We start from the raw sequence: 72089 nt of genomic DNA on the forward strand, positions 1-72089 counted from the left end.
CAAAAAAAAAAATGTTGCATTATATGTATTAACCTGAACCTGTGGCTGAGTAAGGTTAAAAATACAAAAGGTAGCAACAAAGACAGGGGCTGCCTTTGCACATAATGCAAAATGGGAGGTAAAGGAGACAGAGGTTCCATTTTGTGGTCACCGAAATGTGTGAAACCATAGTTTTGTCACAAAAGCAACCCGGGGGTTTCAGGCCAAAACTTTAATCTGAACCTTCATTATAGTGAATTTCCCTGCTCCACCCTGAGGTTTGAAGGCAGCATTGTGTCATCTGAATTCTGCCGCTTCCGAAACATTGAGTTTGTTGATTGGCTGCTATCAAAACCATAGAGAAGGCAGCCAGACCAGCCACACTACTCCAGTCATTGCCCAGCTGGAGACCAGGGACACCACGTTGCCATATCCCAAGCTTCACAGCATGTCAAAAGGAAAAGCCACAATGGGGAATGCCCACTTTCCACTGCATCTCATGTCCTCCCTTGGATGGGATGACAAGACAGGCCCTTTGTGGAGAGGTCTCCACACATTAGGTGATAAAGAGGTCTTTGCACAAGAACATGGAGCCCCAGTGGCACCATAAACTGGGCAACCCAGTTGTTTCTCAAAAAGGAAAACACATGATGGGGGAGTGATACTTGGGCTCTGGATTGAAAGGCAGCCCCTGATATCCTTGAGTGGCTCTACTCTATATTTTGTATACCCCTTGGGTGCAAGCACACAATCTATGGCATTACTCTTGAGAATAACCATCTTGAGAAAGCCAGGCTGGATTGCTAATAATGTGTAACTATGTCTCTTCTCCCAAGGACTACTCCTTCATGAAAGTGGCAGGCAAAACAAACATGTGTGCGGGCCAGAAGGCTGTTGCCATCCAGCCCCATTGCTAGACCTATGTAAGCCCTGGGGAAGGGTACCACACCAGCACCTTTCCGGGTCATGGCAGTGGGCAGACAGCAGGAGTGAAAGCACTCACTCTGACAGTCTGGTCATCCCTTGGCATATATGCATTCTGATTTTTGGTCAGAACATCTACCCGGCTTGCCAGGGATTGCTGAAAAAAGGGGCTCCCCTCACCCGCAATTCCCAATGGTGGCCAACCTGCATATACTGCAACACTGGTCCCGGACTAGGAATTTTGAATGTGTACTAGGAGCCATCCTCAATCTTGCCAGACCAAGCTTACAGAGAAATGTCTGGACATATGAGCAGCCTGGAATCCTATGGAGTCTTTAGGGGTTGAGTGTAGAGGGGAAGGCAAGGAGCATGAGTTCTATTTTTAAAAAGATATATCGGGGGGCCACATCATCAGGGCTCCCTACAGTTGGATGACCTAATTCATTAGGGCACAGTCTTACAGAGACCTAAAGCTCATGGAGCCTCTGGTCCTCCCCACTGTACTGGCCCTCTCATGAGAGAGCTAATCCAGGCTGGCAAGCTGACATGGGGGAAGGGGTGTGTTGGGGGTTCCTGGAATGAGTGCGTCTGCCATCACAAGAGCATCCTCTGTCACAGTGGACCAGACCCCAGGATCTTTTGCCTGCTCTCATATACATATTATCTCCTAGGAAGTATTCATGATCCCTTCCTGGAGTAACATAAAACTAGTGCCCCTCTCCATCCCACCCACCCACCCCCGTTGGCAGTAATTGTGGTTGCGTGAGGCTGTTTGCCTGCAGGGCTCTTACGAGGGGGGAGGTGAAAGTGGTGTGAGGAAAAGGGTCTAAATGTCCTTTCCCTGCTGCGGGCTGTTGGTCACTCTGAAAAGGCATGACTGTACCCCTTGAAGATCATGGCCAGTGGCTGCTGCCCTGCTGACGTACCAACGCCTTGCCTACGGTCTGGTGATGCAGCTATCAAGGAGGTTGCCCAACCCAGGTTGGAAGATCATTTGCAGGACCATTCCAGGATTCAAGGATTAACCTCAGGTCCATCAACTCATGGATTCCCGCTATGTGCAAAGGTGGGCAGAGTAACAAAACAATGTATGAAGAGTCTTACTTCATATGGGTCTTACTTCATATGCAAACTTTATATTTTCTAATTTCTGCATATTTAGTTGGGGGAGTCCCCACTCCTTTTCATTCAACTCTGAAGTTTCAAGAGTTAATGGCAAGTGCAGGGTTAGCTTACCTTTTTCATACACGTTTGCTGAGGCTGTAGGAAGGGAAAGTCATTATGGAATCGCTTATATCTAGGGGTGAATGTTAGTTTATTGTCTGCTTGTTTGTGTGCACACATACAGTGATCAGTGGATTAACAGATTTAGTGTGAAACTTGCCCCTCTGTTCCTCAGCAGAGTTCAAAACTTTACAGTTGTTTTTATGCTATTTCTTCTTTTCTTTTTTCCCCGGGTCGTGTGTGTGTGTGTGTGTGTGTGTAACCCTGAGTCTACACCAAGAACTTAAATGTGTCAAACACCTTCCCACTCAGAAATACAAAGCTGTGAAATGGCTGGTGAGAAAACTAAAGAGTTTTAGATGCCTTTCCCTTACACCAAGAGCTTAAATGTGTCAAACCCCTTCCCACTCAGAAACACAAAGCTGTGAATTGGCTGGTGAGGAAAGTAAAGAGTTTTAGATGCCTTTCCCCTCAGAAGCAGAAAGGTTTGTGACTGTCTTGAGGGAGTATTCTTAAGACTCAGAAATTTCCCACTCTTTCCCCCCAAGTCCTCCTTTTCCCACTCCTTGCCACTGAGTTCCATTAGCTCTGCTCATCTGGTTGTCTGCAAAGTGCCCTCTGAGTCCACAAATATTCCACTCCATTCCATTACATTGAGGCAGTTTGGGAGGGATTTGTCCTTCTTAGGTTTTTTTACTTGAGATTAATGTGAAACCAAAGTATCTGTGGATTACTCCGAGTCTTCCAATACCTCCTTCTTGCCCTCAGTTTTTCTGGTTATGCGTCCATGAAGATTATAACATTTCTAGCTCTTTCAGAAACAGATATTAGATTTATTAATGTGAAATTTCCTTTTATATTTGAATGGGAACATAGGTCAGGTATTTGGACCCAGTGAAAATTCTGTGCTTTCAACAGTGCTTCACTGCTTTCAGATAAATGCCTCTGGCCTCAATGGCTTAAGTGATGTTCAGAATATCACATGAAAGAAATTTTGCCTTCTTACATTTTCCGTGGTTCAATGAAACTAAAAAAATGGAACTGAGAATTTACCTGAGTCTAAATTACAGTCATGTTATACATTCCATAGTTCTGTGGCATTCTTGTCTGACTGTCCTACATTTATTTCCTTAAATTCTACCTTAAATTCTTCCTCCATTTTTTTCATGTATAATCTATCCTCTTTCTGTGCATTATCGATGGTACTGCACCTTGATGTATACCTCTTTACTTACACTATCTTAACAATACAACACAATCTAGATTTCTCTATTTCATGCATCTATATACAGGTCACTGGAAATTTAGTACAACTCTTTCCTGCTCCATGTCCTAATATTCAGTCTATGGTAAAACCGGAACCATCCACCTTCCTAGAATATTACACCTAAGAAGCCTCTGCTAACTTCAAGAGAACAGGGCAGCATTTTATCATTGTAGCAGTCATTAAATGCCTTTTATGCTTTAATATAATAAACCAGTTGGCATACTTAGGAGGAAAAGTCTTCATTTCTGTAAGGAGTCATTGAACTCACAGTTAAACTAATTCATAATGAGACTGAATTAATAAAAACAGTCTCTTTTGCTTTTGCTAGGCACTGTCTACCAAGTGGTACAGCTTTGCACAGTTGTTTCCTCCCAGAGGTCCCAGTGTTCTCTGCTGTGTACATGGATCTCTTGTACATGTGAACATAAGAACAGCCATCCTGGATCAGGCCCAAGGCCCATCGAGTCCAGCATCCTGTTTCACACAGTGGCCGACCAGATGCCGCTGGAAGCCACAGGCAGGAGTTGAGGACATTCCTTCTCTCCTGCTGTTACTCCCCTGCAACTGATATTCAGAGGCATCCTGCCTTTGAGGCTGGCAGAGGCGTAACTAGGGAAAACAGCGCCTGGGGCAAGCACTGAAATTGCACCCCGCCCACCGCGCCCCCCCCCACCCCAACATACATCTGACTGACACACATCTTTCAGAAAACTTTTATTTAAAATTTTTTTAAAATTACAAAAATTACCAAAAATTTCAAAATGCAATAAATAACAAAAAATGCAATAAATAACCAAAAATGCAATATACAACCAAAAATGCAATAAACAACCAAAAATGCAATAAACAACCAAAAATGCAGAAATTGCAACTCACGCTCATTAATTTTCTAATTAGCAAACTATGACATGCCTGAAAATCATAACTTAGCCCTCCTTGCTTTCATAGATGCAAATTGGTCTATGATGCCATCAAAGTCAGTTTTGTCCTCTGCCTATAGCAAACAGCTTGATCCGTGGACAGCAGCATTTAGCTCTATGTCCCAAGGAGTTTCACAGAGATGAAACTAAGCTGCACGCTTGAATGCACTTAGTGCAATCCGATGTGTGCTTACTCAGAAGGAAGCCCTATCAAGCTCAGTGGCACTCACCCTCCAGTCAGTGTGCTTAAGATTGCATGCACAAGGTCTCAATGTCAAACATACAAACCACATGTTTACACACAGATAAACACACGGCGGAATCTTTGACACGCACATACACACACACACACAAAATTTTGGGATCAGGGCATGCTCATGGATATTGGGGGGGGGCTGCCCTCCCCACACTGCTTGTGCATTAGGAAACAGAGTTTAGAATAAACCTTAATACACACACAACATGTTCACTGTCCATACATAATACATGTTTGCCCACCATAAGCAGATTCCTACATCAGATGCCAACATGCAGTATATACTCCTATGTTGTGGGGGAGGAGAGCTGGTCTTGTGGTAGCAAGCATGACTGGTCCCCTTAGCTAAGCAAGTTCCACCCTGGTTTGCATTTGAATGGGAGACTAGAAGTGTGAGCACTGGAAGATATTCCCCTCAGGAGATGGAGCCACTCTGGGAAGAGCATCTAGGTCCCAAGTTCCCTCCATGGCAGCATCTCCAAGATAGGGCTGAAAGAGACTCCTGCCTGCAACCTTGGAGAAGCCACTGCCAGACTGGGTAGACAATACTGAGCTAGATAGACCAATGGTCTGACTCAGTATATGGCAGCTTCTTATGTTCCTAAATACTACTGCAGCACACACACAAGACACCTGTCCCATCCTGACACTCAGCCAACTTCCATAATCAAGATCCTACACACACACACACCCCACAACTGCCTACTCCTAGATTTACAAGGAATACAAGCCACACCTAATGGCACAGCAGGGAAGTAACTTGCCTAGGGAGCAAAAGGTTGCGGGTTCGAATGGAAACACCTATATTGGGCAGCAGTGATATAGGAAGATGCTGAAAGGCAACATTTCATACTATGTGGAAGGAGGCAATGGTAAACCGCTCCTGTATTCTACCAAAGAAAACCACAGGGTTCTGTGGGTGCCAGGAGTCAAAACCAACTTGATAGCACAACAAGCCACACCAGGGCTACCAACTTTCCAATAAGCCTCTGTAGCTGTGTGTTTGATAGTTGCTTGACAGGCAGAAATTTGCAGCTGAAATGTTTCACAGCTCATCCATAATGTTTATCCCTCAACTTACGCAGGCTGAGATGCTATTCAAAGCCACAGATGCAGAAGCAAGGCTGAAAAACTGGCAACCCCCAGTGAGGAACAGAAGAACAGCCCTGCGGGATCAGGCACAAGGCCCATCTAATCCAGCACCCTGTTGAATGTGTGTGCCAGAGACACATCACACAATCTTGTAACTCATACATCTGTACACCCAATTCACACCTTACATGCATACATATATACACAGAGAGAAGATCAGCCTTGCATATTTCATTGTCACTTGCATCTAAGAATCATACATTAAACCCAGAAGTTAAGAACGCACACAGTTTCATAACATTAGACTCTGCATTTATAATATACAGCATATACAGCCCATGCCATCACACACAGCCCTTCCATCGCCTCACAGCCTGCCGAGAGGGCCCGATCCACTCACCTCGCGCGTGCGGGCGACGCGCTCCCGCCCCCAGGCAGCCTCCCAGGCAGGGGGGGACCAGTCTCAGTGGGCAGAGCGGCGCGTGGCTGGTGGCTTTGCTGAGGCCACGCAGGCTGGTGAGAGACAGCGAGGAGGCGCCCGAATGATGGGAGGTGAGCTCCAGGCTCCAGCCCAGCTGCGGCCCGAGCGAGCGCTTGCAACCCTGGCAGCAGAGCAGCACACAAGGGCGTCCAAACTTTTGCGCTCCAAACTTTTGCGCTCTGGAGGATGCGTCTCCCATGCGGAGCTGGAGCCACGCCCACGGGCGGGGGAGTGCGGCATGAAGGGGCTGGTCTTTGGAATCCACGGAGGACGCGGAAAGGAGGAGGAGGAGGAGGAGAAGGACCGCGGGCGGACTACGCTGGCTGGGAGAATTGCCACCCGCCGGCCCGGGTCTCCGCTGGGATGGGAGAAAGCGAAGAGTGACGTCCGTCCTCCTCGGCTGGCCGCCGGACCCTGCACATTTGCAAGGGCAGTGAGGAGGAGGCTCGCCTGCCCCCTCAGCCAGGGGAAGCCCTCCCATGGATGGAGGAGACTGGAGTGCCATGCCTGCCCGGCGCGCCTCTGGGGGTCCCCGCCACGGGTGTCTCCAAGGCACGCCAGAGGCCAACCCCGACGGCAGCGGTGCACAGCTCTCTGGCCCCAACAAACTTTTCTCCCCCTCTCCTTTCCCCGAGAAGAAAGTGGTGCATTGAGTGACAAGCGGCGGAGCCAATCACGGCGGCGGTGAAGTCACAACACCACGCCTGCCGCTCCGGAGTGGATCCGGAACGACCTGCATGCGCGCCAACACACACAGGCGAGCTGGGGAGAGGAGGAGGAAGGCACCTGCAAACTGATGAGCAATGGGGGGGCGCCCCCGGGACTGGGGGAGGGGGGGAGGGGGGCTGCTCCGCTATGCTGCGCAAAAAAAAAAATCAACAAAAAAACAACAAATTTTTTTTGGCAAAGGCAGAGGATCGGCGGGGGCACTTTTTGGCGCCCCCTGCCAAGTGGCGCCCAGGGCACATGCCCCCCCCGCCCCCCTATCGTTACACCCCTGGAGGCTGGAGGTGGCCTATAGTCCTCCAACTAGTAGCTGTTGATAGACCTATCCTCCATGAAGTTATCCGAACTTCTCTTAAAGCCATACAAACTAGAAGGCAACACTGCATCTTGTGGCTTCCACAAGTTGATTATGCATTATGTGAAAAAGTATTCCGTTTGTTGGACCTAAATTTCTTGGCAACCAATTTCATGGTATGACCCCTGGCTCTAGTGTTGTGTGTGAGATAGACATTTCTCTCTATCCACTTTCTCCACACTATGCATGATTCTATAGAGCTCTATCATGGCTCTCCGTGGTCGTCTTTTTTCTAAACTAAAAAGCCCCTGGTGTTGTAACCTTGCCTCATAAGGAAGGTGCTCTAGGCCCCTGATCATCTTGGTTGTCCTCTTCTGCACCTTTTCCAATTCTACAATGTCCTTCTTAAGGTGTGGTGACCAGAATTGTATTCAGTGGGCTGATCCTTTCACTTTAATGTAATGGCAAATCCTTGTATACAAAGGAATACTGCTGCTGCTGCAGCTACTACTACTGCTACTACTATTGCTACTACTACTATTACTACTGTTGGAAATTCTCTGTGGTGAGAGAATCCCTTTCTCATTATAGCAGAGTGCACAGAGGCACAACACAGCAGTAGTTTAGTTAGGCATGTGTGTATCCTGAGAGTAATGTAACTTGGAGCCAATTCATATTTTCAAATCAGTATAAAAGTCATTTATTAAGGAACTCCATTCTAGATAGGAAAGTGAGGAGTTAGGATCTCTAATCTATCTATCTAGCTGGATGCAGATGGATTCTGCATCCTCTCTGCACATATGGTGCAGGGAGAGAGGCTTGCCATGTTGCAAGGTAGAAAGGCAGGTAGGAAGAGAGAGAGGAAGAGGAAGTTGATCCCTAAGAGTAGCAATCTACATATCAAAGGGATAGCATCAGAGCAGTGGAGAAGTGATGACCAATGTCTTGACTCTCTAGCCCTCTGACTTACTAGTCTGTCCTCCACTGTCTGAGGCAAAGAGACAGCGCAAAGTCCTTTAACTTCCAACAACTACTACGCCTTTTAACCAAAGTGCTTAAAGCACATAAAACACACACAAACGTTGGCGATGCTATGCACACATTGGCTCTAAGCAGTTCTTCCACCAAGACCTCTTTATTACGCAAAGATAAAATACCAGATGTTACAAGTTAAAAATGAAACAAAACCAGTTTCAATGTAAAAACACAATCATCCGTTGCTTACCAAACCAAGTATCACAGCTGTGCTTAAATTCCTCTATCTCAAGATATACATATATGATGGTTATCTGTCCCCAAAGAGTTCACAGTGTAAAAGGAAAAGCAGACATGAGCAGCAACAACCACTGGAGGGATGCTGTGCTGGGGCTGGACAGGGAATATGCATGCACAGCTGCCCTCTTCATGAAAGAAGCTTCCCTGAAGTCAACAGGACAGACAGGCGCGTAAAAATGATAGGGCAAGGGGAGACAGTTGTCTGGGGGCCCCACTGCCTGGAGGGGCACCCCAGAGGCACCTCATGTGACTCCCCATTGCCCCCTGCCCAGCCCCATAGCCTCTCAGCCACTTGCCCTCTTCGCCGTCTCTCCTGCTTGTTCTGCTGGCCCGCAATCCAAGCAGCAGGCAAGCTGCAAAGAGCTCCTTTTCTCCCGCCTCTCACCTGATTGGCGGGTGGGCGGGGCTTCCACGGAGGCCTCCGTGTAGGCCGCAGTGAAGCCTGAACTCGAGTAGGGCCCAAGCAAGCCAGGAAGGAGGAGGCAGCCAGAGTGTTCTCTGCAGCAGAAGACCCCTTGCTGCCCTGCTTAACCCAGACCAGCATTTGCCAGGTAGAGTGTGAACTCCTTTTTGTGGTTACCTTTCCCGCCCCCCCCCCATATATAGGGATCTGCTTGCCATAGGGCTTGGATATGGGGGGGGGGAGGGACCGAAAAGTCTCTGAATATTTATTTTGAAACAGCTTGGAAAATTTGCTGACTTAAAAAAAACTATCTAAAAAGTCCTATAAGTGGCTTGTTTCATGGCAGAAAATTGCAAAAACTTCTGGAACAGTATTTTATTAATTTTATTTATTCATTCATTCATTTATAAATGCACTTATGTTCAAGTTGTTTTGCAACCCAGAAGGTCTGAGTGAGAACTGTGAAGCATGTGTGGTGCTTCTATTTTATTTTTCTTGTGTGTGAACTGCTGCCCAATAACTTGCAGGGACTTCAGGGTAAATCTGGCCAACATGTGAATGCAGCACCTCCATTCCAGAGGAGATGTGTCTTAAAGGGCTTAAAAGCCTCCTGTGAAAAACCTCCTGCAATCAAACTTGACTGAATTTGTTCAGAATTCTGGGAAAACAAACATAGGTTCACCCTGCATGGTTGAAAGTCTCCTTTGCTAATCTGCAGCGAGGGGCCCATTTTAATAATTCATCTTTCTAGTGTGTTCTAGGCATTAAAAGTAATACAAATGTATAGTACTCAATGTATATCACTATATATTGTGATGTGTGTGTGTGTATTCAGTGAAATGTATTTGCAGGCAGCATACTTATTTTGGAATATCAGACTTAAATCCTTGGGGGCCTGGGGTGTGCGGAGGCCCTGGACTTTGGGGGGGGGCCCATTTTAAAATCTTGTCTCTGGGCCCACTCCAACCTTGCTACGCCCCTGAGGACAGATGTTGTGGGATGAGAAGATCCATTTGAGTCACTATACTCCCTGCCACTGTACCACTTGACTGAACTGGACCAATTCTCTTCAAACCAATAAGCCTGCTCTTTGGTCTGACAAAGATTCAAGGGAGAGGGATCTCTGTTTTCAGTGTCATTCAGAGAGAGCCTTGAACTGACACAGTCACAAAGATTTATTCTTTGAAATAAGAAGTGGAAATTCTTTTGATGATTATGTGATGAGACTCTAAGAAGTGTCTGTCAAAGAATTTCTTCGGGGCATTAAAACAGCACTTTGAATGATCAAATTTCTGGAGATTTCCCAGACTAAAATTACTGAAAAATGATTTAAATATTTTATAACCATGCTGATAAACCATTAATTGTACAGTTAATTATACATGAAGTAAACCATTACTTACAAGAGAGGTTAATTAATTGGTTTCCTAGGGAAGCTATTTTTTTAAAAAAATTAGCCAAGAGCTTCTGATACATCTTTTTGTATATGCTCTCTTCACTGTGTTATTGACAGTTTCAACATTCACATATATAATTACAAGCTGATTTAACTGTTGAGCATTTAATTCAAATCTGAAATTTTTAATATATACTAGGGCTGTGCACAAACGCAAATGTTGGTTCAGAGTCCTTTGCACCCTTTTGAATGTCGGGGTCAGAACTGGGGTCAGGAAAAGCCTAAAACAAGCTTTAATTTTTCAGAGTAATCAGGATACTAACTGTGAACCCAGAAGAAAAGTAGCCCAACACTAGACAATCACAGGGGAAGTGATGTAGCAACAGAGAATCAAAGGGGAAGTGATGTAACAGAGAATCAACATGGAAATCAGCCACTTGTGAATAAAAAATGGGCTAAAAGGCTTTTAATTTTTTTTAAGGAGATATGTACAGACAGAAAGGCAGATGGGCAGATAAAAGGCGGAAAATAGGGGGGGCGGGTGTTGTTGCCCCAGCTGCAATCACTTCCAAAAAAAGAAGAAGAAGAAGAAGAAGAAGGAAGGAAGGAAGGAAGGAAGGAAGGAAGAACAGGCTCTCTCCGCTATCTGGAGCTCCAGAAAGCTCTGGGTTTGTTTGTTTTTAACAGGGTTAGGAAAGTCAGTTCCAAACTGGGCTGTACAGATCATTTCCATTTTTACCAAGCCTAATATATATATATGGAACATAGGAAGCTGCCATATACTAGGGATGTGCAAAAAATTTCGGGCACAGAACAATCTGTGCCCGAAACGAACAATTTCGGGTGATTCGGGGCTGAACCGAATCACCCCCGATGCCCCCCGAATTTTTTCGGGCATGAGCCAAATCACCCGAATTTCGGGCAGAAAAAATTCGGGTGATTTGGTTCATGGTTGATTTTTGGCAATTTTTTAAAGTTTTAGTGACTTTGGGGCAGTTCGGGGGCATAGCATGGGATTTGGGCAAAAGGAGTGGGGTGGGGTGGTAGTGCCTAATGGGTGCAGGCTACCACCCCAATTTCAGGGGGATTGGGCAAAGGGCTGATTTTTGGTAAATTTCTGAAAATTTCATGTCTTTGGGGCAGATTGGGGCATATTGGGGCAGAAAGTGGGGGCTGGGGCAGAATAGTGGGGTGGGGTGGTAGGGCCTCATGGGTGCAGGCTACCACCCCAATTTCAGGGGGTTTGGACAAAGGGGTGATTTTTTGAGAATTTTTGAAGTTTTGGTGACTTTGGGGCAGTTTGGGGGCAGAAAGTGGATCTGCCCCAAAATAGTGGGGTGGGATGGTAGTGCCTCATGGGTGGAGGCTACCACACCAATTTCAGGGGGATTGGGCAGAGGGCTGATTTTTTGAGAATTTTTGAAGTTTGGGTGTCTTTGGGGCAGATTGGGGGCAGAAAGTGGATCTGCCCCAAAGGAGTGGGGTGGGCTGGTAGATAGTGCCTGATGGCTGGAGGCTACCACCCATCCCCAATTTAAGAGTGATTGGGCAGAGGGGTGAATTATGGTGAATTTATTTGTATGAGGTTTGTCTTCATAAGGTGAAGTGTGCTAAATTGATTACTTCCTCATATTATTCATAGTAAAGGAAAGTGTGAAAAAGTGAAAGTGGGGTCATGAGAGTTGTTTAATTGAAAAAAATCTCATTTGCTATGATAGAATGAGAATTCACACATCAGGTGTGAATTTTTTTTCAATTAAACATTTAAACATAAACATAAGATTTTTTTCAATTAAACAACTCTCATGACCCCACTTTCACTTTTTCACACTTTCCTTTACTATGAATAATATGAGGAAGTAATCAATTTAGCACACTTCACCTTATGAAGACAAACCTCATACAAATAAATTCACCATAATTCACCCCTCTGCCCAATCTCTCTTAAATTGGGGATGGGTGGTAGCCTCCAGCCATCAGGCACTATCTACCAGCCCACCCCACTCCTTTGGGGCAGATCCACTTTCTGCCCCCAATCTGCCCCAAAGACACCCAAACTTCAAAAATTCTCAAAAAATCAGCCCTCTGCCCAATCCCCCTGAAATTGGTGTGGTAGCCTCCACCCATGAGGCACTACCACCCCACCCCACTATTTTGTGGCAGATCCACTTTCTGCCCCCAAACTGCCCCAAAGTCACCAAAACTTCAAAAATTCTCAAAAAATCACCCCTTTGTCCAAACCCCCTGAAATTGGGGTGGTAGCCTGAACCCATGAGGCACTACCACCCCACCCCACTATTCTGCCCCAGCCCCCACTTTCTGCCCCAATATGCCCCAATCTGCCCCAAAGACATGAAATTTTCAGAAATCAACCAAAAATCAGCCCTTTGCCCAATCCCCCTGAAATTGGGGTGGTAGCCTGCACCCATTAGGCACTACCACCCCACCCCACTCCTTTTGCCCAAATCCCATGCTATGCCCCCGAACTGCCCCAAAGTCACTAAAACTTTAAAAATTCACAAAAAATCAGGACTTTGCCCAATCCCCCTGAAATTGGGGTGGTAGACTCTACCCATTGGGCACTACCACCCCACCCAAAAATTTTGCCCCTGGGCCCCTTTTTACCCCCCCGAATCGATTCGGATTCGGATTCGGATTAAATCCGAATCCAAACCGAATCAAGGGTGATTCGGGTGACCCATATTCGGGCACAAAACAGAACGGGGGTGATTCGGCTCGGGTCCGAGCCGAATCACCCGAAAATCCGAATTGCACACCCCTACCATATACTGAGTCAGACCATTGGTCTATCAAGCTCAGTATTGTCTCCACAGACTCGCAGTGACTTCTCCAAGGTTGCAGTCTGGAATCTCTCTCAGCCTTATCTTGGACAAGCTAGAGAGGGAACTTGAAACCTAACCTGCTCCTGTAGCCCACCCCTTAGCCCAGGTTTGCAGAGTGAGCGCTCCGCAAACCCAGGCTATCTGCTCGTGAGTAGCCACGGTGCGGCTCCATGCCACGGCTACTTGTGAGTAGACCCCCGGCCAGGAGGCTTAAAAGCAGCCTCCCGGCTCGGGGGTCTCCCCTATGCCCTGCACGCTCACGCAGGGCATACTGGGGTTTCCAGGGGCCGTGCTGCCCCCGAGCTCCCCAGCCCCCACCGGCTCCGTCTCGGAGCCAGCCATCGTGTGGGCAGCTGATTTGGCCGCCCAGGGCTCCCTCCCCGCTCGTGAGCGGGGAGAGCAGGCTTAGCCCACTCTTCCCGCTCACTTCCCAAAACCGGGTCTCACAGATCGTGAGACCCGGTCCACTGTCTTATATTCTGTGCAGTGCCCTGCTGATCCAAGAGTGGGCTGCACTGATACCATGCAACTGAAAAGCCTAGGCAGCTTGTGTTGTCTGGAGCACCAGGAGCCCTCTGCTCCCAGCTGCTCCAGTTGAGGGTAGCCCGCCTTTTCTACTCAGCATATTGCTGAGGTAAAATGAACTGTGGGTTCATTCTACCTTGGCAGGTGATCATCTGGGTGATTGCCACTGGGTAGCTGGGCTTTCCACCACCCACCACCATTTTGGGAAGTAAGCCAGAGGGAAGGAGTGGCTGCACCGAGTGTAGCAGCTACTCCACTTAGAGAAGCTGCTTTGCTGCTGGTGGGAGGACTTTGGGAGGACTTCCTCCTCCCTATCCCAGCTCTGGATTCTGCTGAGCTGCTGTTCATGTGGGCTTGTGGTACAGTGGAGGTCAAGACAGCCACCACTTATCTGCTGGGGAAGGAAGATGAGCCCCTGCCTTCCCCTCAGCCCTTGCGATTGTGTGGCTTAGGTCATGTGCACAACCTCTCTGAATTCAAGATGACCCCCTTAAAAATACAAAGTAAATATGGTTTATAGCTATATTTACCTGAAAGAAGAGGACTCTGAATTTAAGTTGACCGCCCCATTTCTAACATCAAAGAACTGGGGGTGGGGGTGGGATTTAGTCTTCAATTCAGATATATACATTATGTTAGTAGTCTATGCACTGTAGATTAATGAAGCTTTCTCATTCTCTCATCACAAATGTCTGTAAAGGGGAAAGAAAACATCAGCAATTCCACCAATAAATTCAAGAATGTTTACCATAATTACTAGACTACACTAAAAGGAAAAGTACCCCATTTATACACAATAACTGCAGGCCATGTTTTTTTCCTAAGTGTTGTGCCTCTTGAGGTATTGAGTTGCTACCTAGACAAATTCAGGAACCCACTTAAGTGCATCACTGTTCAAGAAAGCCCATGAGTGTGTGAACCTAGTTAATGAGATGCTCGAGTGGCCTTTGAGTTCCATTCCAAAATGTTTTTGCGATCATTGGCATACGAATGCCACTGCACCAAACTAGAATCTTCCTTAATATGAGAGTGGTTTACATTGACCATACTCAAAGGGAACAGCATCACAATTGCAAATATGTAATGTGTAGTAGACATGGAGCAGCCCCCACCTCCACAAGCAATGCGGGCATGCTTTAGAGCTCCATGAAGCATTGCACACACCTCTCTCTTAGATCTAAGGTACTCTGCATGGTATGTAAGACAGTGTCTATTGCCCATGCCCCTTCCCCCAGTCAAGATGAAGAGCAGAAAGCAACATCTAGAATAGGAAAAGAATACTTATTCAGGAATAATGTCTTGTGGAAGCAAGCATGACTTGTCCCTTTAGCTAAGCAGGGTCCACCATGGTTGCATATGAATGGGAGACTAGAAGTGTGAGCACTGTAAGCTATCCCCCTTAGTGGATGGAGCCACTCTGGCAAGCCTTAAGATTTTTTCTAGTATTTGGATTTTCCTAGCCCGATTTTTGTGATCGTAAGAATAGCCCCAGAGTGTGCGATAGGGACATCTCAGTTTTGATTCATGTGACTATGCAAGCCCTGTATTGTAAAAATGGGGGAAATATGTGTTTGTTGAGGGAGGGGGGATACAATGCCAACAATAAATAAACAATCATTTGGATGTTCATTCCTCATCTTACCTTGCAAGTGCTGTGCAACTTAAGGCTAACACTGAATGCTGCCTAAAATGGAGCTAAAGTCAGAATGCTGTTCTGAATAGGCCAACTTAGCCATATCAGCATAGTTTTCATTTTATATACTGCAGATTCATCCAGGGAAGTACTGTGTTGTTTTTAGCACCAACACTACAGCAGCACTACATTGTACATTCTTTAAGGGTTGTTGTTGTTGTTGTTTTAAAATGACTTATCCAACATACACATTTGTCGTTGAAAGAGGCTTCTTTGGGAGCTACAATTCCTAATTCAACCACATCTCTTTTTTGGGCAATTGTTGTGCATTCAGTGAATGAATGTAGGGGTGCAGCATCATGACTGCAGTTTCTATCCCAATGCTTGTCTGTTTATTGCAAGGTGTGAAAAGAACCCCCACACATATTCATGTAAAGGGCTCTCTTTACATTAGGAAACCCTAGCAAAGCAGAGTTTCCATTCACAGAGGGAGCCCTTTGCAAATACTTTTGTTAACTTGGGCTCTCTTTGTAGACCTTATGATCACACATGGGTTGGGAGCAGAGCCTGACACCACAATGCCATCACTTGCTCTCTACATGTATCCCCTTAAATACATGGAAATTTCTGGGAAATGCCTTTTGTTTGTGTAGTCTTTCAGAACCAAAGCAATGCAGTGATTCTGTATCCACTACTGCTACAGTGATTCTGTATCCAATTACTATATCCACTACTAGAGCAATTCCCTGGTAGGCCTGATTCCTTTTATCTTAACCACTGTTTGGCTGATACTAACGATGAAGTCATCAAAGTGGTAGCCAAATTTATTTATGGGGAGATGAGACAGACATCCCTCCACAGTCTTTTATAGGTTTGATTTTATGGTAGTTTTAGTTTTATTTGTAACATATTGCTATATTTACTCCATTTATTGTAATTCTGAATGGCTGTGTTATTGTCACTTCTGTTTCTGTTTGGCCTATGGCTGCAATAAAAGAACTACTACTACAGTGATTCTGAGAGATGATATGCATGTGCAGAAACATCGGTGATATCTAACTGAGAAGACAAAATGCTAACATCAGAAGTAGGGCAGCACAGGTGAAATTGGCTGAAAAGGGCAGAAGTGTTTTCCAGGGAAATCAACTGTGCTGGCCTTAAAAAGGGATTTTAAGACAGTTTTCTTCCTGGATATTTCGTATTACTCCTGTTGCACAGGTGGAGCAGAAATTATAGGCAAGCGCCCATCCTGAAGAAATACTTAGCTATTTGGTCCCATTTGCCTCAGTTAGTGTCATTTTGCTAAGAGCTTGCGTATGAGAGAAAGAGCTTTCAGAAACTACCAGTGGTGCCTCGATACCTTTTGCCACTTGACAAATTGCAAATTGCCCCAACTCTCCTGCTGGCCCCAACTCTCCTGCTGCCTTCCTGGTTTCACCTACCCCACTCCCAAGCTGGAGCCTGTTGATACCACCTTCTTCTCTCTTTCCTTCACATGCCTCCCTCTCCTGGTGCATGCTCTGCTTGCCTTGAACCCTATTGCCATTCCTCTCTCCCCTCTTCAGTATCCCCCTCTGGGGGTACACTTTGCCTGCCCACCACATCTGGCTCTGTCTGTCTATTTTTATACTGCCCCAAACTTACGTCTCTGCTTGCTTATTTGCTTGCTTGCCTATCACCCATCTGTCACTTGCTGTCCCCAGCACTGTGTTTGTCTGCTGCCTTTGTATATTTCACTTCCTGTTTCAGGAAGAGGGCTCCAAGGAAGGACTCTTCAGTGGAACACTTGAATGGAGGAGATGAAGTCAACCCATAAGTATGGTGCTCAGGGCAACAAGGAACAGGCAGGCAGATGAATGAGGAAGCAAATGAGGCAGCTGGACAGAGAAGTGAGCCTCTATGTTGTTGGGGCAGTGACAGTGATTGCACCAACAGAGAAACCTGCAAGTGAAACCAGATGCAGGCAGGTTGAGTGTGCCCTGGAAGGGGGATGCTGACAAGGGAACAGAAGGACGAGGAGCAGCACCAGGGGGTAAGGCCAGCAAAACATGCTCTGGGAGGAGGAGACAGGAGAGGAGAAGAGAGATGTGGGGCAGTATCAGCAGGTTTCAGCCTGGATGGTGGGTCTGCTGAAGCAAAAGTGGTGGGAAGAGGGGGTGGCGGTGGCACTGGAGAGAAGTGGTGGTGGCAGGGACCTGCAGCAGGCAGGTAAGGTGACACCAGCGAGGTGGAGCGGGGGAGTGCACTCACCACCCCATGAAAGCTAGAGGAGATCTGGTCTTGTGGTAGCAAGCAGGAATTGCGCCCTTTGCTAAATTCAGCTCATCTGAATCTGTAATTATTTGGCCATCTGCAAGCACCAATGCAATGTTACACATAGGGATACTGTCACAAAAATGGAATCATAGCATTGGAGCCTGCACACTGCTTTAGGACAGTAGGAACTCAGTTCAGTTGGCCATTAGCCTAAAACATAAGCTTAAGTTTAGGGAAGAGGCTTATCATTTTGAGAAGCAGAAAATAGTCATTCTTCCCTTGAACCATCAATTGTGTGCAAGATAACTAGTCATTGACATTCAGCCAAAACAAAAAACTTAGGTTTTTTTGCATAAGAAACCCCCCGCAAAAGATAAACGGTTCTTACATCTGAGTAATTCCAAAAAAGGTTTAATTGTATATCCAGATGTCCCATAAAATAGGATGAAATATTTCATGTTAAAATGGTTTAAATAGATACGTTGTGCTACTCAACCTACTGAGGTCGTTCACACAACCATTTTTGATGGGGCTGGGGAGGGTAGTGGGGAGTGGGGGAGGCAGAACACTACCTACCTTCCCCCACATGATCCTTCCCACTCGTGGGCTACACTGTGCTGCATGCCCACATGACCAGCACGTGATCGATCCTGGAGTAGTGAGGAGCAGTGGGAAAGCAGGTTGCATCCTCTCGTATCATGTGAGGAGCAAAGTGCATAGAGGGATTCGCCACTGTCAGGCCACTCCTTCCACTGGGATCCATGGAAGCCACATGACTGGGCAAATGCCACATCACTGGGCTGTGAGGTGGAAGGGCACATGCATACCCTCCTACCTCACTTTTTTACCCTCACCAGGTACAAAACTGGGCTACCCAGTGGCTAGGGCCAGTTATGAGGATGGCCTCACTGTGCACCAGAAATACTGGTTATTTTTTCCCTTTTAAAAAAGTGTATACTTTATTCAGTTAGAAGATCTCCAATATGTCAATAAGAAACCAACTTTTGCTGAAGCAGATGAACAGGATTAATGTCCTTTACTCTTTTCAAATATTCATTTCTGTAGAGACCATGGCAGGGCATGGGCCACAAAAAGGCTGTTTAACCCTTATAAATATGTTTTTCAGTCTCAGCAATAAAAGAAAAGATCATCTTAGGAAGATGATTCCATTTTGCATTTATAGTGTGCCCATAGCAAGACTGCTAATAATATAATAGCTTCCGACAATAATGGATGGTCATTGAAAGAGAATTTTATCTCCTGTAGAAGTATTGTAGAATCAATAAATTATTATTGTATAAATTATTAAATCTATAGACAGAAAAGAATCATGATTTGAGTTCCTTCTCATTAATTTATTAAATGAGGACATAAACTCATTGTTATCGTCTGTCTATTAATTTAATAATTTATTGAATAATGGTTGCTGCTAGCACAGAGTTGAGTAGGATAGAATCCATCTCTGAAGTTATTTCAGCACTAATGAGTTTGACACAACATTAGTTCCTCTGCCCTTTTGTCAAATGTCTATACTCCGTGGGAAGCAAAAGACATTTTGGCTGAACTTGTACATAAGTTATTTTCCACAGCTCTCTCTTCCATTAGTAAACTAGCCTTATGAAGGAAACTGATAAGTAACTATGGACTCATTTGATTCAGTGTGGTGAGCAAGGTACTTATGGAGAGGCTTCATTAAATATACTTAGAACATTACATCACTGGGCTCTGTTCTTGACAATGCTATAGCTATGGGATGTGATCCTTGACATCTGTGGAACTTCAGTTTGCAATATTCTAAGCCCAGTGTGGCCTCTTTGTAAAGCTTGTGGAACTAATTTAAGATATAAATGAAAACTAGAGTGCTTACCTAACTTGAGAAAGCTGTTTGAGATCAATTGCTATATAAGTGCTGAGCATTCCATTAGCCAAGAAGATATAAATTTTTATCTCAGCTTCCCATAAAACTGATTTTACATATGACCAAAATGAAAAGCTACTATATCTACAAGAAGTCATTTAATATCATTTCCGGTGTTCTGAAATTATCTCATTTTATAGCTAGATCAGTGACTTCCTAATAGAACACTATGTGGTCATTCACCATAGCAATGTAAATTATGTAAAATAATAATACAAAACCCCTTCAACTATGATGCCAGTATTCTTGTGTTCAGGACTGAATGTTTCTTGCATGCTCTAATTCCAATTATATTTTGGAATTGCATTGGCCCTGATTGAATAAAGCAAGTAGAAACTGTGCATGGTTGACAGAAGTGCTAAAGAATCTGGCATGGGTATAACCCTCCTTCTAGCACCAAGGCTGTGTATTACATGAACACCACTGAAAAAAATCCCACTATTTTCTCTGATTGGATCATTCATGTATTCGAGGAGGAACTAAGAGCCCAACCACACAGTATGGGCAGGTTCTCAAGACTCACACAATGCTGTAGAAACAGAAAGGGGAGATTTTTAAGCTGTGTATGCTGCCAATTTCTGTTCATGAGAACCCAGAAAATTTTGGTGATACTGGGTCAGCACTATGCCAACCTGATTTTTAATGGAGACTGGTAATCTAGGATTTTATCCAGGGCTTCTGATCTCAGTTAACCTAAGAACAGACCTGCTGGATCAGGCCCAAGGCCTATCTAGTCTAACATTCTGTTTTACACAGTGCCTTTGAGAAGCCCACAGGCAAAAGTTGAGGGCATGCCCTCTCTCTTCAGTTGCAACCAGTATTTAAAAGCATCTTGCTTTTGAGGCTAGAGGTGACCTATAGTCATCAAACTAGTAGCCATTGATAGACCTGTTCATGCATTTCTCTAAGCCCCTTTTAAAGCCATCCAAGTTAGTGGCCATCACCATATCTCGTGGCAGAGAATTCAATAGATTATGTGTTGTGTGAAAAGTATTTCCTTTTATTGGTCCTAAATTTCCTGGCCATCAGCCTCATGGGAAGACCCCTTGGTTATAGTGTTGTGAGAAAGGGAGAAATTTTTCTCTCTGACCACTTTCTCTATGCATAATTTTATACACCTTTACCATGTCTCCCCGAAGTTGCCTCTTTTCCAAACAAAAAAGCCGCAGGTGCTAGGATAGCACGGTGCCACCCTGACATCGCTTAAAATTTCTGGGTTCTTAAAACTAGAAATCAAGAGTATGCATGGCTCACAAATCTCAAAAGGGACAGGCTCCACTTGAACCAAGATGGAACCAGACTTCTGGCACTTAAAATCAAGAAGGTCACAGATCAGCTTTTAAAATCATGCCTGGAGGGTTGCCAACAGGAACTGGGTGGTATCTGGTTCGACTAACAAAATCCCCTAAGGTGCGAGGGTGCACACGTTTTGGATAAACCAGAAGGGGACAGAGTAGAGCTAGGAGTTGAGCAGAAGGGAACACATGACAGCTTGCCAAAAAGGTCAAATGATGGTAAGGGCGATAGCACATGGCAACACCAGGTGAGGGACTTGGTGTATAGGTATCTATATACCAATGCCAGAAGTCTCTAAGTGAAGATGCGTGAACTGAAGAACACAGATGTGAGGGACTTCAGAAGAGAAAACCTCTCAAAAATGAGGGGGACGGTAAAAAGGAGGCTGAAAGGGAAAGTCGGGAGGGTCAAATTAATCCAGAACTCATGAAACATATCCAAAACCACAATACTAGCAGCTCAGTTGGAAAGAAGAGAAAAGGAAGGAACACAAATTCTGGCAAAAGAAATGCAGGGAGACAAGAAGGGATGCAAAAAGAGAGTTTGAAGTGTCAAGGGGAACAACAAAAACTTCTTTAAATATATCAGAAGTAGAAAACCTGCCAGGGAGGCGGTTCACCCCTTAGATCATGAGGCTATGAAAGGGATTATTAAGGAGGATAAGGAGAGTGCAGAAAAGCTGAATGAGTTCTTTAAATCTGTCTTCACAGCGGAGGATACTGATGATTTACCCTTCGGAAACAAGTTTCTCAGGCTTGGAGGCTGAAGAACTGGGCCATTTTAAGGAGACGAGAGAGGATGTTCTAAGCAATGATTTAGGGCATCCACCCAAGAGTTCTGAAAGAACTCAAATGTGAAATTGCTGATCTCCTAGCATAAATATGTAACTTTCCCCTCCAATCAGGCTCTGTGCCAGAGGACTGGAAAGTAGCCAATGTAACTCTGATTTTAAAAATGGGATCCAGGGGGGATCTGGGAAATTACAGGCTGGTCAGTTTAACTTTGATGCTGGGTAAATTGATGGAAAGCATACCTAAGGACAAAAACATATAGAAGAAAAGGCCTTGCTGAAGGAGAATCATCATGGCTTCTGCAAGGGCAAGGCTTGCCTCACTAATCTTTTGGAGTTCTTTGAGAGTGTCAATAGGTGATCCAGTTGGCATAGTACATAGTATACCTGGACTTCCAAAAAGCTTTTGGCAAATTTCCCTACCAAAAGCTCTTGAGTAAACTTCAGAGTCATGTGATAAGGTGACAGGTTCATGTGTTGATCGATAACTGGTTGAAGGACAGGAAACAGAGTGTAAATACAGTAAATTGACAGATTTCACAATGAAGGGAGGTAGGAAGTGGCGTCCCGCAAGGATCAGTACTGGGACCAGTGCTGTTTAACTTGTTCATAAATTATCTAGAAGTTGGGGTAAGGAGTGAAGTGTCCAGATTTTCAGATTACACTGAACTATTTAGGGTAGTGAAATCCACAACAGATTGTGCGGAGCTGCAAAAAGATCACTCCAAACTAGAGGAGTGGGTGACAAAATGGCAAATACGGTTCAAGGTAAGCAATTGTAAAGTGATACATATTGGGGCAAAAAGCCCCAACTTCACATATATGCTGATGGGATCTGAGCTGTGACTGACCAGGAAAAGCTGACCAGGTGACTGACCAGGATAGAGATCTTGGAGTCATGGTGGACAGCTCATTGAATGTTTTTACTCAGTGTGTGACAGCTGTGAAAAAGGCTAATTCCATGCGGGAAATCATTAGGAAGAGGATTGAAAATTTAAAAAAATGCTACTATTATAATGCCCTTATACAAATCTATGGTGCGGTTACATCTGGAGTAATGCGTATAGCTTCGATCACCGTATCTTTAGCAGGATATTGTAGAACTGGAAAAGGTGCAGAAGAGGGCAACCAAGATGACCAGGTGCTTGGAGCACCTTCCTTTTGAGGCTAGTGTTGGGGACGCCCCCCATTGGGGATGCCCCCCCAAAATTAGACCCAGAGCCACCAACCCAGAATTATATGGAACCCAGGCCTGTGTCTGATTCCATTTTATAAGAGTTCAATTAAATGCCTGAACTGAGGGTGAACTGACACCCAGACCTCATGAACTGTTCTGTGAAGGATGAGGTGATCCAGTATTGTATTGTGAAATGGGTACTCAAGGAAGCACAAAAGACAGGCCAGAACAATCCAAATGTTAAAATCTAACTCACTATCAGATAATGTCTGTGGAAGAGGCCAGGGGCTGATCTCCCCTTTCCTCTTGCAAGAAGTCTATGTTAATCTTTGTCAGTGATTGCTCTGCTATGCCCAAAGGGGATTACTCAGTTGCTGTCTAGAAATTCCACCCTAGGAGAACACCTATAGATTTAGTCCTTTTACTAACACCTTCTGGGACCAGGCCCAAAATCTGGGGACAAGAGAAGAGGCCCATTTGCAGCTCAAAGATGCAGATTTGCTTTGGTCCCCTCCCCAAGATAGCAGCTAACAGAAGATGGGATTAAGATCTCCCTGAACTGCCTGAATAATTTAAAAGACATTATCCCGAAGACATTATAACAGCAAGTTGTCACCTTTTGGGACCCAGGAAAGATGATGGGAGATCAAAGGAAGATACAACTATAGAGAATGAGGCTTACTGGACAGAAAGCTAGCAGTCTTGTGCCTACAAGCAATCTTGTGCCTACAAGCAAGATCTGCTCACGAGCAATCCCAGAGTTTGCTGCTAAGCCACGGGGCAACCAGCAGGAACTCTGTTTAAGGACAGGAACTGTCTGTGACTTCCACTGCGCAGTGAGAAGTCAAGGCTTCCCCAGCCATGGTACCTTCACTCTCTGCCTCGCTCTGAGCAAACTGTCTGCTTGACCACCAGAAGCCAGACCACCGCTCCCAAGTTGCTGTTCCCAGCCAAAGCCTCTCTCCTTCAGCTGAAAGATCCACTGTTCTCAAGCCTCTGATCCTGGTAATATGCCACCCCACAAGCCTTGGATCCCTCCACCCTTTCCCCTTCTTCTCCTTTCCCCTCATCCCTCTACTAATTCCTGATCTCCCCAAACCATGCCAGCCCTCAGCCTTCCTTACCCCCCCCCTCTTTTTTTCTGTCTATATCTGAATTGTATTAGGCTCTAGAAAGATTTAACACACACACATATGTTAGTTAGGAACACTGGGTGAATATTGGTGCTGGCTAGGGTTGAAATACTGTTAGTATATTGATAGAATGTTCTGCTCTCTGCTGAGCTAGATTGATGTTGTTATTCTTTTATACTCAATAAAGCCCATTGAATCATTTAGGATTGGTTTGATCTCCTTTCTTCCTTGCACCCAGATCCTACATGGTCACTATATAAAAGAACTTGGTCACTTGGTGACACTGATGAACCAGGCCTAATTTTGTATGCTAGCTAACAAGCATATTTAGTATACAAATCAGGCCTGGACCACAACACTAGGCTACAGCATCTGGGGCTCTTTACCCTGGAAAAGAGGTGACTAAGGGGAGACATGATCGAGGTGTATAAAATTATGCATGGAGTGGAGAAGGTGGAAAGACAGATTTTTTTTCTCCCTCTCTTGCAACACTAGAACCAGGGGTCACCCCATGAAACTGGAGGTCAGGAAATTTATGACTAACAAGAGGAAGTACTTTTTCACACATCACATAATTAATCTATGGAATCCTTTGCCATGGGATGTGGTGATGGCCACAGGCTTGGATGGCTTTAAAAGGTACTTAGACAAATTCACGGAGGACAGGTCTACCAATGGCTACTGGTCTGGTGACTGTGGGCCACCTCCATCCTCAGAGGCATGATGCCTCTCAAAACCAGTTGTAGGGGAACAACAGCAGGAGAGTGGACAGGCACAAACCTCTTGCCTGTGGGCTCCCCAGAGGCATCTGGTGGGCCACTATGTGAAACAGGATGATGGACTGGATAGTCCTTAGGCCTCATCCAGCAGGGCTGTTCTTATGTTCTGCTCTTTCCCATTTCTTCAGCACTGTGCAAATGGTGAAAATCCACCCAATATTAAGCATATCCTTAAAGCTGTTGTGTATACCTTTCTTTACTCAAGAGGAGTCACAGGAAGCCAAGTGATTTTGGAATTGTGGTATGGGAAAATATGCTTTAATCATTTGTTCCTGCCATGACCCTGATCTGGATTACCATACCATTGCTGCTAGTAGTTGTGGGGGGTGGGAAGCTCCAATCTGTATAACTGGAACTTTCCTCCTGGGGCAAAGAGCCGCTATGGTGAGTGGATGATAGTGTTCAGTACTGTGGTAGAGACAAAGTTCTGACCTGGATCAGGCCCCCCCCATGGCTCCTATTTAGTTAATGTTAAGTATGTCCATTCTAATGATGTGCTCAATAATGTAATGTAGTTTGGCTCCAAGTTCAGTCTGTTCTCTCATGACTTGCACTTGTGCCAAAAACAACAGAATCAACAATCTGCTTGGCATGGAGAGGGAACTGTCTTCCTGCCTTCATGCCTAACTGTCTTCTACTTATATTTTTATTTGAATATACCCAAGGTGGCATACAATACTAACACAACATAAACATAAATGAAAGTTCACTAAATACAGAGAAACATCAAATCACAACACACCATAACATCTAGCAACCCCCTCCCATGTTTACAATCAGCTCACAGTAAAAGTAAATCAGATATTACTGCTGTTCCTTCATACCGCCAGCCCTCCTATGAAAACCCGTCTGTAGCTTTCAGAACCCAGGAAATGTTTTGTGATAGAGAAAAGTTCATTTGGTAGTGAAATGACCTACCTAATGATGTGACTAAGAAGATTTGTTTTTTTTAGAGTTCATTCCATAAGAGTGGTGCCAAAACAAAAAAGAACCTAATCTTCACCCTTGCTGACCCTTCCAGTAGAGTTGAGGGCAGAGCCTCCCCAGCAGAATAGGAAGAACATACAAGATATTGTAGTCCATTTTGGACTGCAGAGGGCACACAACCCATACTTGTGGATATGTCTTAGTTTATTTTTTGTGCTATTCCACAATAATAGCAATAGCAATAGCAATAGCACTTACATTTATATACCGCTCTATAGCCGGAGCTCTCTAAACGGTTTACAATGATTTAGCATATTGCCCCCAACATTCTGGGTACTCATTTTACCGACCTCGGAAGGATGGAAGGCTGAGTCAACCTTGAGCTCCTGGTCAGGATCAAACTTGTAACCTTCTGGTTACAGGGCAGCAGTTTTACCACTGCGCCACCAGGGGCTCATCAATAAAATAATGTCACAAAACTGTACAGTCAAGGTGAAGCTGAGCTCACAGGGAGTTCATGAGAAGCAAGCCAGGCAGTGGTCTGGAGTGGAGAGCCAGACAAATGGGCTGTCAGTCTAGACCAGGGTTGAGAACCAGAATCAGGAATCAGGGCTGGTCAGATAAAAAAATTTCAGAACCCTGGAAAGGTCCCATGGAGAAGCCATCTTGTTCCAACAAGGGCTTCTTCTTCTTCTTCTTCTTCTTCTTCTTCTTCTTCTTCTTCTTCTTCTTCTTCTTCTTCTTCTTCTTCTTCTTCTTCTTCTTCTGAAGGATAATGGCGTACCAGGACCGTAAGGTCCCACTAACGCCACCTGCTAGATGTCCATAAAGAACTCAAGTGTCCAGAGAAAAATAGATTTACAAATGTTCAAATAAACGGGACGACTTGAGAAAACAATACAAGAGAGAGGTAGCTAACTTCCAATTCCGACGATCCAAAAACAACGCTCGAAGAGACCTACCGCTAAAACCAGCGGATTGAAGAGAGAGAGAGAAACATACACGAGTGTCACTGAATCGAATACAATCCCACAAAAGGTGGTCCACAGTCTCAGACACTCCACAGAGCAAGCACAAATCATCCCCTTGGTAGAAAAGCAGCCTTTATGTACTCTGGATTACCCACAGTTCTTGCCCCTTTGATGAGGAATGCAGAGGCTTAAAGGACTAGCCCTCTGGCCTAGAGCGTGGCATGTCACCCCTCCATTGTCTCTAACTGGGTGTCTGCAGTGGTGGATAAGCTCATAAGAACACAAGACCCTCAGTGGTGAGGGTGCTGGCTTCTCAGCCACATCTGATTCAGGGACCTCTAGTCCAAGAATATCTGGATCAGGAGGTCCTTGACTGCCAGAATTGTTAGTGTTAGGGTCCCAGTTTGTTTGTTTGTTTGTTTGTTACATTTATATCCCGCTCTACCTCCAAGGAGCCCAGAGCGGTGTACTACATACTTGAGTTTCTCCTCGCAACAACCCTGTGAAGTAGGTTAGGCTGAGAGAGAAGTGACTGGCCCAGAGTCACCCAGCTAGTCTCATGGCTGAATGGGGATTTGAACTCAGGTCTCCCCAGTCCTAGTCCAACACTCTAACCACTAAGTGCCTTGGCCTTTTGTGTTTCTGGATTCTTTGACCCAGCTGGCCTGTTTCTTGTTGAATTAGTGATCAGATCACTGTTGGTGGTCTGGGTCATAACAAGAATAACTTACAGTGTGATTTCTGTGTGTGTCTGCAGTATGAGTCACAATGCTGTTTCTAACTAACCACCCAGAGGCAATCATCAAAATATCACATGCAAAAAGCTGTTAAAGAAATTCACCAAACAGAAAATTTACTGGGCTATAACTGCTGTAGCTTTTATTGAGCAAATGAAACATATGAAGATGCCCAATGCAACCTTAATAAATTAAAGAAACAAGCTGTGGCATGTTTGTTCTCACATAAACAGGATCCAATGAATAGCTGTATAAACCAATAAAGGCCTCTCCACTCCCTGTGTTTTTACTCCAGTGAAACATTAAGCACCATCTCATAAACACTACCTTTGGCTACAAGAGTGATGGTAGACTCTTTTGGTACTTATGTAAGCAGATCTAAATCCCTACTTAGGATAATATTTGTTTTAAGCACATGTCAGAATGGTTTCTTCTCTGGGACTGAACGTCTACAGCAGCAACAAAACAGAAGTAGTCATGTAAGGAATTGCTTTGAAACATACTGTACTGTAACACATTCTGAAGATGTTTGTTCAAAAGTTCTTTTCCTTTTTTTTCCTTATCCGTATTAGCTGTATCCACAAAATACAGATCATTTGCCTTATTAACTATTATTTACTTACTTACTGTGTTTATATACTACCCCATATAAAATATATTTTAGTTTACAAATTAAAACCTTAAATTAAGAGGTTCTCCTGCAGCTGCCACCAACTCATCTGGTGGCTACTTGGGAACGGGCCTTATCTGTTCCACTCCTAGACTTTGGAATGTGCTTCCTGTTGAAATAAGAACCTCCCCATCTTTGGCAACTTTTAAAAAGGCACTGAAGACACATTTAATTACCCAGGCTTTTAATTAGATTTATAGTTTAAAATGGTTTTAATACTGGGTTTAAAATGTTTTTAATCTTTTAAATGATTTTAATTGTTAATTGATTTAATGTTCTAAATGATTTTAATTGTAAACTGCCCAGAGACACAAGTTTTGGGCAGTATAGAAACATTTTGAATAAATAAATAAATAAATAAAATACAATACAATACGGAGAATAATTGTGGTATTCACAAACAAAAACAACATCTGAACAGATTTTTTTTTGATGCACTGTTCAGTAAGATAGCACATGTTTGAATCCAAATGCTGGTTTCCAAATTCTAGCTTCCAAATGCTGGTTTCATTACAAAGACCTAACTTTTGAAATCCGTTCAAGAATATTGTTTTGTGTAGTATAGAAAGTTTGGAATGCACCTGCTCTATGGTTCTGCTCTATCCAAAACCACATGATAGCTCAAACCTTAGAATAGTGTACCAATGGGAATTGCATCGAAGGGAAGAGCGTGTTGAATGGAACACTGAGAAATCCAATGATAAAATTAAAATTATTTATAACATTAAAATCATAGTGGTTTCAAGAGATTACAGTGGTATACACAAATCCATTTTACAATCCCCCCATTCAAGTAAAACTCCCGGTGAATCTGTGTAATGTGGAACCGTTTGTGTAATGTGGAACATTGTACTACATTCTGAATGACTTGAGATGCCTCCTATTCAAGTCCACCAAAGATGCTATTAGATTTCCATAGAAGTAGAAGCACTCTTAGGAGTAGGATCCTTAACTGAACATTTACCTGAATACTAACCTATATGTTTGTAAGCAAAGCAATGCACAGGAATAAACTGCTAACACAGCTCTTTGTTTCTTTGTTCTATCTATCTATCTATCTATCTATCTATCTATCTATCTATCTATCTATCTATCTATCTATGTAAAATATTTGTATCCTGTCCCTCCAGTGCAATACTGCTTGGGGTGGCTAACAGAGACAATAAAACTAATAAAACAATATACAATTAATACAATTCAATTCAAAACAAAACCCAATTTCAACCAGAATTGCACTAAAAAAATTACTAGAAGTAGACAGGAATAACAATTAAAATGCCTCCCTGAATATATGGATCTTCTAGTGCTTTTTAAAAACCCTGAAGGAGAATCCTGGCCTTATGTGGGGTGAGTGCCCTGGTAGGAGACCCATGCTTAGGCCTCAGAATCGGGTCAGTGGACGGGGAGGTTGCTTCACCTTTGGTCCTTGGCTCACGATAACCTTTGGCAACACCATGCTGTTTAGGGGACTATCTACTGGCATTATTGGTCAGATCTCCCTAAAATAGGGTGTTGCAATCTGGGTATCCTTTGCAGCAGGCAGGCCAAGTGTCTCCTGCAAAGGAAAAGAAGCATGTCCCTGCTTAAAGGAGAACTGTCTGCTGGACCGGCTGATTGTTGGCTGTGGCTGCTGCTCCTGCCACTAAGTGGCATCTGATGACGTTGCCTAGTCATGCGTCCCTGCTGGGATCTCAGGTAGTTTCTCCAATGTTTCCTGAGCCAAGTGTGGGAGAGGATATGCTTAGCTAAGATGCAGGGACATTGATTGTCCAGGACACAACCTGGGTGCAGCCACATGCTGACAAGGGAGCATGGTGAAGCTCATCTGGGAGGGCATTTCAACCTGAAGAGCCACAACCGAAAAGGCCTGGACTCATTAAAGCCAGGAAGTAATGAATACATTCAAAAGCTGACAAATGCAGCATTGTAACCAGTTAACAAGGAGTGTACAAAAAGGGAGTGAGAGAAAAAGAATAAGCAAAAGGATAAATATCAAAATATGTTACCAGTTACCCGCACATGGGTTGTAAGTGTGATTTATTAGAATAACCCCGGAGGAACAGGCTTACTTGTCATAAATTCATAGGCGATATATATTTCTCTTATGCTAATTGATCACCATTTTCCTTTCATGCTAAAAAATAAACACTTCATCACACTAGAGCTTCAAGTAGGGGAAATGGATCTTATTCAAAGGTGAAGATTAAAAGTTACAGGAATTTGCATTTTTATGCCACCTGAATGCAGATACTGTAGCACTGTCTTTAGATCCAGATCACAATTAATGGCTGGGAAGATAGAGAGTCCCCTCAGGGTACACCGTTTAAATAAGGAAATGTCAATGTCTCCTTCAGACTGAGCTAATTTGGTGCAAGATTTAATAGTGATGGTCCCAGGTACTGAAGCTGCTGAGAAATGTAACATCAGAAGGATGGATGCTTTCTTTATTCAAGCTCAGGACATCTGGCCATAATGCTATGCAACAGAATCACAGAAGTTCTCTGTTTAAGAGAATTTAAACCAGTCGTGAGCAGTTCAAGGACAATCATTTCCAATAAAATTGGAGACATTGTAGTATGAATCCAAAAACTAGGATAGCTGATAGTCAAAACAGCTGACATAAAGGGCTGTGCTTTTTGACCAAAACAGATCTGAGATTATTATCATTTGCATACAAATTTCCAAAGATTCAGGTCAGAGGGTTCATTAGTCCTGGCTTTGGATTAATCTGCAGCGTTTGCATTATAATATGTGCACTTGTATGATTGATTGATTGATTAAGTGCCATCAAGTCAGTGTCGACTCTTAGCGACCACATAGATAGATTCTCTCCAGGATGATCTGTCTTCAACTTGCCTTTAAAATCTCTCCGTGGTGCATTCATTGCTGTCATAATTGAGTCCATCCACCTTGCTGCTGGTCATCTTCTTCTTCTCTTTCCTTCAACTTTCCCCAGCATTATAGACTTCTCAAGGGAGCTGGGTCTTCACATAATGTGTCTGAAGTATGATAGTTTGAGCTCGATCATTTGTGCCTTGAATGAAAATTCTGGACTGATTTGTTCTATGATCCATTTGTTTGCTTTCCTGCTGTCCATGGTATCCTCAAAAGTCTTCTCCAGCACCAAAGTTCAAAAGCGTCAATGCTTTTTCTATCTTGCTTCTTCAAAATCCAGCTTTTGCATCCATAGAGTGTCAGCTGGGATGACGTTCACACTTTGGGTGACCCTACTGGCATACTTCGCTCATCCCTCCCAGGAACACCCCCCTCCCCAGCCACAATGAGGCAGCATAGCAGGACTTTGGGTGTGGGTGTACTTGTATAGACAGACCTATTCAGACGTCTACGGAACCATAACAAAAACTGAACTACAAATAGTAATGTGTTATGGTAAGTGTTGGGGTGGAGGGTGGGGAGGGATGAATCATCAGCATTATCAAGACAGAGTGGGACTAATAGTAGAGTATTGCTTCGTATAATTCATAGTAGATGAATTACAATGTAAAATTAAGTGATTTGAATTACACATCATGGCCGCATTGGCATGTGATGTGAACCCACAGTTAAACGGAGGTTGAAACTCTGTTACGTCCGAATGTGTGCAACTATGGTTTTGCAGCAAAAGCAACTTGTGGTTTGCCTCACCAAACTCCAGTTTGAACCTTTGGTTTCTAGTGAGTTTCGTCACTCTAACCTGAGGTTTTTGTGGTGGCATCATTACATCTGAACATGAATGGTGCCATAACTGTTGTTTCATTCACTTTCTGGAGCTGTAATCATAGAGTTGGTGGCACAGACTAACCCAGGATTGTGCCCACTCCATGCCTGTAGGGCTTCTCTCTGCTGCTCTCTGAACACTTGTCCTGCCCCACAGTCTCTGACACAACAAAGCAGTTGCCCAGCAACATCCCACCCCACGCTTGTCAGCCTGTCAAATGGCAAAGTCACACAGAGGCATGCCCTCTTCCCACTCTGCCCCTTGCTCCCACCTCCTGGGGTCAGGATGGCAAGATGGGCAATAAGTGCTTTGCTCTCCAAAATGAAGAAACAAAGGTGTAGATTCACAAGCACTTGCCCTCCAGGTGGCAACAGAGCATAAGGATGACAACATATGGCAGGGTGGTGATACCCGGGGTCAGATTTAAAAGGCAGCCCCAAGAAGGAATTCTTGAATGCCTCTGGTCTACTTTTTGTACAGTGGTTTTGGAGAAGGGGGCCTCAGCCTCTTCCCCTTGGAGTAATGTGTGCAGTCCCTAGACTTACTCATGAGAATGGCTGGGCAGCAGGATCAGCACTGCCCCAGTAAAAGGGGTGATTTGGCATATGTGATCAGGATGGATGCTGTTCCTGAGTGGACCACTCACTCATGAGGACACGGGGATACCCCTTCACAACTCATGAGAAAACCCATCTGTGGGGACAGAGTCATGAATAATGTGTGATGACAACCTCTTCTCTCACGGACCACTTTCTCGCAAGAGTGTCAGGCTATGAGTACAAATATGATGAGTGTTTATATACTGCTCTTCAACAAAAGCTCCTAGAATGGTTTACATAGATATAAATAAATAAATAAAATGGCTCCCTTTCCCCACAGGGATCACAATCTAAAAAAGAAACAGGGGCCCCTTTGGGGGGTTTGCTCAACTTATGAGCGCACAGTCTGATGGAAGACTAAAGGTTTTGATGAGTGTAAGGTCCTCCCCAGTAGATTGGCCCTCTCATGACAGTGCTAGTCCCCTGACAGCCAGCTGCCATGTGGGCAGGAGTGTGGTTTGGTCCCCATGGACTGCTTTGCCAGGGTGAACACTCACAAAAGCATCCGTGGTCATAGCAGGCCAGACCCCAGGATCCTTTGCCCTCCCTCATATACATATGACCTCCTAGGAAGTCATTTGTTCCCTACCCTTTCCCAAATAACAGGAAAATAGTAACTTTCAAGATCCCCCACCCCCCCAATAATTGTGCTTATACACGACAGTTTTGTTTCAGGGCTCTTACAAGGGCGGGCGTGAAATCACTGTCAGAAGAAAGGCTTGCATAGCATGGCATTTGAATGCATTTAATTGCCCTTTGCCTGCTGAGGGTAGGCAGACCATTCCGAAAAGGCACAAACACACTCAGCATGTCGCCTTGAAGACTGTGCCAATGGCTGCTGCCCTGGTGACATGCTGTTGCCTTGCCCACAGTCTGGTGATATGAACACTATGGAGCTTCTTTGGCAGACCAGGAAGAGAACGGGGTTCCCCTGCCCTGAAAATGGATGTTGCTGGAACACAGTTGAATGAATGTCTGTGATGCAATTCACAGTTACAAAAATTAACCTCTGCTCCGTCAACTTCCAGTTTCATGTTACGTGTGAATGCAGTCCATGTTTCTTCAGGTCATAAGTTTCAGTGCCCAAGCACATGCTTCCACTGTGTTTCTTCTGATTTTTTTTCCAGTGTTGTTGTTTTCAGTTCAGTTATCTTGTAGCTAGACAAACATTTGGAAGGCCTCTTATAATGTGCATTTTTAGATGTTGTTTTCGGAGAACCAATGATGGACTGAGTGAGATGGAGGGAAGCCATGATGAACTCGCCCTACTTGACTGGGCACCACCGGCCCTCCTGAGCCCTGCGGGAGCTGATCCAACTCCCACCCTGGTGGGGGAAGTCTGCAGCTGGCTCTCCAGTGACTGGGAGATTATGCTGTGGTGAAATGGCATAATCTCGTGAGAAGCTGAGCAACTCTTGCAAGACATTGAGCTGAAGTCTCATGAGACAGACCCACGTGACGGAGGCTATATAAAGCAGACTCGGCCCATGATGAGGGGCCAGTTTAGGATGAGGGCTGTAGAAGGCAGGAAACTAATGAGTCCTCCTGGGGCAAAGAGGCATCATAACGACTGGCCAGCTTGTGAGGTTGACAGGCAGGTTGGGTTATCAGTCTGTCTTGGCCAGTACTCTAAGGCCCAGGATCTTCTGCTGTCAATAGCCCCGCCACTTGTGAGTACCACAGTTTTGGTTCAAAAGAAAATTCTACAGACTATTCAAATGGAACTAGCCACATTTCTGGAGACTACCAATTCAAATTGTAAGCAGCCATGTTCCTTATATACTATAGGAACCATCTTGACAATTTTAAAAATTCACCATGTTTGAGACATAAACATGTTCTATGCATCTGTAAATGAAAGCAGACCCTGTTATAGGCTTTAGGGGTACAGATCCCCTTTTAAGCATTTGAGGTGAATTCCACCATCATCTTACTGAATTCCACCCAAATATATCCCCCCCCCAAAAAAAAGTTTAAGGGAGGAGTTGCTCCTCAAGCTTTCCCTCTGTCTACACTCCCTATGGTCTTGTAAAGTAGCACTTAGCAATAGCAATAGCACTTACATTTATATACCGCTCTATAGCCGGAGCTCTCTAAGCGGTTTACAATGATTTAGCATATTGTCCCCCAACATTCTGGGTACTCATTTTACCGACCTCGGAAGGATGGAAGGCTGAGTCAACCTTGAGCCCCTGGTCAGGATCGAACTTGTAACCTTCTGGTTACAGGGCGGCAGGTTTTTTTACCACTGCACCACCAGGGGCTCTTACCATTGATGTCTTTCAGTTTGGAGCATGGATAGTCTCTGTCCAATGCCAAGAGTTTATAAAGGTCCTGCATCTAGACCTGAATGTAGGAAAGGAGGCATCCCCTCCCATTGCATGAAGGAGAGACGCGTTTCCAAATGCAGGGTGTTTAAACTCCCAGCTCTTTCAACTGACTTGCCCTACAGTGTACCAGGAGGTTAAAGAAAATATATGGTTTATTGATATACCATAGTGGATATCAATATTGATATACCAAGATATAAATCCTGGAGGAATGGTTGTAGCTTATCTCTTTTCTCCAGTGGAGCTTGTTTAATAGTAATAACTGGGTTGGAGGGAGGGGATTCTATAGTAGATGTATTCCACTGCCTTGGACAGAACAAGTTGGGTAAGAATTCAGAGGTTCTCCAAGGATTTGTCCTTATGGAAGAACTTTGTGTATCTGCTTTTCCTTATACAATACTATGTCCTAACACAAACTCTTATCTCTGACATTTCTTTATCTAAAAAAACAACAACAAACCAGTTTAATCAGATTGAGTAACAGCAATATGGCACTTTAATTAACATTAATAAATTAGAGAGAAAAGAAGACAATTTCAGTGCATGACAATATCAGCTGTCTAGTCATAGCAGCAATGTGACATTAGTGAAAGAGCTCAAAGGAAAAGCACCTGTCTCTCAGGCCTAACAAATTCCTCTGGGACATAGAGAAGTCAGAAGACATTAACTTCCTGCAGTGTTTTCAAGAATCATGGTAACATTAGAGAACAATAGGTTGTAGGCTATATAAGAAGTAAAAGCTACATAGGAAATGAAGTTCAGTACATGACATTGGGCCAGTAACTTATTTCTCAGCCTAACCTACCTCACAGTATTGTTGTGAAGAAAAAATAATCATTTACTAGGGATGTGCAAAAAATTTTGGGCACAGAACGATCTGTTGCCCAATCCCCCTGAAATTGGGGTGGTAGCCTGCACCCATTAGGCACTACCACCCCACCCCACTCCTTTTGCCCAGATCCCATGCTATGCCCCCGAACTGCCCCAAAGTCACTAAAACTTAAAAAATTCGCCAAAAATCAGCCCTTTGCCCAATCCCCCTGAAATTGGGGTGGTAGACTCCACCCATTGGGCACTACCACCCCACCCCAAAATTTTGCCCCTGGGCCCCTTTTTACCCACCCAAATCGATTCGGATTCAGATTCGGATTAAATCTGAATCCAAACTGAATCAAGGGTGATTCGGGTGACCCAGATTCGGCCACAAAACAGAACAGGGGTGATTCGGTTCGGGTCCGAGCCGAATCACCCAAAAACCCAAATTGCACACCCCTATCGTTTACTGTATAGTGCCCTGAGCTCCTTGAAGGAAGAACAGGCTATAAATGTAATAAATGTATATAAGAGCACTGTTATTTACCTGAATCCAAGACTAGGTTTTTCCCAAGTTCTTTCATGGTAGAAAACAGGGGGTCATCTTAAATTCAGAGTCTTCTTCCTTAACAGTTAAAAAAGGGTATAACCTATATATAACCTCTGTTTTTTAAGGGGCTCATCTTAAATTCAATGAGGTTATTCACACATGTGTGCAAAACCAGGCTAAGGGAGCCCAGCCTGGTTTTGCATGCACATGTGAAGCACTAGGATCAGGCCTCTAGGATCCCGGTGTCCCCACAGTGGCAAACCAACCTATAAAGCCTCCTCTCAAAATCCTTTGAGTGATTGTATGTCAGCCATGATCTGGGAGGCAGACTCAGGGAGAGAGATCCCCAAAATGCACTGAGTGCTTGCACGGTGCATTATTGGAGCTCGGGGGGGAGGGGCATGGGTGGTGCATCCGAGCACTCCAACCCTCAGAGCTACTGCTCATCTGGGTGGGCAATTTGCCCACCCAGAAGGAAGGCAGATTGCTCATGTGCAGGGAGGTAAGCGCTTTAGGGCTTCCTCCCGGCAAATCAAGTAGCCCTTTCTCACAGGTTGTGAGAAAGGGCTCAGAGACTTGTTTTCACATAAATACATTAGGTTAATCAATTGAACTTATCTGTGCATAAATGTGCACAGGTTGCATCCATTATTTACTTATGGAGTCTAGTATTAAATTGATGTAGTCAGTGCAAATAATTAGTATCATCATTAATATATCATTAACATTGATAATAGTTAAAATTAACAATGTATATCTCCTAAGCAGTATTATACATGTGAAGCACCAGAAATGGGTATACTTATATAACTATACAGATTAGTTATGAGGCCAGATATGTGTAATGAGGATACAAGGATATCATTTGTAATGAGATTCTGAGATGAAAATGAATGACAGTTTTGATATGACCACTGGTGGTATTTATACATGTACACTTTGGATGTTACTCTTTTTTAACAAATCAGATATTCACCCAGTTCCTTTTCTATTACATTTCTGTATTTTCATCTCAACAGGAATGAATGTGAAGCATAAATGATACCTGCATTTTAGCAGAAAAATGGGCAGCAAGTCTAACATATATATCTTGTTTCAATGATCACAAGGTATGTTTATCAGGGTTGATAAGGTGGTTTTCTGAGGAGAATATGACCCTGTTCATGTATGCATATTCATCATTTAATGACTGTCATATCAAGTGATGGACTTGTATGTTTAAAATAGCCATTGCATATCAAGCACCACAAACAGAGATGTTTCAAACACAATAATTGCCAATAGACCAGTTCACACATGTAGCTCAAAACTTTTACTAGATTATTTGATATTAGATAATCTTGCCAACATTGCTGTATGTTTGTCCCTGATGAAGGTGCATCAGCAAAAATGCACTGGGCATCTAGAGATTATATCTCCACAATAAACTTCATATACCATATAGCATCCTATCAGAGTTTATTTCCTGTTTTCCTTCTGCTACTCTTTGAAGCTATTCACACGAGCAGAAAATAGAGTGACCCCATGCAAACGACCTTTACCCTATTTCAAGCCTCACAGCAAACACACGTGCATTTGGTGAAGCCTCGGCAGTGAATATGAGAGACTGATGACCGGCTTTTACAGGGTTCTCTTCAAGCAGTCAGCCACTGCTTGCAATGTTGGTCCTCCAGCCCCCTGAGTGGCTGGCGGGGGGGTCACATTACCCAAGGAGAACAGTCAGAGGGCTCCAAGCTGCAGTCCTGCTTTGTAGCTCTCTGAGTGGTAGCCTCAGTTAACCCTTTCCTGGCAATTGCAGCACTGTCAAAAGAACTGAATTCCGTCCTGATGGCCAAAAGGAGAGAGAAGAGAGCAACTGCAGCTGCCAACCAGCCCCAAAGGAAGAGTCTCTCTCACACACACACCCAACTCACTCCCCAGATCCAGGAGGGACACAGCAGATGCCCCCTGGAGCAATTGCCAGATGCCCGCCCGGGCACAAGGCACACTCGGTACACTATACAGCAGCATGGTTTGGGAAGGCAGAAGGGGGAACCTTCCCCTTGCCCACTCACCTGCTCACCCACCCTGCAGCTGTGGCTGTGGCCTCCGTGGCACCCCCTACCCCACTGTATAGTGTGTGTAGGAAGTAAAAGGGAGAACACCCCTTGCCCCCTCCCACTGCTGCCGTAGCCAAGTGGCGACTCTGCCTCCCCATCAATCTGTGACTGCCACCCCTCGCTAGCCTCCCAAATAACAGGACAGTCAATCTGCAACCCATTTTCTGACTCTGTGCGGGCACAGAGGCCATTTGTGTTACCAGGCGAGTGGGCGTAGGAGGGTAGGCATGTGGGGGAGGGTGTCCCCATCACCCACCTGCCCTGATGCTGCCACTTGCCACTCTTGCAGTGTCAGCAGGGTGGGAGATTGAGTGGCAAAGTGTCGCCCACACCTGCCCACCCTCATTGGCACTGCTACCCTCTCCATCTTGATGATGGTGCAGAGGGTGGGCAGGTGAGTGCAGTGTCACACACAGGTAAATTGGGCACCCGGACTGCCCCCGCCGTGAGGCCCTCCGCCGCCGCTGTGAGCCCCCTGCTGCCACCACGAGCCCCTCCCTGCCATTGCCACCATGAGGCCGAACCAGTGACCCTTGCACAGATAGTCATTCCAGCAGTCGCTCCCACTCCACCCACAGCCACCACCACAGGGGCCTGCCCCAACCCCGCCCCTGGCCGCACACATGGTGGCTAGAATACTTCTAACGATCAGTAATTTGGCCTCACGGAGGTGGCAAACAACCCCACAGCAGCCGTTCAATGCCTCCCTCACACCTTGGGGGCCATGGGCAAGGGCCCCATGGTCCAGGGCTAAGAGCACCTCCGGGGATGCAGATGATAATGAACATCTGCCCACTCACCCCGTCCACTGGCCATATGTTACGGGCCCCTGCGGGAAGGTTGGCTGGCCATACCATCCGTTCCCTGCCTGTTGGAGACATTGTCAGACCCACCCGGAGCAGCCGCCCTCTGCTCGCGAAGGAGGAGAGCGATGGCAAAACTCCTGCTCTTCCCTGCCCTTCCTTTCCCTGGATTCTGAGCGGGGCTGGGAGCATGGCTGAATGGGGATTTGAACTCTGGTCTCCCCAGTCCTAGTCCAGCACTCTAACCACTACACCACGCTGCAGGCAAGGGCAGCTGCAGGCAAGGGCATGGATGCTCCTGCTCTTGTCCAGTGACTTGCAGGGGACAGGAAGGAGCACAAAAATCCCCATTCAGCCATGATACTAGCTGGGTGACTCTGGGCCAGTCACTTCACTCTCAGCTTGACCTACTTCACAGGGTTGTTGTGAGGAGGAACTTGAGTATGTAGTACACCACTCTGGGCTCCTTGGAGGAAGAGTGGGATATTCTATATTATTAATTCTAGACTGGCCATGTGCCCTGCGGGGTGGCTGGAAAGCAGTTTGACAGTTGGATCGAGGGCGCTGTGATGCAGCAGGGAGCTTGGAGGCTGGGGGCAGCTTCGGGAGCTGGACAGTTGGCTCAGGGGGCTGCAGGAGGCAGATGGTTGTCTGAGCTGCGCCATGAAGTGGCAGGGAGCAGGGAGCTTGGAGGCTGTCAGGTGAGCAGGTGACAGTCTCTGGCAGTGGACTTGTGGGGGGGGAGACTTGTGGGGGGTGAGCGGGGGGTGAGAGCACTGCAGGGGTGGTGAGGGTGAGTGAGAGCATTGCGGGGGCAAGAGCGAGTGTTGTGGGGGTGGCGAGAGCGAGCGAGAGCATTGCGGGGGTGGTGAGAGAGAACGAGAGCATTGCAGGGGGTGGTGAGAGCGAGCGAGAGCGTTACAGGGGGCGGCGAGAGCAAGCAAGAGCGTTGCAGGGGCAGCGAGAGCGAGCGAGAGTGTTGCAGGGGGCGGCAAGAGCGAGTGAGAGTGTTGCAGGGGGCAGCGAGAATGAGCGAGAGTGTTGCAGGGGGCAGCGAGAGTGAGCGAGAGCGTTGCAGGGGTGGCGAGATCGAGCGAGAGCGTTGTGGGGTCAACAAGAGTGATCAAGAGCATTGCGGGGGCAACGAGAGTGATCGAGTGCATTGCAGGGGTGGCAAGAGCAAACGAGAGCATTGCGGTGGCAGCGAGAGCGAGCGAGAGCATTGCGGGGGTGGCGAGAGCGAGTGAGAGCGCGGGGTGTGTGTGTGTGTGCGTTGCCACAGGTGAGCTCCCTTCCTGGCATCTCCAGGTCGGGCTGAGCGGGAATCCTGCCTGAGAGCCTCGGGAAGCCACTGCCAGTCTGTGTATTCAGTACTAAGCTGAATGGACCAATGGTCTGACTCAGTGGAAGACAGCTTCCTATGTTCATATTTTCCCTTGGGCTCATTTGCAAGATGCCTGCCACTTTAAGAAAGTTAGAGAGAGTGCTGCTGAGAGCTGTGGCTGGCCAGGATTTTACCAAACATTCTGCTTGCCTTGCAGGGCACTCTGGTATCCAGGCTGTATGGTATTCCTGGTGAAGAGGAGGGAAGGGAGCCTCAAGCATCATCCCGTGGCTCCACCCGAGCACTGGGAGGGGGTAAACAACCTCCCCTGCTTGCTGAACCTGCTTTTAGAGGAGGGGCTGGGAATTGGGTGACCCTCTTTTGACAGAGCCCTGTTTGAGAGCTTGCCGAGGTTTCACACGGGAGTGCTAACCCCGCCTTCAGACCTCAAGCCCTGTTTTTGCTTGTTGTGAGAATAGCCTCTTAGTATACCGCCCTTTTTACCTTTATAAGGATATTCCAAGACACTTTGACTACTAGAACAATCTGAAAATGGGGCATTTGTAAACTACACCCTCAAAGCAGGAGTAGATTGAAACATAGCTGAGGAACTCCCTGGTCACCCAGAAAGTTGACATTTGGCACATACAGAAGTCATTCACACAACTGAAAACTAAGTTGGACAAGTGTCCTACCCAGATTTGGGAGCTGTGTGTGCTCCCAATTGTTAGATAAGTGGGTGTAAACAACTAGGTAGGAGGAGGGAGAAGTGATTGTGTGGAAGCATGGTAGGAGGAAAAGCTGGGTAGCTTTTGTCCTACCTTGGTCAAATGTGGGTGTGAAAGCTGGGTAGGACAGCCCTGTCCTACCCAGCTTTTCCTCCTACCTTGATTCTGCACAATCACTTCTCCCTCCTCCGAGTTGTTTGCTCCCACACAACAAAAAATAGGGAGCACACACAGCTCCCACACCTGGGTAGGACACTTGTACTTTATTATTTATATCTATGTATATAAATAATAAAGTACTTTGGGAAGTCTTGTTGAAAAGCTGTATAGAAACATTTTGCACTAGCTTACATAGTGGCGGTGAATATGCATGATGACACCCAAAGCAAACTTTATGTATTTATTTAACAAATTTCTAGACCACCCAAAACTTACGTCTCTGGGTGGTCCACAATAAATCCATCTTTATTGCATATAAAAGGAAATATAATTTTCTTGGATTTATTTCATTTTATACGCAATAAAATGTCTACAAAGGAAGTATATAAATATTTGTTGTATTCGTACCAAGTTTTCAGTTTTGTGAATGTCCTCACATAGCACATGGCAGAGTCTAATTACAAAAGAAGTCTGAAATGGAGACCCAATTCTCCAAAGAAGTGATGACAAGTAATAAAGCACCAATGGCCACTTAGGCCACCCATAAAATTGGCATTGGTATGCCAGAAAACTGGCATAGCTCAAGGTACACTGATTATTGGAAAGCTCTCAAAATTGGACTTTTACTTGTAGACTGTAGATTACCTCATACCAGAAGTCCACATTCCAGCACAAACAGCCAGCATTCTAGGACAAAGCAAGGCAAATTGCACATGGGACAGAATGTTGGATGTGGAAGTTGCTGTTGTAACTTTAAACCTGCTTTGGGGGCAGGGAGCACTTCCAGCTGCAACAAGGAATATTTATCTGGGGTTTCCCAATACAGTTTTAATAGTAGTGATGTCTGATAAGAAGGAACCTAAACATGTATAAGTGGCATATAAATATTCATAGTAGTAGTAGCAGCAGCATTTGACCATACTAAGGCTTCATTCTTAAGACCAAAATGACCTGCATTATTAAATATTAAATAGTTTTTAGTTTTATTAAATAGTTAACTGCGACCAGCCAGCCCTGCAGCATGTAATGAGAACCCAGAATCTGGGGTGAATCCCAGTTACATACCTGCAATTAGCCAGCATTTAACTAGGATCGCTAACCAGGATTCAATCCTGGATAGAAATCCTCCTTAAATGCTGGTTAACTGCAGTGATTTAAGCAGGTTTGCCTGGAAATTTTAGGTTATATTTCATTAAATAAATACCAAAGTAGTTTACAAAATAATTAAAACAATACATAATTAAAATACAAAAGTACAGTTATTAAATATAAATATAATCTCTATTTAAAAGTTTTTTAAAACCTATATAAAACAGTAATACAAAAAACAAAGTGCCTGCAGCAAAAACTGTGCTCTCATATAAAAGCCTGGTGAAGAGCCACATGTTTACTTGTTTTTGAAAAACTGTCGTGGAGGCTGAGGAGCAGATGCCAGCCAGGAGAGCATTCTGAAGTCTGAGGACAATGACTGAGAAGGCCCTGTGCCACATGCTCATTGAGCCTCTCTCACAGTCAGCATGTGGAGAAGAGCCCCCTCCAATGATCTTGTCAAGCAGGCAGAAACCCTTGGGAGCAAGTGGTCCTTCAGATATCCAGGGCCCAACCTGATAAGTGCTTTAAAGGTTAAAACCAGCACCTTGAATTAGACCTGGAAACAAATTGATAGCCAGTGCACCTCTTTCAGAATTGGTGTAATCTGGTCCCAACAGGCAGCTCCGGATAAATTCCTAGCTGCTGTGCTTTGCACTAGCTACAGTTTCCAAATATTCTTCAAGGGCAGCGCCATGTGGAGCACATTACAATAATCCAGCCAGGGATGTAAGGAGTTTGTCTGTGGCCAGAGGGCAAACTCATCCAGCAGCTCCCCTGCCCCCTGGGGTTTACCATCACATGGGCCAGTCAGCCCTGGCAGAACTTCCCTAACCAGTGAGTGGTTGGTGAAATCGCTGACTGGGGGTTCCTCTGGAGCTCCTTGAAATCTTTGTACTTAAATTATTCATAGTGTTGAAAGTTCTCAGAACTATAGAGTGTTTTTTTAAAGTATTGATTTAGATGCAAGGATCTCTCTGAGTGAGAAGAATCCACTTCTGCTTGCATAGGAAGGTGGATTTGTTGATTGCTCCACAGTCTACAACCCCTTGTGTCTGTGAAAATTGCCTACAGAGGACAATGGCACCTGAAGGGGGCAATCGACCAAGGCCCAGCTCTTAATGGGATTCTGTTCTGCAGCTTGCCTGCCTCCCCCTCTCCCCTCCTCCCCTCCCCTTGGGCACTCCACGTGGTTGCTGCTGCTGCTGCTTCTCCTCCTCCTCCTCCTCCTCCTCCTCCTGCAACAACCACTGACTTATATCTATATAATCATGAGATTATATATCACCTGTCCTGAAGAGGGGGACACCAAGGTGGAGTTTTTTGTTGCAGTCTGCTGGGCTCCAGAGTGAGAGGCACAACGGAACACTGAGATGTTTTGCTGTGGGAGTCCCAGGTGTAACAATACACGAGGAAGCACACTGGGTCATGGAATTAGGGATACATATATCCCAAAACATGCCTTGAGAGCACTTGCCTTTTGTCCTGCTCTGCTGAACGAGGGATCCCAGACAACCTTTTAAAAAAAATGCATTGAGTCTTTGTCCTTCCTGGGTAGGAATGTGTGTGAATCGCCTATGGCATTCAAGTCTGATTGTGAGGACAACTGGAATGTGCTGGTGCATTTAAAGAATATTCTGTGCTGGGAAGGGCTTCCCAAAAATTGTATCAAAAGTTTTGATGGCACCTGTTCAAAATTACATCACTAACTCATCCCTATTGTAATGGAGGCTGCAAATAAGAAAATTGTCTTATCTGTCTTTTCTCCCTGGCCTAATGGCCAGGTATTGTCTCTCTTTGTGAGAGGAAGAGGAGAGTTTAGATTTCATTCCAAGGCTGAAATGATCTTAGATGTCAGACACTTGCAGTAGCTAGTCCTGGGAGTCTGCTTAGCTGGGCACCCCTCATAGAGAGTGTGAAGCTAATCCCCTTTCCAACTTGTGGGGCTTGTAGTCAAAACTAGGGGCGACCAGTCCACTGCCAACTAAGCAACTTGTCCCTATGTATAACATAGACTGGGAGCTCACATTGAGGTGCAGCTCCTGAGCACAGCAAAAGTGCAGTCTCCAATCCTGGAGATGCAGTTGCAACCAGGGAGGCTTCTGGGAGCAGGCAGAATAAGCTCAGCTGGTAACATCCATAGGAACATAGGAACATAGGAAGCTGCCATATACTGAGTCAGACCACTGGTCTATCTAGCTCAGTATTGTCTTCACAGACTGGCAGCAGCTTCCCCAAGGTTGCAGGCAGGAATCTCTTTCAGCCCTATCTTGGAGAAGCCAGGGAAGGAACTTGAAACCTTCTGCTCTTCCCAGAGCAGTTCCATCCCCTGAGGGAAATATCTTACAGTGCTCACACATCAAGTCTCCCATTCATATGCAACCAGGGTGGACCCTGCTTAGCTAAGGGGACAAGTCATGCTTGTTACCACAAGACCAGCTCTCCTCTCCAACACCTCACAAGAAGCCAGAGAGAGTGCTGTTTTGGAGATGAGAGGCACTCTAGCCCCCGGTTTCCCAACAAGCTGGCTGCTGCAACCTCTTTTGCTTCTTCCTTTTCACAGATCAGAACCTGCAGAGCTGTGTGGGTCTCTTTGTTTGTGGGGAAATGATGGGGGAGAGATCCTCATCCCCTTTTTGCAGCTTGGAGCGACAAACCTGCATGTTTCTTGATCTCAGCACTAGCTTCCTTCCTCTTGGGGAGGCAGGGGAGAAAAGGAACAATTAACTCTATGGGTTTTAATGGGTACCATAGGGAATGTTTTTATCTCACCAAAAACAATTGTTGCAGTGCTTGGGACACAAGTGTGGAGAATGGGCATTTCTTTCTGGCTATATGCAATCAGCACCTTCTTCTGTTCATATTCCTTCTCTCCTCTCACCCATGAGCAGCACTGTGGGAGGAGAGAAGGAAGCTCCTTTGGAGCATTGTCCCCACCCCCTTGCAACTGACATCAGAGGTAGAGGCAGGGCCAATAACCGGGAGAGTGTCCAACCTTCTCTCATTCCTCCCCAGCTTTTCACCCCAGCACAGCCAGCATTTCAGTGAAATGCTTACTGGAGAGAATGGGAGTATATGTCGAGTTCCCGCCAGTGAGCGTTTGCTGGCTGGGTTGTGGGAGGGGGCAAGGGGTGCCATGGCTGAGGGCAAGGGGGAGTCTTGGTGACTCCCCCAGACCCTGGCAGCTGAGGGACAATCATCCCCCCACTACATAGACCCTATGCCTGTATACAGCTTTGAAGTGACTAAGTCATGGGTAACTGTGGCCAAATCTGCCTTTTCGAGAAAGGGATGCAGCTGGCACACTATCCAAGGCTGTGCAAAAGCACCTCTGGCCACCACCTCCACCAGAGCATCCAAAAGCAGAGCCAGGTCCAGCAGTACTCCCAAGCTGCACACTTGCTCTTTCAACGGGAGTGAAACCCCATCCCAGTCGAATTCCTTCATCCTGATTGGCTCTCCTACTGACCAACAACACCTCTGTCTTGTTGGGATTCCATCATGGCCTCCAGCCTCCAGGTCATCCACTGCCTCCCTAGATCACGATATAAAGAGAGATAGAGCTGAATATCATCTGCATATTGCTAACAACTCAATTTAAGTCCCCAAATGACCTCTCCCAGTAGTTTCATGTAGTTAAACATTAGGGGGGGGCAAATATGAGCCCTTTGGGACACCACAAGCCAATGCCCAAGGAGCTGAGCAGTAGTTCCCCAGCACCACCTTCTGGACCCTTCCCCCAAGAAAGGACCGAAGCCACTCCAAAGCAGTGCCTCCAATCCCTATACTTGAGAAGCTGTCCAGAAGGATACCATGGTTGATGGTATTGACCACCTCTCGATCACACTCCCCCTGTCAAGCTCCCAGTGACGATTATCCACTAGGGCAACCAAGGAAGTTTTAGTCCAATATCCAGGATGGAAGCCAGATTGAACGGGATCAAGATAATTGGTATCATCCAAGACTCTCTGCAGATGAGATGCCACCATGCCCCAAAAGAGAAGGTTAGAAACAGGTCTGTAATTGTTTAGTTTGGAGGGGTCAAAGGAGGGCTTTTTTAATAGTGGTCTCACCACCGCCTCCTTAATGAAGCACTGATTATAGCCTCCAACCACCTGCCCATATCCTCCCTGGCAGATTTTATTAGCCATGAAGGGCAAGAGTCTAGAATGCACAACATTGCCTGCACATTGCCCAGGATCTTGGCCACAACCTCAGCCTGCACCAACTGAAAAAATATCACACAATGAACTGAAAACCAAAAGAAAAATGGGAGAATTAATCAACATCACGTGCTTTATCTTTAGAGTAATGCTAGTCTCATTGATCCACTTAATCTTTTATTACTCAAGCCAGTGATAGAATAACTCTCTATTGAACACATCTACTAGGGCATGAACTCTGAGGACTTGAATTTTCTAGGGATGAGAGCTCAAAGTCAATCTAAATATTGAGTTTCCGACCAGTTCCATAGATTTGTTTTTCTACCTGTCATTCTTTTTTAAAAGGGTCATGTGCGCCATACATATTGTCTGCTGAAAAACTGACTGTAGAGGTATCCTAAAATTTAATGCAACTAAGGTGTATGTTTTCTAACATAGCTGGTTTCTTATGCCATGTTTACTTCTAATTCTGAAATGGAAAATCATGCTTTCAGAGTAAAGTAGAAAGGGAAATGTTTGGTCTAGTTTTACAAAGACCTGTATTTGAAAATACTTGTCTGGAATTGGTCTACCGATAAATGCAACCAAATCACATGATGTGAGGTGGTATGCTGGTATCCAAGGCTGGCCCAAGGGTTGGTGGTGCCCCAGCCAGAATGGGTGACTTCTGCCCCTTCACCCATGTGGGCAGGCACCTCCCACTGGGTGGGCAGACAATCCCCATCACCCTGCCACTCACTTGCTCTCCTTGCTGCCTCTGGCCACCACTCCTGATGCCAAACGGCTTTTTAAATAGTGTGTTATATAATAGTGTGTTATATGTTTTTTAATAGTGTGTTATAATAATGTTGCTGTGCAATGACAATGTGATTATAATACACTGTGGCAGGCCGGCTGCCCTGAAGCAGCTGCTAGTGGCAGGAGCAGTGGGTGGAGGCAGGGAGGAGAGTAAGTGGGTGGCTTCGCAGGTGACAGAGATGAGGAGTGCCCGCTTGCTCCCTCACTCACTTGCTCACTCATGCCTGTGGGCACAACATGTGACTGAAGCCATCGGCCCTCCCCTTTTGGTGCCCTAGGTAACTGCTTAATTCTCTTAGCAGATGGGACAGCCCTGCTGATAACCCAAACCAGACAAAGGATTGTCAAGTTTCAGACTTAGGAACCTAGGAAGCTGCCTTATACCAAGTCAGACCATTGGCCCATCTGGCTCAGTATTGTCTACTCTACACAGACTGGCAGAGGCTTCTCCAAGGTTGTAGGCAGGAGTCTGTCTTAGCCCTATCTTGGAAATGATGCCAGTGAGGGAACTTGGAACTAGGAGGGAACGTAGAAGAGGAGAGCTGGTCTTGTGGTAGCAAGCATGACTTGACCCCTTAGCTAAGCATGGTCTGACCTCGTTGCATATGAATGGGAGACTAGAAGTGTGAACACTGTAAGATATACCCCTCAGGGGACGGAGCCACTCTGGGAAGAGTAGAAAGTTTCAAATTCCCTCTCTGGCTTCTCAGTCAGTATATAGCAGCTTCCTATGTTCCTATTTTCTGCATGCAAGTATGCAGATGCTCTTCCCAAAGCAGCCCCATCCCTTAAGGCAGGCCTGCTCTCCCAAGCTGTTTTTAGCCTACAACTCCCATAATCCCCAGCCACAATGGCCAATAGCCAGGGATTAAGGAAACTGTGGGCCAATGTCTGCAGGAGGGCCAAAGTTGAGCAGGCCTGCCTTAAGGGGAATATCTTACAGTGCTCACTCACATAGTCTCCCATTCAAATGCAAACCATGGTGGACCCTACTTAGCAAAGGGGACAGTTCATGCTTGTTACCACAAGAGATATGGGCTGGTGTTGCTGTACTGGCATTGCATATGAGACAAGTCCATTCTTCAGTGTTATCAACTAGCAGCCCAGTTAAAAAAGGATACCACCAAATATTAGTCATGTAGTGTCATGGTTGTATAGGTGAGTCATTTTTGAGCCCCATTTCCATCATGGCCTCTCTCCATCCAGCTCAGTGCTGTTTGGCAACAAGTGATGATGCTAGACTTTGGATGGGGAAGGGTTCAAAATGTGAATTTTTGCTGCTTGAATAGCTTCCCAGTCAGGTCCAAACCCCTTTGAGCTGGGCCTGATTTGAAATAGGATTCACACTGCCACTATCTGGCCTTCACTGTAAGTTTTCCCAAGCCAAAAAAGAAAGAAAGAAAGAAAGAAAGAAAGAAAGAAAGAAAGAAAGAAAGAAAGAAAGAAAGAAAGAAAGAAAAGCCATATCTTGGGAAGGAGAGAAGGATTAACAATGAGGCATTAACATTGCACATAGGAGAAGCTTTGCAGGGCTTCTTTTTAGCTGGAAATGGTGCACAGAGTGGCATTATTCCAGGCGCAGAGAAAATTATGACTCCTGGCTGGCCTCTTCTGTGAGGTAGTTGAGCCTTCCTGTCACAAGTTACCTTCACCCCTCTTTTTCTACGGGAACAACTGTTTTGCTTTGAGAAAGGGAAAACTAGCAGAAAAGGTAGGTGTGCTTCATTTGAGTTTTTTGAGCATTCAGGTCAAATACACAAAAAACCTTCAATCCTTTTTCAAGTGTTCAGTGGGAACACTTGGAATGCCCAAATGAGCTGGGAGAGTGAAGTTTGCACTTTACTATTGGCAAAAGGAGCAGGCAGCATCAACCCACACTGCTGCATTGGCTTATACTGGCCATGCTCCCATTCCCTGCATGATCATGGTTACAGGCTTAATTACGATAAGCAAGCCAAGCGTGCGCCCATGGAATGTGATGCGAGAGCCCCTATTTTAGTGCCAGTTGTAGTCCCAGTGCCATGGTTCACTAAACTATGGTTGGCAGCTAATTTAATCCTAGTTAAGCACGGCAGCAGGAGTACGTTAAGCACAAAGCACAGGTTCTCACCTCACAGTCCACGGGAGCATGTCCAGCTTGCTGATTGTAGCTAATCCTTCAACTCTGACCATCTGGGTTGTGAGAACATGGCCACTATAACAGTACTATATCACAGGAGATTAGGCCCCACCCTAACTGCTTAAGGTTTCTCCAAAACATTGACCTGTAAGATTAAGCCATAAACATACTTGTATCAAGTCAATATACTTTATAACAGCACAGTAGGTTTCCATTACATGTACTGATGGCAAAATAAATACTTCTGCCACACTTTTGTGGTGACAGTCTGTTTTCCCCCCTACTGTGATAGTATCTCTAATTCTCCATAGAGGAAAAAAGTCATGCCCCAAACAGCCTTGAAGTGCATTTAGAATGATGGATAAAGGGTAAAAATGATGGCTACAGTTACACAGATGTATTTTAAAGTGAATCTTGTCATATTCAATAATTTACATGCTGTGGAAGCATGAGGAAGCAAATTTTATTTGTGGAGGTTCACTGTCAGGTATACACAACTCTCAGTTCAGGTCATAGTTTCCTGATTCACTCTGAATTCTGCCTGCTGACTGACTGTGATGATGATCAGGGCCTCCCTGTGATCTTATTCAGAGAGTTTTATTTGTCTGTCCTGCATCCTTGGAATAAGTTATCACCATGTATTGCAGGGATTTGAACAATCAGTAACTTGGCTTTATTTCTGTACTGAATGTATTCTGCAGCCCTTGGTTTTTCACACAGGACATTTGGTCTGTACCTATGATAGAATCTGTTGTTTAACTTGACTTCTGAAATAAACTACTCAGATTGAGCTGAATATGTATTTATGATGCACATTAGGCCTTTCCTGGATTTCAAAGTTCCCAGTTGTGGCAGTAATATCACCCATGTGACATGAAGGTTAGGGCAGCTTCATATGTCATGGTGAACCACATGGTGAACCACTAGTGGAGCCACTGGTTCTTGGAGAGCACATGTAAGTCCAGCTTCTGGTGTTAGGAAGGATATGCTGACATTAGGTGTGGCGAACAAACCTGCCAGTATTGACATAGTCAACCCTTCAGAACCCAGTATCTATAACCTAGATTTGAAGTGTGGCACAGATATTGGGTTCCATGTTACAAGTAGGGTAGAATAAGACAACACCAGTGAGTTCATATGTTGCACTCAATGTTGGCATGAATGAATGAAATTTTATTACGTTCAATGACCAGCTGTCTCATGTTGGCATATCCTTCCCAACACTGAAAGTTGGGCTTGTGAGCACACTTTGGGAACTGGTGGCTTGGATGAACTGGCAGTTCACTATGAAGTGCAAAGCTGCCCATATTATTTCAGTAAAGGGATCTGTCACACTCCACAGCTTCATGTAGTTGCAAAATTACCAGTGTGGTATGCTTTCTCCCCAGGAAATTGTGAAATGGTCTCTTCACAGAGGTACTACATATAAAGCCTCCTGGTGTTTGCAGTGGTCACCAGTTCTAACAGCCAGTGCAAGCAAATGAAGCTGAGAATCCTCCTTATGTCTCATACTCCCAGCAAGGAGATAGTCTCTTGAGGCAGTGCTTTGCTTTCGACAAAAAAACTTAGTCAGGACCATAAAGCAAATGATTCTCAAACTAGATGAACCTGCACAGAGCATCTGCGCACGAGTACCTTATTGCTGTTAAACCTGTCCACCACAGTCTATTGGTGGTTGGCCAGTGTCATATAGGATCTCAGTCGGTCCTGAATTTAATCCAAAGTAATAGCACTTGCTTAGCAGTGGGTTGACTAATGTTTTGTTTGTGGGGGAAATAAGGAAAGGTGCCCCTTTCCCTCACAGTTAGTGTGTGAGATGGTTGGTGGTTGAAAATGACAGATCAAAGGCTTTCCTTGGTGGGAAGACTGTAGCGCCTATGGAGGGGGCGGGGCTTTCTGCGCTCCATTTGCCATGTGCTCCCCTTGCATCCTTTCTAACCATTCTTGGCCCCTCTCCATGCATCTTCTTCTCAGCTCCACCCCCCCGGGCTCCATCTTACAACTCCCCCACATGCTCCATTTTTTCTATATACTCCCCATCCCCATGACCGTGTGGGCGGCAGAGCGGGCGGTGCAGCCTCCTTCTCTGGGCCTGCCGGCCAAATGGCAGGTGGGGCCTCACTGGGACCAAAACAGGCCTCTCTGCGCTGGCGCAGACACAGAGAGGTCTGATTAGGCCTCAGTGTGGCCCCACCTGCCATTTGGCAGGCAGGTAGGCCCGGAGAAGGAGGCTACACCTACTTGGCTGGTCTCCTCACCTCTCTGCACAGGCTCAGAGAGGCCTGATTTGGCTGCAGTGTGGCCCAACATGCCATTTGGCTGGCAGGCAGCCCCGGAGAGGGAGGCTGCGCCACCCTCTCTGCTGCCTGCTCAGCCGGTCTCCTCACAAGAAGGACAGCTGTGGTCCGGCCATACTCAGCAGCGGCACTTAGCAGGAGCAGCAGCACTCAGCAGTGGCAGCTTGCACCACCAGTTTCTCTCCCTCCAACTGCCCACGCCTGCCTTATTTCCCTTGCACACCGCTGCCGCTGCCACTGCTTTGTCTTGGCCAGCCAGCCTCCACTTTCCAGCATTCCTATTCTTCTCCTGGGAGCTGCCTATGAACTATCACGAGAGTTGCCACGCATGGGATTAGCCACAGGTATGCCTTAGAGAATTATATTTATAGATGCTGGGCCAAGAAATGCCAATGGGTTGCAGCAGATTAATAGGTAAGCTCCTAGTTTTTCTTTGGTAGGTCCTTGAAACAACATGGCACAAGAAAATAAGAAATAAGGTATTTCTAGTGTTGGTCAAGGATTAGAACCAAGAGATAGGTGCTCAATAAAACAAAAAAAGCTATAGATATTCTATCCCCTTTGGTATAAAATTAGGCACAACAGATAGTTATAGAAAGGTTGAATAGCAATAGCAATAGCACTTACATTTATATACCGCTCTATAGCTGGAGCTCTCTAAGCGGTTTACAATGATTTTAGCATATTGCCCCCAACATTCTGGGTACTCATTTTACCGACCTCGGAAGGATGGAAGGCTGAGTCAACCTTGAGCCCCTGGTCAGGATCGAACTTGTAACCTTCTGGTTACAGGGCGGCAGTTTTACCACTGCGCCACCAGGGGCTCACCAGGGAATCAAAATAATAATAGCATACCTATAAAAAGAAAAACCAAAAGTCTCAGAAAAGACTCAAAACATCAAAGTATTATTAGTTTTGAATTACACAGAAGAATAAACTGTCCTACCAATGCTTTTTCTCCCACTTTGTTGGGGTATATACATTTGTATAATAATCGGAATTTGTTTTGTAATCCCCCCCCCCTCCTAATATCTAAATGGTTCAGACTGAGCATGTTTAAGTTTTTTTTTTTTTTTACTCCTTAGCTCTGATATAAAACATCTGTTATGTGTCTGGATTTTTATAATTTTTAATATAGTTGCATGTAATTCTGCCTCCCAATCTAATTCTGCAAAGATGCTGCTCTTGTCATGGTTTACAAAACATCCCCTTTCCAGTTCGCAGCTGATGTTGAAAACTCCTAAAATATTTATGTTTTCTTTGTTGATGGATAGAAATGTCTCTGCTTATAAAATAAATCCTTCAAAGATAAACTCTTCCAAACACAAAACTTTCCCCAGTCATTGTAATCACATTTTCCCAACCCTGGTACAGTGTGACATGTGCTATGGAGATGTTGCTAAAAACAGAGCTTCCTGTCACAGGTTAGTCCTATACCAGTCACATAGACTGGGCCAGTGTGGTCTGGCACCCCCCCCCCAGTTCAGTTCAGACGGGGGGGGGGGTTCACGGACTTTAAAAAAAAAAAACACCACACAATTTTTTAAAATGTCACTTAACTCCTCTGGGGGAGTTGTTGGAGGCGACAGAGGGGGTGTCTGTGGTGTCCATGGAGGTTCTCCCTCCACCCGCTGGCCTTCCTTGAAGCCCAAACCCACCATTCGGCTGGCTCTTCAGCGTGTCCGAGCCTTCCCCCTTTGGCGCGGTGGCCATTTTGGAGGCCGGCGCACCTTCAATAGGCCTCTGCGTGACCCAGGCCACACAGAGGCCAATTGCACAGGCACGGTGGCCTCCAAAATGGCCACCATGCCAGAGGAGGAAGGCCCGAATGAATCAGAATCAGAATCAGAATCAGCTTTTATTTCGATCAATGACCAGAACAAAAAACAAGCAAAAAAAGGAGAGAGTAAGACATCATAAAATGGTAATACGCAACTTGCAAGCAATGTAACAAAACTTGGCCACAGAGTTAGTACTCATGCTATCAAATTTAGACAGTAATAAATCAAGATAAAAGTCATCTGAGCGGCCAGGAAAAGGCTTCAACAAGGGTGAAATAAAATCTAAATGGGCATCCCTGTAGAGGTCACAGTAAAGAATAAAATGTGCAGTCGACTCAATAGCACCTGAGCCACAGGGGCAGAGGCGCAAAACATAAGGAATCCCCTTGAACCTTCCCTTAAGCACAGATGTTGGAAGAGCGTTAAGACGTGCAAGGGTCAAGGCACACCTAAATTTAGGAAAAGTTATGTTACTTAGGTAATCAGCAGACTTAAGATTGTAAAGCTGGTTACCTATATACAAACCTCTAGGTATTTTGGAGGCTTCAGCCTGTAGGTCAGTATCAATTATTCGCTGTTTAATAACCTTCATAGCTGTAGTAGAGCCCATCCTAACAAGTTCTTCAAGTGGGATCCCATAAAGTTGAGATTTTATTTTAAGCATCCGTTTCCATCTCGAATCAAAGGAGTCGGTCATAGTAAGAGGGACTAATCCCGCTAGTGAGAACTTCAATTTTAACCAGAATAGGAAAATACATTTCCAATAAACCGATTCCAAAGTATAGAGGCCTGCCTCCCATCTAATAGCGGCATCTGAGACACTATTTGGGACCTGGAAGATGGATCTAAGAAATTTTGTCTGTATGGTGAAAAATTGCAGAAAGGGACCAATTGTGCACCATACGTAAGCTGTGGGTGTACTTTAGCTGCAAAGAGTTTAATAGCAGCAGGTATATATGCAGTGCCCTTAGTGAAATAAAAAGATCTAATTGAGTTGGCCGAATGCTGGGCTTTCTGTATGGTGTAATTCAGGTGGGCCTGACGGCCTCCCGAAGCATGGAAGACTATGCCAAGGTATTTAAATATTTAACTTGTTCTATTAATTGGCCATTTATTTTCCATACATGGGGCTTGGGGCGTTTGGCAAGTACCAGTACTTTAGTTTTCTGGTAGTTTACCTCAATGGCCTCCTCTGCACAAAAAAAGCTAAGTGATGCAAGTGCCCGCCTTAGGCCAACTGGAGTCAGTGACAAGAGAACCATGTCAACGGCATACAGCAAAATTGATATATGTTTATGAGCCAGTTTGGGCGGATGAATAGAAGGAGCATTCATATGAGTTACTATGGAGTTAATATAGATGTTAAACAAAATAGGGGCTAAAATACACCCTTTGTATTTTATGTCTATGTGTGGGGATTTCAGCAGATAAGTGACCCCGTGCACTACAATGACCTCTTAGAGATGTATTTTCATGTAGCTTATAAATTAATAATAGGAGACGCTTATCTATGGATAAATCCCTCAACTTAGCCCAAAGGCGGCCCCTAGAGATGGAGTCAAAAGCAGATTTTAAGTCAATAAATGCCGCATAAAGGGCAGAGCCAGGTTTGCAAGTATATTTCTCAGCCAGGTGTTGGAGTATAAAAGCCTGCTCAATGGTCGATTGGCCTTCGCAAAATCTGGCTTGTTCAGGAGCCAGGATGTTATAGGCATCAATCCAGTCAGCCAGTGAATGAAGAGCCAGCCGAATGGTGGGTTCGGGCTGCAAGGAAGGCCGGGAGGCGTGGGGAGGGAACCTCCGTGGACCTCCCACTGCCACCTCCAACAACTCCCCTGGAGGGGGTAAGTGACATAAAAATATGCTTTAATGTAAAAAACAAAAACAAAGTCCGCGATCCCCCGAACAGTCGGGGGGGGGGTGTTTGGTCTGGGGTCAGACTGAACAGGGGGAGTGGTTCAGTTCAATGTTGAACCGAACCGTCGAGCCGTCGAACCATCGAAATGAACCAAAACGAATCATCGAACTGAATCGGCTTGACATTATTGCACATCCCTACTTCCTATATTGCTGCAGCCTGATACAGTATACGTGTTTCTGGGAAGCATAGCAGTGGGGATTCGAACCAGCAACCTCTTGCTCACTAGGCAAGTCATTTCCCTGCTGTGCCATTAGGTGGTTTTAATGTAGTTTAAATCAGAGGTGAGAGGACAGTTGGATGAAGCGCCTTCCCACATGATTGAGATAAACAAAATTGAGTGCCTGAAAGGGGGCAGGACATGCATGCTCATATCTCTTATTGTTTAGTAACACTACAGAGCTGGCACGGTGTAGTGGTGAGAGTGTTGGACTAGGACTGGGAAGACCCGAGTTCAAATCCCCATTCAGCCATGAAACTCCCTGGGAGACTCTGGGCCAGTATATCTCAGCCTAACCTACCTCACAGTGTTGTTGTGAGGACAAACATAAAACCATGTACACCACTTTGGGCTCCTCAGAGGAAGAGTGGGATATAAATGTAGAAATAAATAAATAAATGTAGTAGATGGGGCTGATCGGATGTATCATCTAGGGATGTGCTCAAATTGATTTTTTCATTTCAATCTGTACATGAAATGAATCACCCCCGATTAGTTTTGTGTCTGAATCTGCCCTGCCAAATCACCCCTTAATGCCAGTGTGCCCCAGCCGGCATTAAGCTTCATTCTGAAAAGCAGATGCTTGCCTTTGGTGAGTCACTTTTAATCTCTACTTTTTGTAAATGTAGTCCTGATAAAATTTGTACCTGAATTTTCCAAATCTTAATCTTAATCTGAATACATTCAGGGCAAAAAATGGGTACCAGGGGCAAAAGAGTCAGGTGGTGGTAGCACCCAAGGGGTGGAAGCTACTACCCAAATTTCAAAGAAATTAGGCAAAGGAATGATTTTTAAAGAATTTTTTAAGTTGGCACATCTTTAAGCTTTCCCCCATAGGGAATAATGGGGATTTCAGCAGCCTTATAGCTCCATGGTGGAGCTATAGGGTGGCTCAGAGCAGGTTGTGGTGGGTGGTAGTGCCCAATGGATGTAAGGAAGCTACCACCCATATTTCAACAAAATTGGACAAAGGGGTGATTTTAAAATCATTTTTGAAGTTTTATGTCTTTAAGCTTTCCCCCCTAAGGAATAATGGGTATTTCAGCAGCCTTAATTATAACTCCCGGTGGGGGGGCACTAGGGTGTCCCAGAGTGGGTTGTGGGTGGTAGTGCACAATGCATGCAAGGATGCTACCACTCAGATGTCAAAGGAATTGACCCCCTGAATCAATGACAAACGTATTCCTACAACCACCCACTCTGGGTCACTCTGGTGTCCACCAAGTGGAGTTATGGGGCTGCTGAAATTCCCCATTATTTCCTATGGGGGCAAAGCTTAAAGATGCACTAACTTCAGAAATTCCTTAAAAATCACCCCTTTGCCCAATTTCTTTGAAATTTGGATGGTAGCTTCCACCCATTGGGAACTACCACCCAACCCACATTGGCCACAAAATGGAGGTCCGAGTCTCTGAATTTTCTGGGTCCGAATCTGGGGTGATTTGTTTTGTGCCTGAATCTGGGCAATTGAGGACAGGGGTAATTTGTTTTGTCTACAAATCACTCAAATCAGCCAGATTCAGGTACAAATTGTTTTGTACTTGAATCATTTTGCACATCCCTAGTATCATCCAAACTGGCCAATTATGGCGGGAGTGAATGTAATTCACCACAGGGAGGCTGTTTTCAGTGGCTTCCCTATGGCACATGCAGTGTGTGCCCCAGCCGGCATTAAGCTTCATTCTGAAAAGCAGATGCTTGCCTTTGGTGAGTCACTTTTAATCTCTACTTTTTGTAAATGTAGTCCTGATAAAATCTAGATTAAGATTCAAAGATCAAAATCTCTTAAGCAAAGGGGTTGATAATATATATATTGACCAAGGCTTAATTAGGGGCACCTCAGGTAATTTTTTTTCCTTCAGAAGATGCTTCAAGAGAAATAGAATTGATTGCTTAGCATTGCCACCCTTCATTTTAGTCTTTTTCATGATAGGTGACTTTGCTTCTTCCTTGAGGCTTACATTTACGATTACATATAGCTGCCATGTAGTTATGCTAATTTATAGATTCCTGTGCATGATTCAGTGACCTATTCCACATTTATTCAGAGCAAATAAAAGTCCTTTCTATGGTGTTTGATCTGTTATCACAGTTTTGGAAATACAAGCATTATTTGATGTTGCAGTGATGGGGTGATGAATATGCAAGCATGAATTCACCCTACTTAGCTCCATTATTCCTTACATCACTTGCCTCATAAGAGTTTTCCTTGTTACAAAAAATGGTTTCTTCTTGAATACTAAAGTTGAAATAAAAACATTTGATTTGAAATCAAAATATTCCATGCTGAAAAGATGAGCAATTCCAGCGTCTCCAGTTGGACTTGCAGAGCCATTACTGCAGACACGGAAGCACTGCCCATTCACTGTACAGAATGGGCAGTAGCCATACCAGTGTTACCCCACTTGCCCCATTTGCAACACCAGAAAGAAATATAATAACTCTGGTAGCATGGCTACCTTTTCTCTATGATGATGTTGCTTCTGCATTTACAGCAGCAGTTCTGCAAGTGCTAATGGAGACACTGGAGATGTGTATCATGTCGGTGACCAGCTTTACGTAAGAACAACCCTGTTGGATCAGGACCAGGGCCCATCCAGTCTAGCATCCAGTTTCACACAGTGGCCCACTGGATGTCTCTGGGAAGCCCACAGGCAAGAGATGAAGGCATGTCCTCTCTCCTGCTGTTGCTCCCCTGCAGCTGTTCTGGATTATAGCCAGTGACTGACATCCTGACTAACCAACATCCTTGCAGCCGGAAGCTGCTCCTAATGCAACTGGAGAGTTTCTCCACTACCAGAGTGTGAAAGGGGTGTAGGAGTGAGACAGGTTTTTGCAGATCATTCTTGCCTTCAGAAGTGCTCTGTGCCTTCTAAAAATATGTCCTTGAGGGTTACATGACCTGTGGGGACATATTTTCAGAAGGCAGAGGGCACTTCCAAAGGCAAGAATGATCTGCGAAATTCAGTCCCCCAGACTCACATGCCCAAAAGTAGTGAGCAAGCTCTCTGCAGTATGGACACATTTTCCTGGTTCATCTGCACTGTGTTAGTCAGGATGTCAGCCTATATTTTTACTACTAGTAGTACTACCACCTTAAGTGGCGCAGCAGGGAAACCGCTTGACTAACAAGCAGAAGGTTGCCATTTCAAATCCCTGCTGATACTATAGCGGGCAGCATTGATATAGGAAGATGCTGAAAGGCATGGTCTCATACTGTGTGGAGGCAGCAATGGTAAACCCCTCCTGTATTTTAACACAGGGCTCTGTGGTCACCAGGAGTCAAAATCGACTTGACAGCATGCTTTATAGTACTATTACTACTACTACTACTACTCATCATCATCATCATCATCATCATCATACATACATACATACCGATTTTCAACAAAAGTGCTCACAGTAGTTTACATAGAAAACATAAATAAATATGATTTTTAGCTAAAAGGCTAAAGCTATTCTAAAGTTATGGAGCATCCTTTTTCTGATGATGCTAAAATACCACTGTGGGGTTCATGACTGGTGAGAAGATGCAGCATATTCAAAATGGGCATTCACCATCAAAATACTAACCACTTCTGGAAGTTCTCTGAACAATCTGCTTTTTGAGTAGTTGCCATAAAACAGCTCCTGTCAGTTGGCATGGAAGAGGGGATAAAAGGGTGGTTAGGAATAAGGAGAAAGGTTGGCTGCCCTCTGACTGTATAACTGCAGCTTTTTGAGAAAGAAGCATTTTACCTTTTTAGTAGTCTTAGACAGAGCACTAAAAAACCCCCAAAATGTTTCCAGCACAGCTTCTGAAGAACCAACTGTGTCAGGCAAGGCCTTTAAAAAGACCTAACTCTAGAAACAAAACACGTAGTATAGTAGAGCTTGGAATGATGGAGAGACCCTTTTGATAATGTAATTAACATTTCTACAACCTCAGTTTCCTTACTCAGCTTATTTCTGGTGCCAGTAAATTACACTATGACAAAGCTGGATTCCAGCAGGCCACTGAAGGACAGGGTATGCTTGAAGGACATTTTTCATAATTTAATGGTGCTCACAGAGGGCAGATTTGACAACAAGGCCTCTGGTGTGGGCATTTTCAATTTCTGTTTGAACATGGAATGGGATCTTAGCCAAATGAGAAAACATTATAAAAACAAAAGGTGAAAGCTTCCCAAAGTTTAATGAAATCAAAGTTTCCTCTACTAAGGGGCAATGAAGAAACTAAGAGGAGGCTACTGACGAGGGGAGGATTTAGTTCAGGGTTAGAATCAGACTGAAACAAATCATGCTGCCATAAAATGCAAAATATAGTCAAAAACAATGGATGTGAAGCAGTTTCTGTGGCACTGGGGAGAATATACTCTAGTTGGGCAATTACAAGACTATTTCATATTTCATGTAAAGACATAGACCCATTCTTTGTTTTGTTCAGCATATTGCAGACAGAAGAATTATCCACTTGTTTCACAAAAAGCCTGAGGAAAGCCAGAAAAGTTCAAGTGCTCTTCTGTGGAAAAAGCATCCCTTCATACACAGAAACGTAAATAAAATCCAGAGTGACACATGGTTGCACTGTAGTATGACTTTTTAGGAGTATGCCTACTGGTTAAAAACTCACTGACCTACAAAACAAGAAAACATGAAGTGACTGACTGATGCAGCAACCTTTACTTGGCCGTCATTCTCTGTTGGTGAGTGCCAGTGACTTCAAGGAACAAAAACAACAGTCGGCTTGAGTCCTGTCATTTGGTGTGTGTCAGAGGGAGAAGGAATTCTGGATTCATTACATTGCTGATTCACCTCAAAAGGAGAATGTGCTCTCAACAGAAGGAATCAATACGTAGCAGATGCTCTGCACTGTCAAGGGAAGTGGTAATGCATCATAGGATATTTGTAATCGAGATGATGTTATCATTGAATTATTTGTAACTGTTTTACCAGCATTCAGCTACAGCTCTTCGAACCCCTCACTTTCTGACATTATACGTTTAGTGATGGATGTTATACCTTCACTAGACTCAGTTGACACACTTGCGTTTATCTCTTTGTCATCTTGTGAGGTGAGGCAGATGAAGAATAATGCTAGTGCAATTTAGTCAAATAGATAGATGCATCTTTTCCCCAAGAGGACATCCATGCAGCAATTTAAACACATTTACAAGAACAGTTTTCTGTTCTAGTTACAAAATACAGCTAAATGTTATCAAGAAGCTACTTCTGGCCCTTAAAATAGAGGGATTTATTCACATTCCTCTTGAATTACGATTTTGAGCAGTTAACCTACAATTAGGGGTGTGCAAGATGGCTCGATTCAAAATGGGGTTCAAATTGAACCAGCAAGGTTTGGGCAGTCTGGGTTTGGACCAGCCCCCCAAAGGGGGATGCCTCTCCAAATTCGAACCAAACCATACCCGGTTCTAAGAACCAGTTTGCAGGCCAGTTCGGTGGTATAATTGTAAAGGGGAATCTGGCAAGTATTCCCCTGTACAAGTGAAGGGCATTCCCTAAACTAAAGGCAGGGGGAGAGGAAGGGTACTGTTTGTACCTTTATGAGGCCATGGTGGAGGTGGCAGAGGCAGCAGAAAGATATTGGAGGTGGTAGATAGATATTGAAGACAGTGGGGGTGGCGCTGGGGACACCCCCACCCCCACCTGCATCCTGAATGACAGCTCGGGCCTCTACACATGTATGGAGGCTATTTTCATGGCCATTTGCATCACCACACTATTTGTGTGGTGATGCAAATGGCCTCCACATGCATAGGGGTCACGAAAATGGGCTCCACACATGTGTGGCCCAAACCCAGATGCAGCTGGCTCAGGCTATAATTCTGGAGCCCCCACTGCTGCCCCCTTGCCTCTGATGTCTCTCCTAAAAGAACAAATAGTATCCTTTCTCTTGCCTCTCACACCCCCACAGACACGCCTTTTAGGGATGTGCACAAAACCGGTTTGCCCAGTTCGGTTCAAATTCGAACCGGGTTCAAATTAGGAGGAGGAGGTTCAGTTTTAGTTTTGCTTGAAACCCCCCCCCCCCAGTTCAGTTCAAATTTGAACCAGTTCAAACTGCTTCAAACCTCCAAAAGTGGGTGGGGTGGTAGCTGGCACCCATGGGAACCTACCACCCAACCCCCAAAGCAAATGGACACTCGTACGATTTTTTAAATGAATTTATGAATTTTTATTTTTATTTTTTCCTCATAGGGTATAATGGGACTCAAACCAGCCCCTCAAATTTGAACCATTTTGCACATCCCTAACACCTTTAGGTTAGGGAATGCCCTTTACTTGTAAAGGGGAATCCTCACCATATTCCCCTTTACAAGTATACCCCCGAACTGGCCTGTGAACCAGTTCAGCCCTGTTTGATGGCCAAACCAGAGCAGACTTGGTTCAGCCGAGCTTGTGACTAGACTGGGCCAGATCAGTTCAAATCTGGTTGGGATTTGAACTAAACCAGAAAAATAAGTTCCATGCATACCCCTACCTATAGTGTCTTATTAATGTCTTACAAGCATTAAGATGGCATATTTTTTCAAACTGTGTGGGTTTCCACAATAAGGTGAAAATAGTATAGATACTCTTTCAAACCCCTAACAAATGGTATCCAAGGAGCAGTTAAATATAAGTTATTGCTCTTATTGTTTGTAAGGCTAATGGGTTCATAGGAAAGCATCCAAAATTCTTTCCATCTGAATTTCTCCTGATATTTTGGAAATCACTGGTCTTAATTCTGAAATGGAACTGAATTAGGGATTTCCTGATTGTTCCAATGTTTGTCTGTGACATTTGAACAATGCAGATTTGTACATGCACCATTTGTGACCATTTTCAGTTCCTTGAGTACATTCATGTGTTTCCCCTGTTCTATATCGCCAGTGAAGATGTGCTCATTGACAAAACACTGGAATAAAAAGCAATCTTGATGTAATTATAAACATAATTGCATCAATATGCTTTTTGTTCAGTGCTTTACCAAGGCCCGTGTGCATTTGTATGCACTGATACCATGAAAAAGGTGAATAATGGGCAGGTTCAAACGATATGACCAGCAGCACACATGAACAGGAAGGCATTGCACCAAGAGCATGTCCTCCTAGTCATCCTCCATGGACATTCCTACAATTCCCAGATGCATCCCTTGATTACGTATGGGGGCTGTACATTCAAATGGCCCCTAAACACGAGTTCCATGTACACACAATCAAGCATCGGGAGGCATTGGGATGTGTGCTCTCAGTACCTCCCCTTCCTGTCTTATATGTGATGCCAGCCATATCATTTGAACTGGTCTGATGTGATTCTACATATGGTTCTCTCAAGATTCTTCTATGTAGAGTTTTATCAATGCACACTGCTGCACAAAAAGAAGCTTGATGCAATTGTACAGAAGGTCACATCAAGATTTCTCTTTCTTTGCAGTGTTTTATCGATACTCTCCTCTTGAGGAGAGGAAAGCTGTCTACTGGTAGCAAGCATGAATTGTCTCATTTGCTAAGGAGAATCACCCCTGGTTTGCATTTGAATGGCAGATTACATGTCTGAGCATCCCTTTAGGGGATGGGGCTACTCTGGGAAGAGCATCTGCATGCTTGCATGCAGAAGGTTCCAAGTTCCCTCCCTGGCATCTCTAAGGGCTGAGAGAGACTTCTGCCTGCAACCTTGAAGAAACTGCTGCCAGTCTGCATAGACAATACTGAGCTAGATGGATTAATGGTCTGACTCAGTATATGGCAGCTTCCTATGTTCCTATGTACACATATGTGCATCAGCAACATTAAGAGGTGATACAAATGGGCTGAAAGTTTAGGCAAACTGTGCAAACTGCTTTCAAGGCTGAGGGATCTATTATGCGGCTTGTCCTGGATCCTGGTTCTGTGAGGGTCACCAAGCAACCAGCTACTCAATGCTCCCCATTGTCCTTCATGAGGTGGAAAGGAAAAGGCAGCAGTCTGGCTCCAGGGAGAAACATGCAAAATTGCAGTATGACTGTCTGAATGTGGTCCAAAAGTCTATAGTATGCTAGGTGTAGGGACAAAACTGATCTCATTTCAGGGTGTGTGGTGACATAGGGCCAGACATTAATGCCAGCAACTGCTGTACATAAATTGGTCAGAAACTTGGAATACAGTTACTGAATGTAGGGATGTGCAAAACGTTTCGGGTACAGAACGATCAGTACCCGAAACAGCGAATTTTGGGTGATTCGGATCCAAACCGAATCACCCCCGAAGAGCCCCGAATAATTTCGGATCCGAAACGAATCACCCCTGTTTCGGATCTGAAATATTCAGATGTTTCGGACCTCCATTTTGTGGCCTTCTTTCCCCCCTCCATTTTGAGCAATGACGTCTATTTGAATTTCCCGCCTTTTTGCCTCCAATTGACTTCAATGCAAAAAGGTCTGATGTGGCGTCTGCTCAAATTTCGGATCCCAGGGGCAAAATAGTGGGGTGGGGTGGTAGTGCCTAATGGGTGGAGGCTACCACCCCAATTGCAGAGGGATTGGAGAGAGGGCTGATTTTTGGTGAATTTCTGAAGTTTACGCATCTTTAAGGTTTACCCCATTAGGTATAATGAAGGGTGTATCGCTTCACGTCAGGGGGAAAGGGGTGGCCTAGAGCAGTGTGGGGTTGGTGGTAGTGCCGGGTAGGGGCAAGGAAGCTACCTGAATTTTTTCAAAGGACTTTGGGCAGAGGGCTGATTTTTGGTGAATTGTTGAAGTTTATGCATCTTTAAGGTTTTTCCTCATAAGGTATAATAATGGAGCTTTCAGCAGCCCCATAAGTGCACTTGGGGGGTGCTGGGGTGGCCCAGAGCGAGTGGTGGTGTAGTGCACATAGGGTGCCAACCACCCCCATGGGTTGCTAACCCATGGTGTACAGGGTTCTGTTGTTTCTGAGGTATTCTGAGTGTAGTTTCTATGATAGCAAATGAGATTTTCAATGAGACACCATGAATCCACTCTAATTTGCTATCATAGAATCCACACTCAGAATACCTCAGAAACAACAGAACCCTGTACGCCATGGGTTAGCAACCCATGGGGGTGGTTGGCACCCTATGTGCACTACACCACCACTCACTCTGGGCCACCCCAGCACCCCCCAAGTGCACTTATGGGGCTGCTGAAAGCTCCATAAATTACCTTATGAGGAAGAACCTTAAAGACGCGTAAACTTCAACAATGCACCAAAATTCATGCCCTCTGCCCAAATCCTTTGAAAAAATTCAGGTAGCTTCCTTGCCCATACCCAGCACTACCACCAACCCCACACTGCTCTAGGCCACCCCTTTCCCCCTGACGTGAAGCGATACACCCTCCATTATACCTAATGGGGGGAAATCTTAAAGATGCGTAAACTTCAGAAATTCACCAAAAATCAGCCCTCTGCCCAATCACTCTGCAATTGGGGTGGTAGCCTCCACCCATAAGGCACTACCACCCCACTGCACTCTTTTGGCCCAGATCCCACTTTATGCCCCCAATTTGCCCCAAAGACACTAAAATTTCAAAAATTCACTAAAAATCAGCCCTTTGCCCAATCACCCTGAAATTTGGGTGGTAGCCTCCACCCATTGGGCGCTACCATCCCACCCCACGGTTTTGCCCCTGGGAGCCTTTTTTTAAATCTGAATCAATTCAGATTCGGATTCGGATTAATTCTGATCCGAATTGAATCAGAGGTGATTCGGATGGGCCATATTCGGATACAAAACAGAACAGGGGTGTTTCGGTTTGGATCCAAATTGAAACACTGAAAATCCAAATTGCACACCCCTAACTGAATGACCCATAGTCACAGGGAACACGGGAAGCTGCCTTATACTGAGTCTGACCATCGGTCCATGTAGCTCAGTATTGTCTGCACTGACTGGCAGCTCTCCACGGTTTCAGGCAGGAGTCTTTCCCAGCAGACAGTGCTCACATGTAGTCACCCATGCTAATGCAAACCAAAGGGAACCCTGCTTAGCAAAGGAGACAATTCATGCTTGCTACCACAAGATTGGCATAATCCCTTATCTTTAGAAAGCAAAGGTCTGTCAAAACTTGGATGATATCCAGACTAACACCACACTTATGCAAACATCTCACACTAGCAGAGACACAGATGTTGCACTAGTTCTCCTATGTTGGGTGTTTGTGTTCCAGGCTAGTGTTTTGTTCGTCTGCAACAGGGTGTGCTTGTACAACAAGGTGAACTGCCTGTGGCACATCTCCTGCCATGAAATGCCTGCATCTTATTATATCTTTGTGGCACACATGCAATGCTTGCACAAGTGGACTGAGAGCACAAGGGAATGCACATGCAGACATTGTTCACCAACCATGAGGGTTCCGTTCCAGGAAAACATCACGGTTGGCAAATTTATGGTTGGTGAGCAATATAAAAGCATTGGATACAGGGGGATAGGGAAATCATGGTCATGAAAAGACTGAAAAGTCTGGGAAAAAAAAGATTTAAAAATCACCGAAAATCACCCAGAATCCCTTTAAATCACTATTGGTCAGCAAGAGGAGTGAGGCCCCCCCCCGAAATCACCCCCCCCAATCATGCCAAACCACAGATACTCAGGTCGCAGTTGGTGTGCGAGACCTGTCACAATTTACCAGTCATGATACTCAAAACCACGATTGGGAAAACCGCAGTTGGCAAGGTATGACTGTATTTTGATCCTATTCGCAGGAACCTACACTACCTTCTTGTATGTGCACATCTTTGTTCTATGCACTAGTGCAGCATTCATGTGAATGTCAGCTTTTTAAAAAGCTTTCTTTTAAAATTTAGATCCTGTGTTCTGGAAATGTCAGTATTTTGTTTGACTACATATATCGGCAAAAGGAATTAGGAAGGATGAAGAGCATGATTCTACACATGTTACCTCAGAAGTATATTTCACAGAGCGCAAGTGTGCTTACTCCCGAGTAACTTTCATAGGACCGAAACCTTAGTCAAAGGGGGCTGGAGTTCTCTTTAAAGTCTTTGTAGAGCTTCATGGGGAAATTTCTTCCAGAAAGCTGCACTTTTTCCTTTTTCAAGCATTATGCTTAACAAATAAAAGAGTCCTCTCTTTCGGCAAACATTTTACTAAAACCGCTTCTGAATGTGTTCTTATGCAAATTCCAGGTGTTGACAAGTTCTTATGTATACAAAAATGGCATTTCATAATCCTGTATTTGATTTATTCTGCCAAGGAGTAAATCCAGCTGAATAGATGAGCCCTTACCTATACAGAAGTTGATATTTGTTTTTGTTAATCATGTGTTTTTGTTAATCATGTTTAACATCTGCAATTGGAAATGCATGCATAGAGGGAGAAAATGCAGCTCTCAGCATCATCTTACCACATAAAAGTTCAGGATGAAAGAAATCCCATATTAATAACCAGCCTGTTATCCTTTTTTACTCTGTATCTTTTGTGCCTTCCCATGGGAAAATCAACAGAAGGAGATTACAGAGGATGAAAATTTCTTCAAGGATTTCCTTCACAAAGTTTTCTCATCTGTCATTCTTGTTGCACAAGGAATTCTCTAAGGGTGTTCACGAACCAAAAAAAGTGGCTCGGTTTGAATTCGAACCAATTTGAACTGAACCGCATTGCTCTGAGCCGATTCGGTTGAACCAGCTAGCTGTTCTGGTCCATTAGATGAAACTGGTTTGTGCGGCCAATATACTTGTAAAGGGAGATCTGGTGAGGATTACCTTTTACAAGTACAGGGGGTGGAGGACCCTTCCAAGGGGAAAGAGCGACTGGGCAGGGTAGCAAGAGAGGTTAAAAGCTGCTTACCCAGCTGGTGCAGCTGCCAGCACTGCCATTTGCCACTGCTCACCCTCCTGGCATGGGCCCAAGTGCACTCCCCCTGGCTTTACTGTGCTGCTGGTGTGGTGGTGGCTTGGTAAAGGAGGGGGTAGCATGTTTGTGGCCGCAGTGGAGGGCGAGTGGCCACAAGTGGTGGCACTGGAAGTGTGACACTGGTCCCAGTTCCAGGTGCACTGATTCAGCACGAACCATTCGTGCACACCCTAGTATTCTCCTAATGGTAGATAGTAGCTCTCTTCCTCTACAGCTTGTTTCTAATATCACTACATTCTCAGAGGTTACATCCTGATGTCATCTACGAACCAAGAGTTCCTTTGATTTTGCTTGTGTAGAGAATTTGGTAACAGTGCAGGTTGCAGGGCCCGGGGCAAATCAGCCAGCCCTGTTTGTATGTAGTCCAGAAACTTCAGTTAGTTCAAAATGCTCCAGCCAGATTGGTGTCTGGGATACCCCAGAGAGACCACATGATGCCTGTTCTTAAACAGTTGCACTGGCTGCCAATATTATTATTTATTTATTCGATTTTATACCACCCTTCCAAAAATGGCTCAGGGTGGTTTACACAGATAAATAATAAATAAATAAGATGGATCCTTGTCCCCAAAAGGCTCACAATCTAAAAGAAACATAAGATAGACACCAGCAACAGTCTCTGGAGATACTGTGCTGAGAGTGAATAGGGTCAGTTACTCTCCCCCTGCTAAATAAAGAGAATCACCACGTTAAAAGATGCCTCTTTGCCAAGTTAGCAGGGGTTTCCAATATGTTTACAGGCAAAGTACAACGTTCGGGTTATTACCTTTAAAGCCCTGAATGGCTTAGGTCAGGGTTACCTGAGAGAGCACCCTCCCCCCCCCCCAAGATCTTCACTGTTCATTAAGGTCATCAGAAGGGGTCCATCTTTGGATGCCACTAGTTCATCTGGTGGCAACCTGGGATCGAGCCTTCTCGGTTGTTGCCCCTAAATTTCAGAGCACGCTCCCCATAGATAGAAGATTATCTTCCTTGGAGTCCTTCAGGAGAAAGATCCTAAAGACCTATCTTTTTAGCCTGGCTTTTTAAAATGCTATCTAGTTCTAATTTTAATCTGCTTTAAAATGTTCATTTATTTATTTAAATTGTTATGTGTTTTTTAATTTTACCGTAAACTGCCCTGAGCTACTTTGGGAAGGGTGATATATAAACTGAATGAATGAATGGATGAATGAGATGCCACTAACCTCGAGTTCCCTGCAAGCATATGCTCTCAGTGTGAGTTGCAAGTTCCACACAATTTGTGTTGTCTGAACCCAACTATGAGGTCATGCACACAATCAAATATGCTGGTAGAGAGCAGGTTAGACAGGGACACAGGCTCCTACCTTCCTCCCCACACATGAGTGCCGCTGGTTTAACAGCTCTGCTACTCATGCGGTGCATGAGCTCCACTGCAGCAAGCAGAACAGCCAGGAGCTGGATGAGGAAGTCCTCTGGCATCCTCAATCCCTGGCATCTGTTGAGCGATTTCCACAGAGCTGGATGCTTTGCCTCCCAGCTCTATGTGCTAGGGGTGTGCACAAAACTGCTATGCTTGGTTTGATTTGAGTCCAAACCAGACATGAACGGAACCCGGCAGGTATGGTTTTGCACCCACCTTCTCAACAGACCTCCCTGGCTCAGCTTGAATTTGAGCCAGTCCTGAGGTTCTAAAGAGAAAAAGATATTTTTTTAAAGAACTCATTGCCTCCAGAGGGTGCTGCCATGGAGGATCTTGAGGCGAACCAAGCCTGGTTCAGCTCAAGGGCAAGCCAGGTCTTAGCTCCGCAAGCCAGTCAAGTTTGATGTCAAACTGGCTCAAAGTTGAGCTGGTTCACACATCCCTACTGTGTGCCTCACACCTTTAAACCTGGTTAAAGGCCAGGCTCTAAAGTCTGGTTAGGCAGGGCAGAAGCAAAAGAATCAGTTGCAATCCTGGCACTCCACATGAGCAGCCTAACCCAGACTGGGCTGCCCTAGCCTGGGTTAGGCTGCTTGTGAGAATAGCCTTAATATCTGGTTGATGAGCAGTACTTTCTTTTGCCAGCAGACACCTGCAACCAAGATTTGAAGTTGAGTGGCAAATGTGCAGAGGAGGATGGAAAGGACTGCATAGCAACCAGACATTGGTGGGTTCAATGACACAAAATGTGCAGAACTTCCAGCTTGGGTTGGGAGCCCTTGCTCACTGGAAACGGGCAGTTGGTGGCACCTTACTTGATGCTGTGGCATCTGAAGCCATTGTAGACCAACCTAGGTGGCTGGAGCAGATCAGTACAGGGATCTGCTACAGCGACCCTTAAGAATGGCCATCCCACCTCAATTTGAAAACCTCCAGTGCTTGAAAGCTCCTTGCTGTGCAAGGCAGACCATTCCACTGACAAGCAACAATTACAGTTAGGAAATTCCTCCCAGTGTCCAGCCTGCATCTGCTGCTTTGTAATTTCAACCCATTTGGTTCTACTTCTGTCTTCTGGAATGACAAAGAAAAATCCATGCCTTCTTCCAGTCCTCCAGACACTTGAAGATTGCTATAATATCTCCCCTTATTAGCTGGATAAACATATCGATCTCCATTAAATGCTCTTCATAGCAAAATTCACAGACTCTTCACCATCTTGGTTGCCCTTCCCTGTATCTGTTCTAATTTAACAATGTGTTTTTAAAAATAGAACTATAGCCCTGTTCACACATTATGTTGAACACATGTGCAACCTGTGCACAGAGTACACACATATAAATCTATATGCATTTTATTCATACCTTATGTTCAATGTGGGTACAGTAGTATACTTTCTATCTGAGCACGGTGTTTGAGGAGACCTGTGCCCAGGTTCACTTTTAGAATGAACATGTGTACAATTATTCATATGTACACAATGTAATGTCTGAATACAATTTATCATTTCTTGTTATCTATCCGCCTATACAAATTGTGACTAAGGATAATGGGAACTTTAGTATGTCATCTCATTAACTGTTGCAATTAGTTTTCTAAGGAAGATAAAAAGCAGGGAGGATAAGAAAATTCTTCTTAAGCTGAACTCTGTTTTCATCTTCCTTCTTTTACACTCATGCAATTTTTAGGTTTTTCATTATTTCATAATTAAAAAGCATATCCTTCTGTTTTCTTACTGTAGGGTTTTTCAGTTCTTTTAAGTGACTACATAAGGTTCTGATAATGAATTTAAAAGGAATGCATATATAACAATTTACACATTTTTAAAAAACTGGGATGTACCTCCATGTGATGGCATTCAGATTAATTGTGCCTTCATGCTCACTACCTAAAAATGCAGTCTCTCATCACATAATACTTATACTGCAATTCAGAGAAGTTCACTAACAGAAGCAGAAATGGTTCCAAAAGAATTTTGTGATGGCTTTATATTCTTCAGTTCTCATATCCTAATATTTAGGATAGGATAATAGGATAAAGTGTTGGTAAAAGTCAGACCAATTGGCAAACCTATTCAGTGGTAAAGGGAAGGCTACTTTTAATGTGATATATTTTTGCGAAACAAAGGCAAATGGCTTTTTGAGTGCTCAAGAACAAATTATACTTCTAGAAGTAAGAGCAGAGAGAAGCAATTCCCTTTTGGAGAGTTTTAATGAATTAATTTTTACACTATTGCACATGGTTTAATTTAGATCCTCCTTCTACTTTCTGAGACAGCAGACTCTGTTGAGCCTTAAATTTTGCCTTCAGCTTTCATTTTCCTTTAAACTTATAATCAGCTCTCAAAAGAATTTCTTGGGATGCTCCAAATGCATAACGATTCATTAAAATATATTTTATAAGGCTATGTTTGGCTTTCATTGTTGAACGGAAAGTGTATTTTAATGAAAGAGCTGACTTTTTTTTTAAGAGAATGCTATTTTAACAAGTAGAATATTGGACTCACTGAAAGCTACAGTTGCTGATGTTCTCTTTATCCACAGAACAAATATAGACAAAGAAAATATAGCAATAGGTACAAGTGATTCTCTTTTGTGACTTAAAGGAGCTAGCTAAAGGTAAAGTAAGAAAAGTCTTTAGAACATGATTTAATGACTAATCAGGCCAACTCCTGACATTTTCCAAATATGTAAATGAATTGAGGCCAAGTCCTGATTATTAGCGTGTATTCTCATTATTTGCTGATTTTCTTCTATCACCATTCTAAACTATCATTATATTCAGTAATTGTGCTATATGCTTCCACAGTGATGCACATTTAAATGCAGCTTGCTGGGATGTTTAAGGACTGTGAAACACATATTTCTGGGTGGGGGTTGGGCAGCGACCACAAAATAATAAAAACTAAAAATGGACAGTTTCCATTGTCAAATATACACATTGTGCATGATTTTTAAAATTCGTTTAACTGGTATCTTAAGTAAAGGTAAAGTAAAGTGTTGAGTCAGTGTCGACTCCTGGCAAATATAAAGCCCTGTAGTTGTCTTTGGTAGAATACAGGAGGGGTTTACCATTGCCTCCTCCAGCGCAGTATGAGATGATGCCTTTCAGCATCTTCCTATATCACTGCTGCCTGATATAAGTGTTTCCCATAGTCTGGGAAACGTACCAGTGGGGATTCGAACCGGCAACCTCTGGCTTGCTAGTCACGTCATTTCCCAACTGCACCATAAGGTCGCTTCAACTGGTATCTTAGCAGGATTTATATATCTGTTCAAATGTTAAATGGAACTAGCTGGCCTCTAGTTTGCCCCTCATTCTCGGCCACCTCCTCTCCCCTTTCCCTCCCTCTCAGCTATTCCCCCGTTCTCAGCCCATTTTGGGCCACCTACCTGCCCGCCGCTTTCTCTCCCCTCTGCTGCCACTTTCTCTCCCTGCTGCTTTCCCCCTGCTGCTG

At 44.7% G+C, this 72089-nt stretch overlaps 1 long non-coding RNA gene across 1 annotated transcript; it reads left to right on the forward strand.

Moving 5' to 3' along the window:
- Positions 1-8903: 8903 nt before the first annotated feature.
- Positions 8904-59927, forward strand: LOC128349431 (uncharacterized). Its single transcript, XR_008318810.1, has 3 exons — positions 8904-8990; positions 36923-37012; positions 59828-59927. It is a non-coding gene; the product is annotated as an uncharacterized LOC128349431 (long non-coding RNA).
- Positions 59928-72089: the final 12162 nt, after the last annotated feature.

This window comes from Hemicordylus capensis, chromosome 3, assembly GCF_027244095.1.
Source record: "Hemicordylus capensis ecotype Gifberg chromosome 3, rHemCap1.1.pri, whole genome shotgun sequence".
Classification (NCBI taxonomy): Eukaryota; Metazoa; Chordata; class Lepidosauria; order Squamata; family Cordylidae; genus Hemicordylus; species Hemicordylus capensis.